We start from the raw sequence: 60,948 nt of genomic DNA, 5'->3' as shown, positions 1-60,948 counted from the left end.
CCAGGAATTTCTAACAATCAAAGATTTCCCTGTCAACAATGTTCCAACACTGCTTTAATCTAAAATGCATCCAAGTATTCCACTTGCCACAAGTATTTGTGCCGTTTTCAAGACTTCTATCTTAGCCTTCATCTCTCAGCTTCATATTTATGATCTGATGTCGAGAGACTATGACCAACCTCAATGTCCTCATCTTTATCTTTATCTCTAGCTTTGCTACCCCCATCTCCATCACGAACTGTGCTCATTCTTTTGAGTGTTATCTTTTGAAGTATTTCTATTTTCAAGCTCCTCTATCTTTTCTAGTTCTTCTAGTCTTGCCATAATTCGAGCATATTCTTCATCTTCACCAAGCTTTTGCAGATTTTCTACCTTGTAGGTGTGTAAAGAATCTGAAACAGTTAGATTGAAAATTAGAGGGAAGCACCTTGTCTTTCACCCAAACTAATAATATATCATGCCTTGCAAATGTGAATATTTACAATATGTATTTACACAACAAATTAAAGTAAGTTGGAATCTCAAAAGTAGTTGCACAAAGAGAACATAGAAGTTGCTAACTATACTAAAAAAACATACATTACAATATGTGATTCCATTTCAAATAGATCAATATGACATCTCACAAGAACAATAAGTATATCTTGAAAAATGGTCTAAATCGAAATGTAACAACTAATTATGTGATTCCATTTCAAGCAGAGAATGATAATGTAGCTTACTATGGACCAAAACCTAACAAGAATACTTGAACCAAAACCTAATCATCCCAAGTCTAGATTCATACAACAGAAGGTTAGACCTGCAACTACCATATGCAGCTACATTAGTAAGTCTAGTAGTTATTCCTATGCCTAAGTTGTACTACAGAAGTTGCTAGAAAAGTATAATATATTTCTGGATTTGAAGAATAAGCAAAGTGACTGAACAACATGAAAGAATTCTTTTTCAGTGTAAATCACATACTACACGAAATGTTCACAAAACTTAACTTTGCTGACTAGTCACTTGATGTCGCCGACTATCGCTAAAGTATCTTCATCAACAGTATGCTTCAAGCGTTTGATCGCTTTGTCCACTTGCAAACAGAGGTCATTCTCATATGTCCTATTTCATTAGGCTAAAAGAGGGAAAAAATTCTATCACCATTTTTAGACAATGAAAATTTTGATAATTTTTTATGAAAAAAAAGTGTTTCATGGGTGAGCAGCAGTTTGAGAACTTCTCTATTTCAGTTTGTCCTGACAATTAAGACGATGAGAGAGATCGTTTGAACAAAGACTCCAATGATCAATCCCCACCATATTCCTTGAGCCACAGCAGCATCAAAAACAATTGTTTAATATTTTTCCTAAATCAAAACAGATCAAAAGAGTAATTTAAATCTTAGTTTTCACTTACAGTAGTAGCTAAACTACTTGAATCTAAAAACAATGCCGATGGGAAGTCTAATCAGGTAATAAGCACCCACATTTACATAAGCCACTATGGCTTGCCACCCACTTCCAATAGCAACTCCTACATCATCCATCCTCGTGAACACTTGAAGCTAGTCGTCCATTAAAAAAAATAATTATAGAATTTTAGATCAATGTTGTACTAGACAGAATTGACAAACCTCCATTCAAGAAAATGGAGATGGAAAGTAGAGGAGTTAGATTAATGATTGCTGGTGTAGAGCTTGCGCAAGAGCGTGTGCAGTATGAGGACCAACACACTGATGATCAAGCTAAGGATTAAGTTGGTCGTCACCATAACAAGGACTGCAAACTTAGCGACTCGAGGATGAGCAGCCCCCAACTCATTCCCTATCCTCACACTTCAACAAACAACCTCTGGTTATTAGTGAATGATTCATGGAGATTGATGCAAGTGCAGTAGTCGTCAAACCTTGCGGCATTGCTCAAGCCGAGCATGATCATGAAGTCCCAATTCCACTAATTTGCACTGGAATCGATCACACTGTCAGTAAGAAATTTAGATAGGAATTGATAAGCTGTGTGGTCATTGATTACCAGATAGATATGACATTGAGTGAGATTTCTGGATTTAGGAGGTAGCCTGTGATCAGTACGAAACCTTGGATGTGCCAAATCTCCAAGCTATGATGAATGTGAGTTTGAGCGAGGGGGAAGAGGAAGAGAGGGGGAGAAAGTTGGAGGGTTGACTTACATGAGCATGATGGTTGATGAAACAGTGAGTTTGAAAAAGAGCCAGATGCCGGTGAAGACCTTAATAGAGAGGTCAGTCCAGGTGGCCCTGCAGGAAGGGATGAGGATGATGTAGAGCCAAATGGAGAGGACGAGCACCCACCAAGGGATGCTGAGAGTGATGGAGGCGCCGAGGAGGCCGAAGTCAAGGACAAAGACGGCAAGCTAGGAGATGAGGATATGGAAGAGGAGGACGGCGACGACGATGACGGCCATGGGGTTGATGATGTTTTGAGCCTATAGGAATCGTTGCATTGGGTAATAAAGGGTGAAGGAGATGAGCTGAGGCAGGAGGCCGCGGGAGTAGATCCGGCCCACCTTCGCGACCGCGTCCGACTGGCCGTTGGCGTTGAGGAAGGAGCTAGAGAACAATGAGTTCGATCACCCAATCCCTCTCCCTGTCCCTTCCCATGGAACCCTAATTTGACCCCGATCGTGCCGGCTGCCTTCTCCGCCACGGCTCCGTCAAAATCGAAATCCTCCCCATTCTTTGGCACCTCCTCCTCGTTCTCATCTTCGAGGGTAGTGTGAAGGTCGCCTTAGCGTTAGGGACGAAGGAGGCGAAGGGCAGAGAGGAAGACGAAGTCGAAGTCGAAGTCGCGCAGGGCAGTGGCGTGCATAGGGTTTTGGGCAGAGGCAAAGGCGCGAAGGGATGGGCGGCGGCATAGGAAGGGTTTCACGGATTAATTCTGGTGTGGTACATTGGGTTACAAAAGTACTACATTTTTTCTAATTTTTAACAGTGCATTTTGCACACGCTGTTAATATTTATATTTAAAAAAATGTGTTGTTAATATTAAATATTAACAATGTATGTTACACGCCATAAAAAAATTTATTAACAGCATATATTTTTCTGCACGTTGCAGTTTATAAAAAAATAATATTATCCGCAGCGCACTTAATTGAGCGCGCCGTAAAAATTATCATTAACGACATGCCCTAACCATGTGTCGTTAATAACGTGCTATAGAAAGTCATATTTATTGTAGTGAACTATTAACAGCGCGCTCCACATGCCGTTAATATTAAGTTTTAACAGCACACTCTGCATGCCGTAGAAAAGTTTATTGACAGCGTACTTTTTCTGCACGCTGTCGTTTGTATAAATATTATACTATTCGCAGCGCACATAATTGTGCACGCCGTAAAAACGATTATTAACGGTGCACTTTAATTGTACGCCGTTGATGATGCGCTGCGGAAAGTCACTTTTGTTGTAGTGATAGAGGTAGCCTTGAGCGAATCAACAATGCCGTTCACCGGATCTCCTCGTGTTCTGCGCCAATCTTCGACATTAAGGTCGAGCATGCTTTCATTAAATGCTCCGAATGATTGAATGCCACGTGGAGCAATGCCATCGGCGTACGACGGCGGTGGCATGGTGTTTTGATGTGATCGAAGCGATTCAAAATGGACGGCTCGATGCATGCTTGGATTCCCGTGACCTGGATCCAACGGTGGAGGCCGCCCGGCCTTCACCCTATAAATTCTTCGTTTTCTTCTATCCCCTCACCTGCCTCCGCGAGCTCGACCACTGCCCCCTGCACTTTAGAGCTCCGGCAATCCTGTTTCTGCTCTCCGACGCTCTGCGGCGCCTTTCCCTTGAGCCCTTTCCTCGCAGCAAGGTTTTATATATTTCCTTCCTCCTTTCCGGTGTTTCCTCCGCATTTCTTCCTCGGTTTAGATCCTTGAAACTTCCTTTCATTTTCTGGTGTTTTTCTTCTGCCTTCTTGCCTTTTGACTCCTTCCGATCAGCCCATGGCTAGCTCTTCCAATCCCGAAGATCAGTCGCTCGGCCCATGGTACACCACCATGCAGTCCCGATTCGAACAGCGGGACTTCGATATTTTGACAGACAATTTCGAAATCCCGGAGGATTTCGAAATTCGCTTAGCTGGTCCTTCCTCTCGGCCTCACAGGCCGCCGCGCGGAGCTTTCTGTGTCTTCCGAGACCAGTTTACCGCCGGTCTTCGTTTTCCTGTACATCCTTTCATCATAGATGTCTGTAATTATTTTGGTGTGCCGCTCGGCAGTTTAGTACCCAACACCTTCCGTCTCCTTTGCCGTGTTGTTGTTTTGTTTAAGATTCACAACATCCCCCTCCGACCGGAGGTCTTTTTTTATTTCTACTACCCTAAGCAAGCCGAGCCGGGCACCTTCATGTTCCAAGCTCAACCCGGCTTGGTCTTCTTCAACAAGCTTCCTACTTCTAATAAACATTGGAAGGATTATTTTTTCTACATCCGCATGCCCGCTCGGGCCAACTTCCCGACCTAATGGCAGGTCAGCCTACCCCCACTCCCGAGTTGAAGAAGTTCAAGACCCGACCGGACTATCTCCACGCTGTAAATATATTAGCTGGTCTGCGCCTTGACATCAACAAGCTTCTTCACGAAGGAGTGATGTATATCTTCGGCTTGAGTCCCATACGGACTCCTCTTCCGACCGGCTTCGGTAAGAACTTTCCTTGGGCATTTGCTTTAATTGCTAACTGATTTCTTTTCTTTCCCTTGCAGCGGATATCGTCATGGATTCAGTGATGGCCGGTGTTTTGAAGAGAAAGGCGGCCGCTCTGGAAGCCGCGGCTGCCAAAGAAATGGAAGCGCTGGGTATCCAGCCGGTCGGATCCCACGAAGGGGAGAGTGGGACTCAAGCTGAGTCTGCCGCTCCGGCTTCTCCGCAAAACGTGGCCAGCGGAGCCACACCTTCTGGAGAACAAACTGCCCCCGAGGAAGGTTCCGCTCGGGAGGAGGAGCAGCATTTACAAAAGAGGCGCCGAGTGGAGACTCCTTTGCGGTCGGCTACCTCCGCGGTCCAACCATCCGAGCGGGCCACTGCAACTGCTCGGGGCAAGGCGCCAGAGACCGAAACCATCTCGTCCGATTGGACGCCTTCGGATTGGGACGAGCCCGCTGCTCCAGTGGAGGCTATTCCAATCAGCACCCTTCCGCCCGCTCGTCACTCAGTCCAACGCTCGACCATTCATTCGCAGTTTTCTGCGCCAGCTTCTGATCTCCTTCCGACAGCCGGTCGGACGACCCCCGGTCACGGTCGCATGATTCGGGTCACTCTCCACCTGCCGACTGAAGAGCTGCTGCCAGAGGCCGACCGTCCATCCGTGCCTGAGCACACCATCACCTTGAAAGGGCCCCTAGCTGAGATGTGGGCCGATGCTCGGGCACGCACAGCGCTGATCCCCCTTGGAAACTTGGCCAATAGCCACATGCGGGAGGCCACGGGGGTAAGTTTGCTCTTCTAAGCTTTGTATGCATTCCTTCCGATCGACCGATATAATTTTCGTTTGCCAGAGATGGGTGGAGGAAATTGCGGTTTCCAACCGCTTGGCCTTGGTGGATGAAGAGCTACGACAACTGAAGGCCGCAGTTGGTCTGTCCGGCCTTCAGGGCCCTTCCTATTTCGAGCTGCAAAAGGAGCTGAAGAAAGCTCAAACTATGCTGGTGGCTGAATAGAAGAAGACAACCGATCAGGCCCATGCCTTGGCCGAGTCCGAGCGGCAAGTTAAGTCGCTCGACACAAAATTAACCCTGGCCACAACTCGAAAAAATACGGCCATCTCCGATCTGGAGAAAAAGAACGTTGAGGCTCGGGGCCTGGAGCTGAAGATAAAGGAGATGACAGAGCAGCTCGACAGGGGGAAGGCGGGCCGCTCGACCGACGCGGAAAAACTTAAAAATCTGAACGAGGCCCTCACTGGCTCCCAGGCGGCGTTCAAAGAATATCAAGATGCCGAGCCGAGTCGAGTCGCGGCCTTAAGACAGAGCTACATCCGCTCGTCCGAATTCTCAGAGAAGATATGCGAGCGGATGTACACAGCCTTCGACTTGGCTATGACCGCCACCACCACTTATCTGAAGTCGAAGGGCCTTCTTCCGGAGTCTACCAATATTCCGGCCGGCGATCAGGTGGCGCTCCTAGATACCATCCCTAAGACCCTCTATGATTATATCGAGTAATTTTTGTAAATTGGCCGCTCGGCTAAATATGGTCCCTTTTGTACTTAGGCCGCCCGGCCTGAGATTTTATTTTTAATGCAATGCTTTCCTTTCGCGCACTCTATCTTTTTGCACATTGTCCTTTAGCCAATTAACATGTGTGTTGCCCGCTCGCCTATAATTATTTCGTGTGCTCCCCCATAAGGGATCTTAACAAAGTAATCGCCGTGATCTTCCCGCTCGGCAAAATATACCGCGTTCTTTGCGGGCATAGCTCGTTTACCAAGTGCCAAGTAGTTTTGGATACTGGGCCGCTCGGAGCGCGTATAGACGATCGAACGACATCGGAATCGCGTGCCTTGGGACATTAGATGCTTTAATCCACTCGGTGGGTTTATAGACGTCGGCTCGTCTCTCGATATTTAACGTCGGAGCTTGACAGTCTTCCGCTCGGAAGTTTATAGACGCCGGCTCGTCTCTCGATATTTAACGTCGGAGCTCGACGGTCTTCCGCTCGGAAGTTTATAGACGCCGGCTTGTCTCTCGATATTTAACGTCGGAGCTCGACGGTCTTCCGCTCGGAAGTTTATAAACGCCGGCTCGTCTCTCGATATTTAACGTCGCAGCTCGACGGTCTTTCGCTCGGAAGTTTATAGACGCCGGCTCGTCTCTCGATATTTAACATCAGAGCTCGACGGTCTTCCGCTCGGAAGTTTATAGACGCCGGCTCGTCTCTCGATATTTAACGTCGGAGCTCGACGGTCTTCCGCTTGGAAGTTTATAAACGCCGGCTCGTCTCTCGATATTTAACGTCGCAGCTCGACGGTCTTCCGCTCGGAAGTTTATAGACGCCGGCTCGTCTCTCGATATTTAACGTCGGAGCTCGACAGTCTTCCGCTCGGAAGTTTATAGACGCCGGCTCGTCTCTCGATATTTAACGTCGGAGCTCGACGGTCTTCCGCTCGGACGTTTATAGACGCCGGCTCGTCTCTCGATATTTAACGTCGGAGCTCGACGGTCTTCCGCTCGGACGTTTATAGATGCCGGCTCGTCTCTCGATATTTAACGTCGGAGCTCGACGGTCTTCCGCTCGGACGTTTATAGACGCCGGCTCGTCTCTCGATATTTAACGTCGGAGCTCGACGGCCTTCCGCTCGGACGTTTATAGACGTCGGCTCGTCTCTCGATATTTAACGTCGGAGCTCGACGGTCTTCCGCTCGGAAGTTTATAGACGTCGGCTCGTCTCTCGATATTTAACGTCGGAGCTCGACGGCCTTTAAGGCTACTTTTAACACAGCCGATCGGCGAAGATATTTGCCATCTTTATAATTTTGCTTCCTGCATTACAAGGACATAGGCGACCGAAATGTATATAAATTTACATTTAGCGCACCTTTCACCCAGCTTGGATAACGTACTCTCGGCCGATCGGCTCGGGGTCTTCTTCGTCGAGCGCTGGGCTCGGATAACATACTCCCGGCCGAACGGCTCGGGGTCTTCTTTATCGAGCGCTGGGCTCAGATACTGTACTCCTGGCCGAACGACGCGGGGTCTTCATTATCGAGCGCTTGGCTCGGCCATTATACCTCCGGCCGAACGGCTCGGGGCCTTCGTTATCAAGCCTTTGGCTACGATGATATACGCCCGGCCGATCGGCACGGGCCTTCTTTCGGAAAATTGCACTGAATTCTATGCCCGAAAGAAACTATATCTGAAAGACTAACCTGCCGATCAACATAAGATCTGACTTAATTTCTCAACTCCCGAATACCCGTGGAGTGAGGTGGATACAATGTACTCGTCGAAATTTATCAAGGCTAGGAGGATGGCAAAACTTCCCGGTCGGTCCTCCATGGCCGCTCGGCCCCCCCAGATGTGGAGGCGGCCTGCTGCGTTATCCTTTTACTTGAGCCTTCTGCTCCCATTGCTCCACGAGCCTTCGTCATCGAGCGCTTGGCTCCAATACTATACCTCCAGCCGAACGGCTCGAGGCCTTCTTCATCGAGCGCCTGGCTCAAATATTATACCTCCGGCCGAATGGCTCGGGGCCTTCGGCCTCGAGCGCTTGGCTCGGATCTTATACACCATGAAGATAGGCCGCTCGGCCGATAATGCCAACTACGCACATTATAACATTTTGCCTTCTACATTTCAAATATACAACCAAACGGAAAATATACATCACATATTCTATTGGTGCACCTTTCGCCCTTCCCCGGACAGGCTGGAGATAATTTGCGCATCATGGTGAATCCAAGTGCCAATCCATCTTCATCCGCTCGGCAGCTCGTCCACCCAACTTCCTCGTATGCGGTCGATTCATCACCGGACATCAAACTCCTGCTCTTGAGGTTCCAGAAAGAGGGGCTTGCTATAAGTTGAATTCGGGAGATGAAGTATCTGCTTTTGAGGGAAATGGGACTGTGGCAGTCGGTGCTTCCGCTCGGGAGAAGCGTCCGCTCGGAGGGCCTTGCCTTTTCTGTTGTCCCGTATTGGTATTTCATCTGACGAAGATTCCCGATTGCGATTCACTGCTACAGCATCAGGAGGCGTCCGGAATGGGGCCCGACGGAATAGAACGGTAGCTGGTGGTGTTTCCGCTCGACCACCAGACGCTGACGTTGCTTGCTTCTCCGGCCGCTCGGCTGTGGCTTTCTGTTTTTGCTCCACAAGCTTGGCGGCCCTTATCTCGATCAGAGCGTCGAGTTCCTCGTTCGAAAGCGTCACCAGGTGTTGTCGTCCAGCCTCGTCCATTGTTTCCGCTCGGATACAGGAACGTTCCCACAGACGGCGTCAAATTGATCCTGTCCGAACGCTGATTCAATGGACGTTGGGCACGTGGCGCTTCCTGGCTGCTGGTGTGGATCTTCGGATGGCGGCACGAAGCTCCGGCGAACCTGCACAGAAGTCGGGCCGGGAAGGGGTTCCCGGCGGCGACCCTCCGACGCTCAAGTCAGGCGAAGCTCAAGGAATAAATAGTGGCTTCAAAACGCGTAGAATGCATACCTCCGACGAAGAATGAGGTCCTTTATATAGGGCAGCGAAGAAGTGAGTGCACCTACCGAGGTGTACACGTGCCCATGACCCATATTCCAGTAAGGACTTGCCAGTAAGCTTCCCTAACCCATACTGCTACAGTCTTAGCATGTCCTCGATGGGACAGCGGAATCCCCTGTCACGAGATTTGGAGCATGGCCCGCACGTGAAACATACCTGCTGTCAGAAAAAGACGTTCCTTGTCCTTTTCCCCTTAGCTCTAAATCTGTCTTTCGGGTGGACAGCTCCCTCAACATCCGGCCGGACACATGCGATGGTTTACTTGGGAAGATCCTCCATCACGTGCTTTATGGGGACTATTAGCAGTGTTATCTTATGGCTTTGGCCGAGCGTGAGGTCCGCTCGACCCCACGACCTTTTCCACTGAGCGCCGGAACCCTGATTTCGACAGGGTGCCTTTTAACCATCAGCCGACTATCGTCCGATCGGGACGTTCGATTCCACCGGACGGCCGGCCTGCCGCTTGGTCGAACCCGGCCCTGTCGTCCGGTCGGACCCGGCCCTCTCCGGATGGACAACTACCACTGTGACTTCCACGTGGCGTTGACTCCACAGGGTGGGGTCCCCTGTTCTTACTACCGGATCAGCTATATATCAAAAAAAGCTCCAACAATATCTCAATTATTGGACTCTTTGACCTCTAATGACCATAAACATCATGTATTAATCCCCCATAAGATTACATACATATTCTCCACTCTTTTTGGTCATTTTCTAATGCAAAAAAATATTTTTTAGACTGTATCAGTCGACTAATATAAGTCTCAGTCGACTGTCATCGTCAAAATGAGTTTACAGAGACATTCTGTGCTCATGAACAGTGTTACCAGTTGACTGGTATAAACCCCAGTCGACTGTCATCGTTAAAATGAGCTTACAGAGACATTCTGTGCTCATGAACAGTGTTACCAGTCGACTGGTATTTTATGTTGGTAAAAATCAACCTTTTTGACTCACTTTCAGAAATGCGCCAAAAATTCCACAGACCTAAAAAAAATTCCAAATTTTGTGGAAAGGTCTATTTTATCCATGTCTACTTGGGAAAAATATATATAAATATATTTATTACAGATCCCAAGATTGACACAAAATTCTAAATTAGCTAAATGGTTCAATTGAACCTTGACCTAAAGTCATAGTTTTGACTTCTTCTTGATGAATCTGCCCACACTAAACCATAATGCATCCCTAGCATTAGTTTATATGGCATCTATACATCAAAAACTAATTTTCATGCAATATGAACCCAATTCACATTTCAATGCATGAAATACATCTCAATTGTGTCACCCCACTATGTTAGAGACTTAAGTCCGTCTTCTAACCACTTGACACATTTGATAACTCATCTACCATGGGTCCCAAAGACTCTTCCTAATCTTAGGAATCTTAACCTTAGTCACCTCCCTTGGTGACTCATCTACTATGGCTAGGCCACTTCGGTGCACCTCGGGTGACACTTGGCCTACAAAACTCACCTTCTTAACCTTAGACACCTTGTCTTTGGTTAGTTTCTTCTTGTCTTTCACCTTTGACACCTTATCCTTGCCATAATTATATGTCATCCTAGCATATTCCTTCTTATTGGCCTTGGATAACTCTCCCTTGTCCTTGGTCACACCTCACTTACCAATATCATGTGCTACCTTAGCACTTGACCTCTTTTTGGTCTTGGAGGGACCTAATTTGACATTCTTGGATCTTTAACCACCCAAACACATGTCAAGTCCTCTAAGTCCAATAATGAACCTATCTAGGACTTTCTCCATTGCTTCAAGTCTTACCTTCAAGACTTGATTTTCCAATTCTAGGGTTCTAACCCTAAAGTCAACATGTCCACCTTGGACATCCCTAGACCTACCCATATTCCTAGGCATATGTCTCTCTTTCTTGGAATTAATGCTTAGGTTTTCACCTACTTTCTTTTCCTTTGGCAAAGTGGTTTGGGTCTTATTAGGTCTACTCTTACTAGATTTAGCATGAATAGGTCTTCTAGGGTTATCTCCTACATTAACCCTATTCCTGTCATTATATCTAAATTCATGATTATGCTTGGGTAAATTATGAAAATTATTTCTAGTATGCATGGAAGAATTTAAATTTGAACTATAATTCAAATTAGGGTTTACCTCCCTTACCCTTGAAGCTCTCTTTTTCTCCCACTTTTTCAAGTGCGCCAATTTCTTGAGCTCTCCTCTTCTTGGGCACTTTGTGTGATAGTGTCCCCACTCACCACACGTGAAACACCTAATGTGCTTCTTCTCCTTCCTACAACTCACATTAGTTAAATCAACCTTGTTGAGTTTTGGCTTTACCTCCCTTACCTTTTGGAGCATTGGACACCTACTGTGGTAGTGTCCCATCTTACCACACTCAAAGCATTTGATGTGGTCCTTTGGCTCTTCTTGGTAGTTGAGGTGGAGGGTTGAGCTTCCAAGATCTCTTCTTCCTTGGATTGCTCTTCTTCCTCTTCACTTGAAGATGTGGACGGTTCCACTTCTTCCTCGCTTGAAGATGTGGATGATACCTCCTCATCTTCCTTTTCCTCCTCGGATGTTGAACACGTGTCAACATCCGATTGATCCTTCTCCTCTTGGACCAATGAGCCCTTCTCCTTGGGCTCCTCCTCTTCTTGGATTTGTGTAGGACTCTCATGAAGCGCAATTACCTTTTTTTAAAAGTCACTTGCGTTCTCGTATTCACTTACATTCAATATCACATTAGGAGGTAATAAATTAATCAAAATTCTAGTTATCTCTTTGTCCGTCTCTGATTGCTCCCTTTGCTCCTCAGTCCAATATCGACGTCGGAGATGCTTTCCCTTCTTGTCCGTTGGAGCTTTAAACGATTCCTCTAATGCAATACATTGGTTCCAAATCATTTGGAACCACATCTCCATGCGCTTCCTCCAATAGTCGAAGTCCTCACGCTCGTATAGAGGTGGGATTCGGATGTCCCATCCGAGAGGTCCCTCTGACTCCATCTTCTTCCTCTAGCCGCTCTCTTGACGATTAGTCTAACAAGAGCTAACCTCGCTCTGATACCACTTGTCGGGACCTTGACGTCCGCTAGAGGGGGTGAATAGCATCTCACCCAAATCGTCGCTTCCTACGCTTGTTAGTGCACAGCAGAAACAAAAATACTAACAAACAAAAGGAAAACTAGCCCTAGAAAACAATAAACAAGAAGCAAACCCAATGACACATTGTGTAACGTGGTTCAGAGATGAAGCTCCTGTTGGTGCAACCTTAGGTCAAGGTTGACCTGGGTGACCCGACTCGAGTTGACCTGACTCGAGGTATATTTTGATGTTTGACAAGAATAGAGAAGTTGTATTTTGATGTTTGACAAGAATAGGGAGCTTGGCACAGGGAAAAGTCCAAGTATGGAGACTTGGCACGGAAAAGTCCAAGCAGGGAGCTTGACACGGGAAAAGTCCAAGTATGAAGACTTGGCACGGAAAAGTCCAAGCAGGGAGCTTAGCACGGGGAAAAGTCCAAGTATGGAAGCTTGGCATGGGAGGTCGGAGAGGGCTCGGTAGCTCGTTCTCCGGACTAGGTCAGAGAGGGCTCGGTAGCTCGTTCTCTGGACTAGGTTAGAGAGGGCTCGGTAGCTCGTTCTCTGGACCGGATGTGGAAGTCGGAGAAGGCTCGGTAGCTCGTTCTCCGGACTAGGTCAGAGAGGGCTCGGTAGCTCGTTCTCTGGACCGGATGTGGAAGTTGGAGAGGGCTCGGTAGCTCGTTCTCCGGACTAGGTCAGAGAGGGCTCGGTAGCTCGTTCTCTGGACCAGGAAGACGTTAGGGTTTAGGGCTGGGAAGCTCTAAAACCAACAGAGGCATTGGATCGGTCTGTTGACCGATCCAGTGATACTTTGGCTGTCTGGATCGGTCTGTGGACGGATCCAGTGATACCTTAGTTATCTGATCGGTCTCGTGACCGATCAGTAACCACACAGTAGCTCTCTGTGGGTTATCTGATCGATCTGGTGACCGATCAGTAACAAGCGCGATGTGATTCAGACCTAAGGGGGATCGGTCTGTGGATCGATCCACCTATAGGCTGATCGGTCCACAGACAGATCAAGGATCGCAACCAACTCTCTGTGAGAGTTGGGATCGGTCTGGGGACCGATCAGCGTAGGGCCTGATCGGTCCCATGACCGATCAGATCCTTCCTGATCGATCAGGGTGGAGCCTGATCGGTCCAGGTCTAGCCGTTGAGCCACAACGGCTAGATTTCTTTCTGTCTTCTTCTTCGCAGGTTCATATAAGAAGGCCACTACAGGGAAGAGGACTTGTTCTTGTTCCTTGCAATTTGAGCTTTGCTGAGCTCTCCATTACTGAAGCTTCGTGTGAGCTTCCCTCGGCTGGGTTTCCAACTGATCAGTTGCTGCTGTGGTTGGCATCCGTGAAGTTGCTGCTTCATCAACAGTCGACGAGAAGACAAGTAAACCAGTGTTTTTACATTCATATTGTTCTTGGCATCTTGCTGTATTTCTTGTACTTTGATCTTGCTGTTGCAAGAGAAATTGTGGCGAGGTTTCTCCACCCAGAAGGAGTTTTCATTAGCCGGTTTTCTGAGGTCTCATCCACCGACGGATTGATAGGATTCGTCCACCTTATGGACACGCCGAGGAGAAGGAGTATCATCTCCGAACCTCGTTATATCGTCATGTTTGAGGTTTGATCTTCTCCATTTTCGTTTCTACTTTTTATTTCCGCTGTGCTAACTCAAATTGTAGGAAGAAATGTGAATTTGGGGTCGGCTATTCACACCCCCCCTCTCTAGCCGCGTCCGAAGATCCTAACAGCTCCTACTCCACGGCTGTCCGTAAGGTGGACGATCCCGATCGGTCGATGGATGACTCCCCGAAAAACCTCCGGCTAGCTCGTGTAGCTCCTTGTGGGTGGAGAAACATCGCCACAACCTTGTACAAACACGCTAGAACACTTGGGCACTATGAGACTCTAATTAGGGTTAACCACCACTAATTTCATCAACTTTAACCAAGCTTCCAATGCTTGGTTATATAGGCCACGAGTTGGAAAATCCCGCCTACTAGTTGACTGCCAAAACATGCAGTCGACTGCCTTCGTGGAAATTCGACCGTTGCAACCCAACGGCTCGATACCAGCCCTCTGCCCTCTGTTCGCTCCCAGTCGACTGCACCAGTCGACTAGTGCAATCGACTGCTACAGTAACGCTACGGTACTGCTACAGCAAACCCTAATTCTAGAATTTTACCCCGAGTACATTCACTCAGCACTCGTTCTCGCCCGACCAACCTAGACCTAGCTTTCTAGCCTCCTCCATCAGTCTTGCGTACCTCAGATGCCTCCCCATCCTTCACGTCTTGTCTTCTGGAGCTTCCATCGACCATGTCATTATTGTCAGGTCTTCATTTGCCAAGAGGTCGCACCTCCGGGACTTTGTCCATTGCCAAGTCATACTTGGACTTACATTGCCAAGACTACATGCTTGGACTTACACCGCCAAGACTCATCCTTGGACTTTCCTCCTTTTCCAAGATCACACTTAGACTTTCTTGTTGTACTTGTATCATGCACACTCACAATGCATATCAAATACAACAATAAACCTAATTTAAACATTTACCCAAACATCAAAACCTAGGGTACCCAGATTGCTCCAACACCAACTTTTGATGATATATAATTTAATTATTATAAAAATAATAAATCTAATTAATCTTGAAATAATTAATCCGATCGAATAGAATTTTTTTACGGATCATTACGAAAATCCCCGAGATTATACTATTAGTAGAGTATCTAAGTTATTATCAAGCATCTATAATTTACTTTTAAATTTATTCTAATAATTGATAAAAAAAATTTAATTTTAAATTTATTCTAATAATTGATAAAAAAAATTTCGTCAAATGTTTTTTTTTTTTTTAGTAAAGTAGAGAAAAATCCTTAATCGTAACTTGAATTTTGCATGTAATCCTCACTCATAAAAAATTTTGTTTCCACTCCCTGCATGCAAAGTTTTATTTACTTCAACTCCCTCATGCAAATATTGTAACCTAATTGTCCTCAGATTTTTTAAGTACAAAAGGTCCAAAAATGAGTATAATTCTTCTTAAATTCAGCACTTTACATTAGAATCGAGTATATTTTCTATTAAATTGAGCATATTTTTTTTCTTCATATTTTAATATAATTCCTCCTAAATTCAGCACAATGTAAAAAGGAAATCTAGTATATTTTCTATCCAATTAAGTATTATTTAAAGAAAATATAGTATATTTTCTATTCAATTAAGTATCATTTAAAGAAAATCTAGTATATTCGAGTATATTTTCTATTAAAATTGTCATTCATATTTTTTAGGTATAAATAGTCTAAAAATGAGTATAATTCTTATTAAATTCAGCATTTTAAACTAGAATCGAATATATTTTCTATTAAATTGAGTAAGACTTTTTTCCTATTTAATATAATTTCTCCTAAATTCAGTACCATTTGAAAAAAATCTAGTATATTTTTCATCCAATTGAGTATCATTTAAAGAAAATCGAGTATATTTTCCATCCAATTGAGCTGGAAAAAAAATTGTACTCAATTTGATAGAAAATATACTAGATTCTAATTTAATATACTGAATTTAAGTGGATTTATACTTATTTTTAGATTTTTTATACTTAAAATATCAGGAACAATTAGGTAAGTATATTAGACTAGGGAGTGAAAACAAAGATTTTTTTCAATGAAAAGTGTATGTAAAATTATGTTTATCAATGGAATTGCATATAAATTTTCCCTGTTTTTTTTTTCCGTTCCAACCATTATGAGCACGAGTTATCTAGTGCTAGAAGACGTCAACAAAGATCTGAACGTCGCTTCATTGGCTGTGACTCACAAATTTATTTATTCAAAATGAGTCACACTTATTTCAACAGCCATAAAAAATTATTTAAATATTAATAAAACTATTCTAATTTAATTAGAGCTAATCTACAGCCTAAAATAATTTTAATCCAAAATTACTATAATAATTAACTGAAATTACTTAGAACAGGTTTAATTATAATTAGAGCTAATAGTTAGATTAATATTAATTTTTTAATAAACTAAGATTAGATATGCCTTTTACGATAATAAAATTAAGAATATTTTTTTAAAAAAAATTACCCATAAAATTTCTCCAAAATATGATTCATTTTAAATTAATTTATTTTAAAGCATCAAATGGATTACATGAAATAGATCAATATTCAAAACTATAGAATTTAACATTGCCTTCCTATTTGAAATCATATAATTTTATATTTTTTTTTCTTTTCAATATGCATAAATCGAATTGCGAATTAGAAAGAAAGTTTATATGTTATAAGGGAGGGTGTAATCGAGCTGAGCCGAACTCTTAAATATTTGAACTTAATTTGTTTATAATTAAGCCAAGCTTAAACTTTATTTAACGAATAGATTCATGGCTCACGAATTTATTCAAGATTTTATCGAACCTAAACGAGCTTAATAAATATAAATTATAAATTTAAATATTAATTAAAAATTAAATTATATATTTAGAGAAAATTATAATATTTTAATTAAAATTTATAATTTTATTTTAATAAATAATTTAATATATTTATTTATATTTTTCATAAATAGAGTGTAAAATTTATAAATTTAATATTAAAATTATTATTTTTTTATTTAAAAGTTTATTTATGAGCTTAAATATGTTCACGAGCTAACGAACCGAGTATTGCGAAACTTGAGTTTGATTTATTTATTTTAACAAGTCTCATTAAATGAATTTTTATCGAATCAAACTTCGAATAGTTCATGAACGGTTTGACTTATTTACACCCCTAGTACGTAGACATCTCAATTATTAAAAAATAGATTTTATAATATAACAAAAATTTAACTTATTTTTCCCCTTTACTTTACATGTTTAAGAACAAAAGACAAAATTATTTTGTAAATATTTTACGAAACGGAGATCGACTATTTAAGAAAATCTACAATGATTTTGAATAGAAGTTAACAAAAATAATAATAAATTCTGAAATCTCTCTTAATAAAAGAAATTCAAACTTCATTCGTTGTCGACCGAATGATTCAAATAATTTGTTTGAAATCCGTCGTTTCCTCACATATAAGATTATCTAGTTTTTCGATCTAATTTTAGCTCGTTAACAAATTTAGATCTTCCTCTCTTTGCTCATTTCCGCTATTCCTTCCCTATTTATCTCTCTTTGGTTTCTCTCTACCCATTAGAATCCGGCGCCAATCTCCTCCTCTCCTAAGGTACGATTTTGATGGCGGAATGGCTTGTTCTTCGATGGATCATCTCGCTAATGTCTGCTCCTGTGTAGGAAAGGCGGAGATCGAGGCGCCGAACAACTAACTGCGCTTTCTGCGAAAGTTTCTAGGTTTTGCTGGATCTAAATCCGAAGAATGTTCAGCTGTTGTAGATCGGTTCCGGAGGATTGGGGCGAACCCGAGGAGTTCTACCCTATCAGGCCAGATTGCCGCGATGAGGTTCTCGCTTCTCGTTTCAAGCCCACTGTTAGTTTCTCTTCTCCCTCGATTTTTTTTTTCCCCTGTATTTTGCATCATTTATTTAGGTGAAAACAAGAGAAGGAAAGGAATTAAATCAAATGATTGATTTCTCTTGTTTAGTCGGAAGATAACTGAGAAGAAGAGGAATAATGCAATTCCATTCCTTAACCACTTCCTTCCATCCTGCTGTTAGGTGAAACAAACAACGATTGTATGATGAAGTTTTTTTACCCCTGCATTCCTTTCCTTCTTTAGCATGCAACAAAACAGGGAGCCCCATGTCGAGCACATCAAAATGTGTGTTTAGTTGCGTTAGTGTACTAATTTGAAGGATCTAGGTCTTCAAGATGAACATTCTAATGCATGTGTCATCTTTCTTTGAATGTTTGTGCTTTTCATCAAGTGTTAAAGGTTGTTCTTCTATCAATTCAGCCCGGAAAAACGCTTAGTGGAAGACGGTGGCGTTCTTCGTTCTCAGAAGAGGGACATTTGGACATTGCAAGAGTTCTTAGGAGGATACAAAGAGGGGTGAGTGATTTGTTGCACATATTACCGTTAGTGAACATTAGCGTAATTTATTCTATATCATTGTGTTAGGGAGTTCATCCGACAATAAAAGGAGAAGCTTGGGAGTTTCTACTTGGTTGTTATGACCCCAAAAGTACCTTTGATGACCGCACGCAATTAAGAGAGAGTCGAAGGTAACAATACTACCAAATATTCCCATTTTGTTTATCTTCTCATAGTCAATATGAAAGCATTTTTTTAATCAAAAGTAACAAACAAAAGTGCCTTTAACAGATCAAAATATGAGGAACTGAAGTCAAAATGCAAAGAGATGGATGATTCAGTTGGCAGTGGTCGAGTGATAATGACACCAGTAATCACAGAAGACGGTAAACCTATTGAGGGTACTCCAAATGCATCAGAAGAACATGCAGTTTTGGACAAAGAAGTAATCCAATGGAAGCTTAGCTTACACCAAATCGGTAAAAGCTTTTAGAAATAGTTCTGAAACAAAGTTCCATGACTTTAAACTTGTTCTTGTTCTTTTGGTTCACTAGGTTTGGATGTCAATAGGACAGACCAAGCACTTGTCCACTATGAGAACCTACAAAATCAAGCCAAGTTGTGGGATATTCTGGCTGTTTATTCGTGGGTGGACAAGGAGATTGGCTACTGCCAAGGTGAGTTGCGAATGCTCTGAATTCCAATGGAATAAGATAAAATGATATAACTTTTGATCTACTTGTTTAATAGGAATGACTGATCTTTGTTCACCGATAACAATTCTCATCGAAAATGAGGCAGATGCCTTTTGGTGCTTCGAACATCTTATGCGTAGAGTTGTAAGTGAAAGTTGCTCTCCCATCACATAGTCACTCTTGGTCTCGAGTCTCTTGAATCTATATCACTGAATAAATATGTATGATATCATCAAGTTGACAGATGGAATGATGAAATCTATATACTAATGTTAACCTTCTTTAGTTTTTAATAATTTCCTTGCCATGCTAATATTCATACTGATTTTCCTTTTTTGTTATTCAGAGAGGAAATTTCAAAAGCTCATCCACTAGTATTGGAGTTAGGTCTCAACTGACTCTACTATCATCTATCATAAAAACTGTTGATCCACAGCTCCACGAGCACATCGGTATGGTTTTAGAGTTTCAGAAGTTATTGTGGACTTCAAATTTTTTCTGCTCCTTTAACCATCTAATGTAGAAGTGTTTAAACACTCTTTGCAAAGAAAACCAGAATATGTTATAATCCAACAATTTTGGTATTTTAAACTATGATGGCAGAGAGTCTTGACGGAGGGGAGTATTTATTCGCCTTTCGGATGTTGATGGTTGTTTTTAGGCGAGAATTTTCATTTGCCGATTCGTTGTACCTTTGGGAGGTATGATTGGTTTGTTTCCATTTGTTTGAGTTAGTTTACACAAGTTTAGAAGCTTATCATCTTGATTGGTTTGTTTCAGTTGATCTGGGCAATGGAATACAACCCACTTCTCTTCTCCAGCTACGAATCGAACACCCCTTTGGATGCACCAAAAGATGGCGTAATGGCGAAAAAAGATCTAATGCGGTATGGAAAGTTTGAGAGGGCTTATGTGAAGGTGGGTCGGACCGAACAACAAGGTACTCTTTCCATATTTCTTGTTGCAAGTGTTCTCGAGGGGAAGAACAAGAGACTACTACAGGAGGCTAAAGGCCTTGATGATGTCGTGCAGGTTGTTCCATTTTCTTTCTTCTTAGTCATTAACAAACCTCTTCACTTAAGCTATCGTTATTGTCTTTCAATCTACCAAAATTGGTGTTTTCTTGAAGTAGATTCTCAACGACATAACCGCAACCTTGAACGCAAAGAAAGCCTGCGACGAAGCATTGAAACTCCATTCAAGATACTTGAACATGGTACATTTCGTTAGGTTTGTATTATCGCTAGGACTTGATTTAGACGATGACTTTATTTACTTGTCTCTTGCAGGCAAAGACATAGTAAAGAACTAGTTAGATCCAAAGGACAAAGGATTCGATTATACTCTTCAAGTTCTCTATCAAGTTATACTTTCAATTCTTAAGAATTGCGATATATATTCTTATAGACAAGAGCCATAATATTGTACATGAATTGTAAGAAAATATGATTCTCAAAATAAATTTTAAATTCTATTCGTTCAAAATATTTATTTTTCTAAATAATACTGTATTTATTTTCCCAAATTTAAAAAATAAAAACATGATACTGACAAGTGTCATCATGACATTCTCATTTTCTGTCCCTTCTTCAGTACGTACCTGATCCGCTCAACCGCAAACTGATTCCTTTTTTAATTTCTTCTCCGAAATTAAATTATAATTTAAAAAGGATAATTAACTGGCAAAATTCCAATCTCCTCCCTGAGTTCTTCACATTACCACCTTGTTATTTACATATTTTTCTTCCCATCAAAACGGCGTTCAAAATTAAGGAATCAGGGTGCTACAGGGACACGAGGAAAACTACCAGGACGCCGAGGTAAAAGAGCGAACCGTTCTCCGGCGAGAAACCGCTGGAAGTGAAGAGCACCGGCTGCGGATCGGCCGTCTTGTTGCAGCGCCTCAGGTAACTAGCGGCGGCTCCGCGGCGGCTGCCTGCTTCGTGCTCCTCGCCGAGGCACAGATCCGGATTACCGGCCAGCCTCAGCTTGCCGTCGAGGCGGCGGACGAAACCGGCAGAAAACGGAACGCGGCCACGTAGCCCGTTGTTCTCCAGGTTGATTTCCATGGCCGTGCTCTCCATCCGCCGGAATTGTTCCGAGAGCTCCCCTTCGAGTTTGTTGTTGTCCAACGCCAGGTAGGTCACGCTTCCCAAGTATACTCCCATCGATGAAGGAACGCTGCCTACAAGACCCAGCCGCGACATCCCGACGCCCAGGACACCTCCAAGCTTCTCCCATACCTCCGGGATGGCGCCTCCGAGCGGGTTTCCGCTCAGGTGAATCTCTCGTAAATTTTTCAGCTCCGCCAGAAATGCCGGCACGCCGCCGGTGAGTCGGTTCTCGCTCAGATCCAGAAGTTCCACTCTGCTAAGCCCACCGAGCTCGGCCGGAATCCGACCGGCGATCCTATTGGAGGAGATGTCCAGCTTGACCAGCTCCACCAGTCTACCGATCTCGGATGGGATCGCTCCGCCGATGCGGTTCCCGCTTACATCAAACACTTTGAGGCGGCCGAGTCGTCCGATGGAGCGAGGAATCTCGCCTCGGAGGCGGTTCCGGGAAAGGATCAGCTGCTCCATGCAGCGGAGGTCTCCTACCTCGGAAGTAATAGTCCCGGATATCTGCGAGCCCGAAACGATGAGGCGGCTCAGGCGAGAAAGGCCGGCGAGCCGATTGCTGAGACTGCCGCCGAGGGAAGGGTTCTGGTAGAAGGCGATCTCCTCGACGGCGGAAGACAGATTCCAGAAGTCGGTGGAGAGGACGACTTTCGTGGACGTAAAGCAGTTGTAGAAGAATACCTTTCGAAGGAAAGGGAAGGAGGAGAGGGTTCCCGGGAGAGTGGCGTCCGGACCGCACGGTGGGTTGTTGGAGAACTCCGAGACGTAACCAAAGTTGAGCTCGACGATGTGTGGGGATTCGTCGTCGCCGGAGTTGGAGGATGGAAACAGGTCGCAAACGATTCCGTGTGGGCCGGAGAGGCACAGATCGTCGGGGTAGAGCGAGCGCCAAGGAACGGAAGGGTTGACCGACTCAAGGGCGCGATAGGCCGCCTCCTGCTCTCGCTCTGGAAGGATAAGAAGCGATGGTTCCACTCCCTCTCCGGCGACGACAATGCATCGGAGGAGAGAAACGACCAGAGCAATGAAGCAGCAATCTCCGACAGCCATGGAGAAGAACCAGACCAGGCCACGGCGGTGCTTTTATGCTTTTTATAGCGAGTGAAGAAAGTAATACTAAATTTTTGAAAACACCCTCAAATATTACAAAATAAGTTAACAAGTCAGAATTGCGATAGACTGCAGCGAAATCGTGGTGCCAGGTTTTGTTTTATATCTAAAAGACACATTTAACCTCTCTCTAAGGACCATCATTCAAGGTCATCCAAGGATATAAAGGTAACTTCATCAAAACAGTGATGACTCATGGTTTCGGCGTTGGCGGCTTTTTCTTTTGCAAAAAACTACATTAATTTTTTGCATTTGAATCTTCGATGACATGACAAAAGTGCTCATTTCGAATTCCCAAAAATGGGAACCCGAAACAAACGGCACCTCCTCGATCCATTAATTAGATGGGGAGAAAGGCAAAAGAGACGAAGACATTTATTGTACTTTGGGGACTTGATTGTCTTTTTGCCAGAGTAGCCCAATCAGAATGTTCTGTGGACGCCGCCTCCTCCGCCCCGGCCTTCGTGCCTCGACTTCCCTCAAAGTTCTCAATTTGAAGCGTGACGTGGCTATCCACGTGGCGAGAGATTTATGGTGGCCGGCAGCGCGAGTTCGACCGGTTTTGTTTGTTTCGGAAGGGGCCGCGCCAAGTGGCTCGGCGAGGAGGCAAAAGGCTGGCGGCAGCCGCCGACAGCAGTGGGACAGAGGTGGCAGCGGCGGGCGGCGCTGCCCCCGGATTTCGGGTTTCGCGCCGGAGAAAGTAAACGAAGGGCTCGGAGAGAGTGTGATCGCGTGGACGATGATGACGTGGCGGCTGCTGTTTGTTTACATGAGAGGTGAGAGAAAAGGTGGAGGTATTTTTTTGTTTTTTTACCGTGGTCTTGGTCAAAAAGTTGTTGATCCACTGATCCAGGCATCGATCGGGGTAAGTAAACAAGACAATCGAAAATCTTTGACTGGCGAGTAAGTTCGTTGAATAAAATATTTTTTAAAATGTATTCATTCTCATTGAATAATAGAAAAATGCCAAATATCATTAACCTGTTGAAAACCAAGTAAATGAATGAGACATGTAACTCAACTGCTCCCAGATTCGCCAGGCACCACCTTCAGCGGTTCTTGCTGTTCTTGCGCATCGTCGTCGTAGTCATCATCGGGCCATGCTGTAAATGGACCCCACGTCATACTTGTCGGGTCCCACCGGATGATACTGATCGTCAGCGCTGGCAGTACTTCCCATGGACATCTCCTGGTGGTCGGAGCAGTGACGCTGCCACGCTGTCATGTTCTGCAGGAAGCTAGTGATTCCCGCCTCCTCCTCCTCCTCCTCCTCCTCCTCTCTGCTGACGTCAGCACCTGATGACCCTGGTGACTTGCCATTTGCTGACGTGGAGCTGACTCCATGTGGGAAAATGAGCGCGAGGAGCAATTGTCGTAGTCGTCTTGAGCGTTCTTCTTTTTCGAGTCGTAGTTATTTTGCGATCGAGAACTAAATTAGCGAGATCGTTTAAATTGATGTGTATAAAGAAAGATATAACGCACATTCGAATAACACAATTGAGCGGGAATTCGAGTTTGAACTTGTGCATCATCCAATTGGTCTTGACCCCTTTGGGCGCCCAACCACTATATAATACTAACGACTTCCAATACCCTTACTTTCAGGTTCGGAAGCTACAGAAGTACCACTCTTTCTCACTCAATTTTGCAACATCTATGATCTGTGACAAGGTCGGGTTCCGTCACGTATAGAGGTCAACGTCATGTGGAAAGTCAAAGTCAAGACGGTTAACGGCCCGAGCTAGCATCCGATCGGGCGACTCCATCTATCGATCAGACTAGGGAATGACCGGTCTGATGTTATTACAACTCGATCTCGCACCGATCTTTCGACGCTCAACTATCACCAAAGTAGGTGCCGACCAGCAAGTCATTTGCCGAGCAACTAGGCATGTGTCGAGCAGACATCCGGATCGGTCACATATCGGATCACAACCATCAAAGTACAAACCCGATCCAGCAAACCTGGACAATGGAAGTAGCCGAACGGTCATCCCGCTCGGCCCAGACAGCAGAATTAGCCGAGCGGCCCATCCACTCGGCCCACTAGCAGACAAAGGCAGGATCAACTGATATCCTCCTCAAGACCCGTGTCACAGACAAACAGCATGATCGGCGATCGACATGATCAGGCAGAGGATTGTACGTCCTATCAGGGAGAGTTTTGAGATATGTTCGGGCTGTTGAGGTATGGTGTCAGGTACACTTTTCCGACACGTCCTATCAGGAAGAGTTTTGAGATGCGTGCATGCCTCGAGGAGCGTGCGTGCGCACTCCCGAGAGCCCTATATATATAGGACCCCAGGTTTCGACGGAGATATGCGCATTCTACTGTAGTTATAGTTACGTTGTCACTTTCATTTTTTTGCTTGCTTGCTGTTTCGCCGGAGATCTAACTTGAGCGTCGGAGAGCCATCGCCAGGGAACCACTCCCTGGCTCGGCACCGACACTTTGTGCTTGCAGGCTAGTCTTGTCGGAGGTCCACGCACGATCAACAAGAGCGCCACATCTCCAATGATCGTCACCTCGATTCTCAGACAGGATCAATCTATATAATGTAGATAATACCAAAATTTTGAATGTTTTTATGCCAATTTTAGCAAGATGGATATGTTAACGATCTATCACCTGGAAGTTCCCATGGCTCACAAGTGTGCAAATCCCAAAGATATGATTTGGGATGAAAATATCAATCCATAAACGAATTCAATGACAATTTATACAACGTTTAAAACTTAAAAGAACTTTGTTTTCATTTATGATCAAAATATTACTATTCTGAGTGAGACTTTTCATGTCATATATGATAGCTTATATATTTACAATGATAAATTTTCTAATTTAAAATTGTTAAGGGGAATATGTAAATTAGGACATTTATAAGAATACATATATCATTTTTTCCCTTTTCAAATAGGAACATAAGTAAGTTGAATTTAGAGATGGGAGAATAGAGTGAGAATAAAAAGGAAAACTATTTCAAATAGGAACATAAGTATCATTATCTTTGATGGAGAATCATGAGAGTGCAGTGCTATAAGAAACTCGTGTGCATTTATAAAACAATATTACAATTATTCACCGTCTAAGGAACCTTTAGCCTTTTGGTCACTATGGAGACATCTTTCTAATTTGAAAATTGAGATAATGTTGACTATTTTCTGTATGATTTGATATTAGAAGTAACATCTAATTTGCAGATTCCATGCAAGATGAGGATTAGTTGAAACAATGAATTAGCGTCTGCGTGTGTTCGTGATGACTTTGGTTAACATACTAGTGTTTCTTGTCTACAAAATTGAGATTAGTATGTCCTCCAGTCTTGTGTATATCTATGAACTTTTATTTATAAGAATGAGATGCAATCATAAGATGCCAATCGATATTATCTTAAATCCTGTATCGTAGAATTCATACATATTATCCATTTTTATCTAGGTTTCTTTCATGACGTCCTCCTATTTTTCAGTCATGACAGAGGAACAAGTTGCACGCTCATCATTTAATCCTCAAAAGTGACCACTTGTACATTCACCTATCCGAAAGAAAAAAAAAATAATAATGTCAGTTAATTTTATTGGTTATTTCTGGGGTGATCGATCCGGTCCTATGGAAGTTTTTCATCGGTCACCAGGGTAAATCGGAAAGTGCACGCGGCGGCCAATCCAGAAGCCCAGTATCCTTTGATTATGTCCCCCATTTGGAGGAAAAATTCCTGTAAATATACCGTAGCTGGGGTTCGAACTGTGGGTGTCTGAGAGACAAACTGGATGTCCTACTGCGACACCATGACCCCGGGGACAAACTGTATGGATAAACTTTTTATAGTGACCGACACCACTGCCGAAACGGCCCCTTATCAGAAACCCGCGAAGGGATTTTTTGGTAAACAGTACCACTTAATTGATAAGAACCTGTGCAAAGGGTGCTCGAACCTAACACCTCAATTAAAAAGTATAACGTCATAATCAGAACACCTCTGATTCGATTGTGTACATTCACCTATCAGGAAAAGTATCAACCGTGATGCCTATGTTGATTTGGAAGAAGGGCATGACACTAAGGTAAGCATTTATTTTCCTTGTACGAGAGACCATTGCTATTGTTCTTGATCTTTAACTCTGCTATAATAATAGTCCTTTTATGGCTTCTGAAGGAATATTTAAACAATTACATTAGTGACCAAACGATCAAGGCATTGTTTTAGTTTAACATGACTAGTGATCCTTGATTTTAAAATATTGGCTTCTAATAGGTGTTGATAAGAAACTTAAGTTCGATGCTAATTTTGAATTAGTGTAAAGTCTTATAACAGGTCATATTGGATGAATCTTATTCTGAAATGTGAAACAGTATGTTAAAAGTATTTGAGATGTTCCCACAATTATAACTCCTTTCTGCATTGGGTCAAATGTAGCTTGAGGCAGAAGATTGAACATAAGGCGGATGAGAAAAAGTAGAGAAGAAACAAAACACCCATTAATATTGGAACACGGCAACCTATTTCATCAGTAATCGTAGTTACTTGATCTTTCACATTTATATTTCTTGGCCCTGTAAACTGAGTGGTGCTTGAAAACTACAGTACTTGTCTTTTTCTCAAACGCTCATTGCTCTCTCCCTTTGGTAAAATACCCAAATTGTTTTGTTTATATTCATTTCTAAGTCTCAAACTGGATTCATCATCATTGTCAAAAAAGATGCTCATGTCCAACTATTCAAGCCTGCTGATTCATGTTTCTTCATGAGCTCTGTGCAATTCAATTATGATTCTTTCTATGCCAGAGGAAGATATTGATGACCACTGAGCCCAATCTGGCAAAGGATTTGAAAAGCCCTTCACCTGTCCGATCTGCATGCAGTTGGTTGAAGTGGTATCATCGACTATTTTGTGGGCATATTTTCTGTATGGCCTGCACAAAGCTCTTCGTTCGGAAACAGAAGAAATGTCCATGTTGCAGGAGTAAACATTAAAAATTGTCACCGTGTTTATCTTCCTAATTAGAACAATCTCCAACTGAGTATCCTACATGTATTCATGATTCCATTTTAATTGATATAATTTTTAACTGCGATGGATATTATTGTATGCATCAAGAGTTCATAGAAAATATTAGAAGAAAAAAAAAATTGGCACGTTTGAGCATGACCTCTTTCATGTATTGACTATTTGTACTAATGATTAGTAGTTATTTGTGATTTATCTTTTTCGTGTTGGCCTAAAGACGGATTGATTGAGACACTGGAGGCGAACGAATCGTCTATTGAGTAAATATAATATATTTGATTTATAGAAAGTAAAATATTAGATTTATTTGTGTTTTTGTTTTCGGTTAATTCATTTTGACTAATTCTTAATTAAAGAAAATTATCTAAAAATAGAATTATATTAACTCTTAACTTTTTTTAATACATTAATTGAATTTAAATTTATAATATTTTATTTGATTGACTGTGAATTCCTCAAAAATCATGAATTTAAATTACTTCAATATTTTATTTTGAGAATTTTTTAAAATTGAATTTAAATTACTTTTATATATTTTAATTGAATTTAAATTACTTTAATATTTTATTTTGAGATTTTTTAATTGAATTTAAATTGCTTTTATATTTTAATTTAAATATGTTTAAATTAAGCTTTGAATAACTCAAATTTGAATTTAAATGAAATTATACATTGAGTTGAGTTGTAATTTTCACTAGTAAAAGAGGCTTAGAAATAATAACAAAACATAAATCCACAATTAACAAAAACAGTCACTTGTTCACATGATAGTAATAAAGTTTGTTATTCCGACTCCGTAGTCGTACAGGAGGGATAAAGAAAAGAAAACATGATAGTGATCAAGTTTTCCGACTTCGTACAGGAGGGTGAACACTTCTTTATACTCCGCTGACAGATTAAAATTCCTGCAAATAAAAAAATCATTAATATTATTAATGCTATAAAATTAGAGAGTAAAATAGTCGACCTTATAGACCATGAAGTAGACGCTGGAATCGAAAGAATTATGACCGAGTCTAACTTCTTTTTCGAAAACTAAATCACATCTAATTTACCTGCACTGATCTGAAAGGGTTCCAAGTATCATCACTTTTTGCCCTTAGTGTTACAGTCAATTCCTTCTCCCAAAGTTATCTATAGAATAAGATCAAATTATAAGATAAACTAATTTATTAGTATAACATGTATATTAAAAAAAACAAATTAAAATTACGTGAGTCAAATGTAGAAGCATTCCGAGGAAATTGTAAAAGCAAAAAAATACAAACTCAGATAACTTATCCCAAAATTCCATCGCAAAGTTAGAAGTGAAACGAAAATAGAAAAAGAGTGAAAGAATAATGTAAATCGAGATAGCTTACCCTAAAACTCCATCGTAAAACCGGAAGCAAAATGAAAACGGAGAAAGAGTAGAAGAAGAATATAAATCGAGATAGCTTACTTCAAAACTCCAACGCTAAGCCCGAAGTGAAACGAAAATGAAAAAAGAGTGGAAGAAGAATGTAAATGGAGAGAGCTTACCCAAAAACTCCATCACGAAGCCCGAAGCGAAACAAAAACAAACGAAACAAGAGAAAGAGCGGAAGAAATGTAAATCGAGACAGTTTAAGTGAAACACAAACGGAGAATGTAAATCAAGATAACTTACTCCAAATCCTATCGCTAAGCCCGAAGGGAAACGAAAATGGAGAAAGAATAGAAGAAAATGTAAATTGAGATAGCCTACTTCAAAACTCCATCGCGAAGCTCGAAGCGAAACGGAAAAAGAGTGAAAGAAGAATGTATAACTTACCCCAAAACTTCATCGCGAAGCCTGAAGCGAAACGAAAACAGAGAAAGAGTGGAAGAAGAATGTAAATCGAGATAGCTTACACCAAAACTCCATCGCGAAGTCGAAGTGAAATGAAAATGGAGAAAGAATGCAAGAAGAAGGTAGATTGAGAGAGCTTACCTCAAAACTCCATCGCGAAGCCCGAAGTGAAACGAAAACAAACGAAAGCGCAGAGAAAGAGTTAAAGAAGAATGTAAATCGAGATAGTTTACCTTAAAACTCCATCGCGAAGCATGAAGCGATACGAAAACGGAGAAAGAGTTGAAAAGAATGTAAATCAAGATAGCTTACTCCAAAACTCTATCACGAAGCCCGAAGCGAAACAAAAATGAAGAAAGAGTTAATGTAAATTGGGATAGCTTACTCCAAAACTCCATCGCGAAGCCCGAAACGAAACGAAAATGGAAAAGAGTGGAAGAAGAATGTAAATCGAGATAGCTTACCCCAAAACTCCATCGCGAAGCCTGAAGCAAAACGAAAACAGATAAAGAGTGGAAGAAGAATGTAAATCGAGATAGCTTACAACAAAACTCCATCACGAAGTCGAAGTGAAATGAAAATGGAGAAAGAATGCAAGAAGAAGGTAGATCGAGAGAGCTTACCTCAATACTCCATCGCGAAGCCCGAAGCGAAACGAAAACAAATGAAAGCGCGGAGAAAGAGTGGAAGAAAAATGTAAATCGAGATAGTTTACCTTAAAACTCCATCGCGAAGCATGAAGCGAAACAAAAACATGGAAAAGGTTGAAGAGAATGTAAATCGAGATAGCTTACTCCAAAACTCTATCATGAAGCCCGAAGCGAAACGAAAATAAAGAAAGAGTTAATGTAAATTAGGATAGCTTACTCCAAAACTCCATCGCGAAGCCCGAAGCGAAACGAAAACGGAAAAAGAGTGAAAGAAGAATGTAAATCGAGATATCTTATCCCAAAACTCCATCGCGAAGCCTGAAACAAACGAAAACAGAGAAAGAGTGGAAGAAGAATGTAAATCCAGATATCTTACACCAAAACTCCATCGCGAAGTCGAAGTGAAATGAAAATGGAGAAAGAATGCAAGAAGAAGGTAGATCGAGAGAGCTTACCTCAATACTCCATCGCGAAGCCCGAAGCGAAACGAAAACAAATGAAAGCGCGGAGAAAGAGTGGAAGAAGAATGTAAATCGAGATAGTTTACCTTAAAACTCCATCGCGAAGCATGAAGCGAAACGAAAACGAAGAAAGAGTTGAAGATAATGTAAATTGAGATAGCTTACTCCAAAACTCTATCATGAAGCCCGAAGCGAAACGAAAATGAAGAAAGAGTTAATGTAAATTGGGATAGCTTACTCCAAAACTCCATCGCGAAGGCCGAAGCGCAACGAAAACGGAAAAAGAGTGGAAGAAGAATGTAAATCGAGATAGCTTACCCCAAAACTCCATCGCGAAGCTTGAAGCGAAACGAAAACAGAGAAAGAGTGGAAGAAGAATGTAAATCGAGATAGCTTACACCAAAACTCCATCGCGAAATCAAAGTGAAATGAAAATGGAGAAAGAATGCAATAAGAAGGTAGATCGAGAGAGCTTACCTCAAAACTCCATCGCGAAGCCCGAAGCGAAACGAAAACAAATGAAAGTGCAGAGAAAGAGTGGAAGAAGAATGTAAATCGAGATAGTTTACCTTAAAACTCCATCGCGAAGCATGAAGCGAAACGAAAACGGAGAAAGAGTTGAAGAGAATGTAAATCAAGATAGCTTACACCAAAACTCTAATACGAAGCCTAAAGCGAAACGAAAATGAAGAAAGAGTTAATGTAAATTGGGATAGCTTACTCCAAAACTCCATCGCGAAGCCCGAAGCGAAAAAAATGGAAAAAGAGTGGAAGAAGAATGTAAATCGAGATAGCTTATCCCAAAACACCATCGCGAAACCTGGAGCGAAACGAAAACAGAGAAAGAGTGGAAGAAGAATGTAAATCGAGATTGTTGGTGCGGGAAGCATCCGACGATCGAACCTTAGTTTTGATAATGACAAAGGGATTCAAAGTTAAGTTTATTTGTTATCTAATGTGAATGATTGAGTGTTTCAGGAAAGTCCTAACTGTGGTTAGGTAGGTGAAAACCCTAGGGGTGGTAACCCTAGGTGGAGAAAAGTCCTAGCTGCGGTTAGGCAAGGAAAAACCCTAGGGGGTGGTAACCCTAGATCATAGGGGGTGGTAACCCTATGCGGGAAGTCTTGGCGGGTCGAAGCTTCGGGCAAAAATCCTAGGGGGTGGTAACCCTAGGTTAAAATCCTGGTGTCGCGAATCGGGTGGAAGTCTGGATGGGTCGAGGACCGGACATCCAGCATGAAGACCGGAAGCATTGGACGCTGAGCAAAAGTCTAGTCGATCTGGAGGATCGTACTGGCAACAGGTAAATCTCCTGAGTAGAGTAGGTGATGACGCGTTCCCCGTAGAGGGAACAGTAGGCGTCGGGTCGACCTAGGGTTTCCGGTCGGAAACCCGAAGTCAGACCCGGACAGTCCGAAGGCTGTCAATTCATTTGTTTAAATATTATCTTTAGTGTTCTAACTCTGTTTTGCAAGAAACTAATACTTTTGTGCAGAGTTAGTACTGACCGGGATCGGTCGACCGAACATTGGGATCGGTCGACCGAACCTCCAAGCTACCAGTTCAGATCTCCAGAAGTTGGACCGGGTTCGACCAGGGATCGGTCGACCTAACCTCGGGATCGGTCGACCGAACCTGGGATAAGTGTCGACTGGATCAAGCCAAGGTGTGCGGGTCAGAGGAGACTGATCGGTCGACCGAACCTTGGGATCGGTCGACCGAACCCAGGGATAAAGTTTGATCAGATCGAAGCGGAGCGACGGATGGACGGATCAGATGCGGTGGAGATCATCTGATCGGTCGACCAAACGTGAGGATCGGTCGACCGATCAGCTTCGGGTTAAATCTGATCCCGAGACTTGGGGATCTGGATCAGACCTTGCAGAGCTATAAAATGAGGCCTCGAGGTGCAGCTCATCATCGAACTTCGAACAGAAAACTCTGTTGTTCCATGTGCTGCTGCTAAACGCCTCAACAACGCTCTGCTACTCCAACGAATCAATCCAAAGTTTTCTATTCTCCTTTTCGTTGGTATAGTTTTATTTACTGCAATTACTTGTACTTATTCACTTGTAAAGATTTGTGCTATATAGTTGTTGCCCATCGAAAGCGGTCAAGAATCGCGGGCCTTCGAGTAGGAGTCGAGATAGGCTCCGAACTAAGTAAATCAATTGTGTCTTTGCATTTACTTTACTTTTCATTTCCGTTGCGTTACTTTAGTTACTCGAACGATTTCCGTAAATTGCTAAAAATAACCAGGAGCGCTATTCACCCCCCCTCTAGCGCTTTCGATCCAACAGAGATAGCTTACACCAAAACTCCATCGCGAAGTCGAAGTAAAATGAAAATGGAGAAAGAATGCAAGAAGAAAGTAGATCGAGAGAGATTACCTCAAAACTCCATCGCGAAGCCCGAAGCGAAACGAAAACAAACGAAAGCGCAGATAAAGAATGGAAGAAAAATGTAAATCGAGATAGTTTACATTAAAACTCCATCGCGAAGCATGAAGCGAAACGAAAACGTGGAAAAGGTTGAAGAAAATGTAAATCGAGATAGCTTACTCCAAAACTCTATCATGAAGCTCAAAGCAAACGAAAATAAAGAAAGAGTTAATGTAAATTGGGATATCTTACTCCAAAACTCCATTGCGAAGCAACAAAGCGAAACGAAAATGGAAAAATAGTGGAAGAAAAATGTAAATCGAGATAGCTTATCCCAAAACTCCATCGCGAAGCCTAAAGAGAAACGAAAACAGAGAAAGAATTGAAGAAGAATGTAAATCGAGATAGCTTACACCAAAACACCATCGCGAAGTCGAAGTGAAATGGAAATGGAGAAAGAATGCAAGAAGAAGGTAGATCAAGAGAGCTTACCTCAATACTCCATCGCGAAGCCCGAAGCGAAACGAAAACAAATGAAAGCGCGGAGAAAGAGTGAAGAAGAATGTAAATCGAGATAGTTTACCTTAAAACTCCATCGCAAAGCATGAAGCGAAACGAAAATGGAGAAAGAGTTGAAGAGAATGTAAATCGAGATAGCTTACACCAAAACTCTATCACGAAGCCCGAAGCGAAACGAAAATGAAGAAAGAGTTAATGTAATTGTGATAGCTTACTCCAAAATTCTATTGCGAAGGCCGAAGCGCAATGAAAACGGAAAAAGAGTGGAAGAAGAATGTAAATTGAGATAGCGTACCCCAAAACTCCATCGCGAAGCCTGAAGCGAAATGAAATCAGAGAAAGAGTGGAAGAAGAATGTAAATCGAGATAGCTTACACCAAAACTCTATCGCGAAATCGAAGTGAAATGAAAATGGAGAAAGAATGCAAGAAGAAGGTAGAGCGAGAGAGCTTACCTCAAAACTCCATCGTGAAGCCCGAAGCGAAACGAAAACAAACGAAAGCGCAGAGAAAGAGTGGAAGAAGAATGTAAATCGAGATAGTTTACCTTAAAACTCCATCGCGAAGCATGAAGCGAAACGAAAACGGAGAAAGAGTTCAAGAGAATGTAAATCGAGATAGCTTACTCCAAAACTCTATCATGAAGCCCGAAGCGAAACGAAAATGAAGAAAGAGTTAATGTAAATTGGGATAACTTACTCTAAAACTCCATCGCGAAGCCTGAAGCGAAACGAAAATGGAAAAAGAGTGGAAGAAAAATGTAAATCGAGATAGCATACCCCAAAACACCATCGCGAAGTCTGAAGCGAAACGAAAACAGAGAAAGCGTGGAAGAAGAATGTAAATCGAGATAGCTTACACCAAAACTCCATCGCGAAGCCGAAGTGAAACGAAAATGGAGAAAAACTGCAAGAAGAAGGTAGATCGAGAGTGCTTACCTCAAAACTCCATCGCGAAGCCCGAAGTGAAACGAAAACAAACGAAAGCGCAGAGAAAGAGTGGAAGAAGAATGTAAATCGAGATAGTTTACCTTAAAACTCCATCGTGAAGCATGAAGCGAAACGAAAACGGAGAAAGAGTTGAAGAAAATGTAAATCGAGATAGCTTACTACAAAACTCTATCACGAAGCCCGAAGCGAAACAAAAATGAAGAAAGAGTTAATGTAAATTAGGATATCTTACTCCAAAACTCCATCGCGAAACCTTAAATGAAACGAAAACGGAAAAAGAGTGGAAGAAGAATGTAAATCGAGATAGCTTACCCCAAAACTCCATCGCGAAGCCTGAAGCAAAACGAAAACAGAGAAAGAGTGGAAGAAGAATGTAAATCGAGATAACTTACACCAAAACTCCATCACGAAGTCGAAGTAAAATAGAAATGGAGAAAGAATGCAAGAAGAAGGTAGATCGAGAGAGCTTACCTCAATACTCCAGCGCGAACGCCGAAGCGAAACGAAAACAAATGAAAGCACGGAGAAAGAGTGGAAGAAAAATGTAAATCGAGATAGTTTACCTTAAAACTTCATCACGAAGCATGAAGCAAAATGAAAACGTGGAAAAGGTTGAAGAGAATGTAAATCAAGATAGCTTACTACAAAACTCTATCATGAAGCCTGAAGCGAAACGAAAATAAAGAAAGAGTTAATGTAAATTGGGATAGCTTACTCCAAAACTCCATCGCGAAGCCCGAAGCGAAACGAAAACGGAAAAAGAGTGGAAGAAGAATGTAAATCGAGAGAGTTTATCCCAAAACTCCATCGCGAAGCCTGAAACAAAACGAAAATAGAGAAAGAGTGGAAGAAGAATGTAAATCGCGATAGCTTACACCAAAACTCCATCGCGAAGTCGAAGTGAAATGAAAACGGAGAAAGAATGCAAGAAGAAGGTAGATCGAGAGAGCTTACCTCAATACTCCATCGCGAAGCCCGAAGCGAAACGAAAACAAATGAAAGCACGGAGAAAGAGTGGAAGAAGAATGTAAATCGAGAAAGTTTACCTTAAAACTCCATCGAGAAGCATGAAGAGAAACGAAAACGTGGAAAAGGTTGAAGAGAATGTAAATCGAGATAGCTTACTCCAAAACTCTATCATGAAGCCCGAAGCGAAACGAAAATAAAGAAAGAGTTAATGTAAATTGGGATAGCTTACTCCAAAACTCCATCGCGAAGCCCGAAGCGAAACGAAAACGGAAAAAGAGTGGAAGAAGAATATAAATCGAGATATCTTATCCCAAAACTCCATCGTGAAGCCTGAAGCGAAACGAAAACAGAGAAAGAGTGGAAGAAGAATGTAAATCGAGATAGCTTACACCAAAACTCCATCGCGAAGTCGAAGTGAAATGAAAATGGAGAAAGAATGCAAGAAGAAGGTAGATCGAGAGAGCTTACCTCAATACTCCATCGCGAAGCCCGAAGCGAAACGAAAACAAATGAAATAGCGGAGAAAGAGTGGAAGAAGAATGTAAATCGAGATAGTTTACCTTAAAACTCCATCGCGAAGCATGAAGCGAAACGAAAACGTGGAAAAGGTTGAAGAGAATGTAAATCGAGATGGCGTACTCCAAAACTCTATCATGAAGCCCGAAGCGAAACGAAAATGAAGAAAGAGTTAATGTAAATTGGGATAGCTTACTTCAAAACTCCATCGCGAAGGCCGAAGCGCAACGAAAACGGAAAAAGAGTGGAAGAAGAATGTAAATCAAGATAGCTTACCCCAAAACTCCATCGCGAAGACTAAAGCAAAACGAAAACAGAGAAAGAGTGGAAGAAGAATATAAATCGAGATAACTTACACCAAAACTCCATAGCGACGTCGAAGTGAAATGAAAATGGAGAAAGAATGCAAGAAGAAGGTAGATCAAGAGAGCTTACCTCAATACTCCATCGCGAAGCCCGAAGCGAAACGAAAAGAAATGAAAGCGCGGAGAAAGAGTGGAAGAATAATGTAAATCGAGATACTTTACCTTAAAACTCCATCGCGAAGCATGAAGCGAAACGAAAACGGAGAAAGAGTTGAAGAGAATGTAAATCGAGATAGCTTACTCCAAAAATCTATCACTAAGCCTGAAGCGAAACGAAAATGAAGAAAGAGTTAATGTAAATTGGGATAGCTTACTCCAAAACACCATCACGAAGCCCGAAGTGAAACAAAAATGGAAAAAGAGTGGAAGATGAATATAAGTCGAGATAGCTTACCCCAAAACACCGTCGCGAAGCCTGAAGCGAAACAAAAACAGAGAAAAAGTGGCAGAAGATTGTAAATCGAGATAGCTTAAACCAAAACTCCATCGCGAAGTCGAAGTGAATTTAAAATGGAGAAAGAATGCAAGAAGAAGGTAGATCGAGAGAGCTTACCTCAAAACTCCATCGCGAAGCCCGAAGCGAAACGAAAACAAACGAAAGAGCAGAGAAAGAGTCGAACAAGAATGTAGATCGAGATAGTTTACCTTAAAACTCCATCGCGAAGCATGAAGCAATAAGAAACGTGGAAAAGGTTGAAGGGAATGTAAATTGAGATAGCTTACTCCAAAACTCTATCATGAAGCCCGAAGCGAAACAAAAATAAAGAATGAGTTAATGTAAATTGGGATAGCTTACTCCAAAACTCCATCGCGAAGCAACGAAGCGAAACAAAAACTGAAAAAGAGTGGAAGAAGAATGTAAATCGAGATAGCTTATCCCAAAACTCCATCGCGAAGCCTGAAGCGAAAAGAAAATAGAGGAAAACTGGAAGAACAATGTAAATCGTGATAACATACACCAAAACTCCATCGCGAAGTCGAAGTGAAATGGAAATGGAGAAAGAATGGAAGAAGAAGGTAGATCGAGAGAGCTTACCTCAATACTCCATCGCGAAGACCGAAGCGAAACGAAAACAAATGAAAGCGCGGAGAAAGAGTGGAAGAAGAATGTAAATCGAGATAGTTTACCATAAAACTCCATCGCGAAGAGTGAAGCGAAACGAAAACGGAGAAAGTGTTGAAGAGAATGTAAATCGAGATAGCTTACTCCAAAACTCTATCACGAAGCCCGAAGCGAAACAAAAATGAAGAAAGAGTTAATGTAAATAGGGATAGCTTACTCCAAAACTCCATCGCGAAGGCCGAAGCGCAACGAAAACAGAAAAAAAAAGTGGAAGAAGAATGTAAATCGAGATAGCTTACCACAAACCTCCATCGCGAAGCCTGAAGCGAAACGAAAATAGAGAAAGAGTGGAAGAAGAATGTAAATCGAGATAGCTTACACCAAAACTCCATCGCGAAATCGAAGTGAAATGAAAATGGAGAAAGAATGCAAGAAGAAGGTAGATTGAAAGAACTTACCTCAAAACTCCATCGCGAAGCTCGAAGCGAAACGAAAACAAACGAAAGCGCAACGAAAGAGTGGAAGAAGAATGTAAATCGAGATAATTTACCTTAAAACTCCATCACGAAGCATGAAACGAAACGAAAATGGAGAAAGAGTTGAAGAGAATGTAAATCGAGATAGCTTACTCCTAAACTTTATCTCGAAGCACGAAGCGAAACGAAAATGAAGAAAGATTTAATGTAAATTGGGATAGCTTACTCTAAAACTCCATCGCGAAGCCCGAAGCGAAACAAAAACAGAAAAAGAGTGGAAGAAGATTGTAAATCAAGATAGCTTACCCCAAAACTCCATCGCGAAGCCTGAAACAAAACGAAATCAGAGAAAGAGTGGAAAAATAATGTAAATCGAGATAGCTTACACCAAAACTCCATCGCGAAGCCGAAGTGAAATGAAAATGGAGAAAGAATGCAAGAAGAAGGTAGATCGAGAGAGCTTACCTCAAAACTCCATCGCAAAGCCCGAAGTGAAACGAAAACAAACGAAAGCGCAGAAAAAGAGTGGAAGAAGAATGTAAATCGAGATAGTTTACCTTAAAACTCCATCGCGAAGCATGAAGCAAAACGAAAATGGATAAAGAGTTGAAGAGAATGTAAATCGAGATAACTTACTCCTAAACTTTATCACGAAGCCCGAAGCGAAACGAAAATGAAGAAAGACTTAATTTAAATTTGGATAGCTTACTCTAAAACTCCATCGCGAAGCCCGAAGCGAAACGAAAACGGAAAAAGAGTGGAAGAATAATGTAAATCGAAATAGCTTACCCCAAAACTCCATCGCGAAGCCTGAAGCGAAACTAAAACAGAGAAAGAGTGGAAGAAGAATGTAAATCGAGATAGCTTACACCAAAACTCCATCGCGAAGCCGAAGTGAAATGAAAATGGAGAAAGAATGTAAGAAGAAGGTAGATCGAGAGAGCTTACCTCAAAACTCCATCGCGAAACCCGAAGTAAAACAAAAACAAACGAAAGCACAGAGAAAGGCTCTAAGAAGAATGTAAATCGAGATAGTTTACCTTAAAACTCCATCGCGAAGCATGAAGCGAAACGAAAATGGAGAAAGAGTTGAAGAGAATGTAAATCGATATAGCTTACTCCAAAACGCTATCAGGAAGCCCAAAGTGAAACAAAAATGAAGATAGAGTTAATGTAAATTGGGATAGCTTACTCCAAAACTCCATCGTGAAGCCCGAAGCGAAACAAAAATGGAAAAAGAGTGGAAGAAGAATGTAAATCGAGATAGCATACCCCAAAACTCCATCGCGAAGCCTGAAGCGAAATGAAAACCGAGAAAGAGTGGAAGAAGAATGTAAATCGAGATAACTTACACTAAAACTCCATCGCGAAGTCGAAGTGAAATCAAAATGGAGAAAGAATGCACGAAGAAGGTAGATCGAGAGAACTTAGCTCAATACTCCATCGCGAAGTCCGAAGCGAAACGAAAACAAATGAAAGTGCGGAGAAAGAGTTGAAGAAGAATGTAAATCGAGATAGTTTATCTTAAAACTCCATCGCGAAGCATGAAGCGAAATGAAAACGGAGAAAGAGTTGAAGAGAATGTAAATCGAGATAGCTTACTCCAAAACTCAATCACGAAGCCCGAAGCGAAACAAAAATGAAGAAAGAGTTAATGTAAATTGGGATAGCTTACTTCAAAACTCCATCACGAAGCCCGAAGCGAAACGAAAACGGAAAAAGAGTGGAAGAAGAATGTAAATCGAGATACTTTACCACAAAACTCCATCGCGAAGCCTAAAGCGAAACGAAAACAGAGAAAGAGTGGAAGAAGAATGTAAATCGAGATAGCTTACACCAAAACTGCATCGCAAAATCGAAGTGAAATGAATATGGAGAAAGAATGCAAGAAGAAGGTAGAGCGAGAGAGCTTACCTCAAAACTCCATCGTGAAGCCCGAAGCGAAACAAAAACAAACGAAAGCGCAGAGAAAGAGTGGAAAAAGAATGTAAATCGAGATAGTTAACCTTAAAACTCCATCGCGAAGCATGAAGCGAAACGAAAACGGATAAAGAGTTGAAGAGAATGTAAATCGAGATAGCTTACTCCTAAACTTTATCACGAAGCCCGAAGCGAAACGAAAATGAAGAAAGACTTAATTTAAATTTGGATAGCTTACTCTAAAACTCCATCGCGAAGCCCGAAGCGAAACGAAAACGGAAAAAGAGTGGAAGAATAATGTAAATCGAAATAGCTTACCCCAAAACTCCATCGCGAAGCCTGAAACGAAACGAAAACAGAGAAAGAGTGGAAGAAGAATGTAAATCGAGATAGCTTACACCAAAACTCCATCGCGAAGCCGAAGTGAAATGAAAATGGAGAAAGAATGCAAGAAGAAGGTAGATCGATAGAGCTTATCTCAAAACTCCATCGCGAAACCCGAAGTAAAACGAAAACAAACGAAAGCACAGAGAAAGGCTCGAAGAAGAATGTAAATCGAGATAGTTTACCTTAAAACTCCATCGCGAAGCATGAAGCGAAACGAAAATGGAGAAAGAGTTGAAGAGAATGTAAATCGAGATAGCTTACTCCAAAACGCTATCACGAAGCCCAAAGTGAAACAAAAATGAAGATAGAGTTAATGTAAATTGGGATAGCTTACTCCAAAACTCCATCACGAAATGGAAGTGAAACGAAAATGGAGAAAGAATGCAAGAAGAAGGTAGATCGAGAGAGCTTACCACAAAACTCCTTCGCGAAGCCCGAAGCGAAATAAAAACACACGAAAGCGCAGAGAAAGAGTGGAAGAAGAATGTAAATCGAGATAGTTTACATTAAAACTCCATCGCGAAGCCCGAAGCGAAACGAAAATGAAAAAAGAGTGGAAGAAAAATGTAAATCGAGATAGCTTACCTCAAATCTCCATCGCGAAGTCTGAAGCGAAATGAAAACAGAGAAAGAGTCGAAGAAGAATGTAAATCGAGATAGCTTACACCAAAACTCCATCGCGAAGCCGAAGTGAAATGAAAATGGAAAAAGAATGCAAGAAGAAGGTAGATCGAGAGTGCTTACCTCAAAACTCCATCGCGAAGCCCGAAGTGAAACAAAAACAAACGAAAGCGCAGAGAAAGAGTGGAAGAAGAATGTAAATCGAGATAGTTTACCTTAAAACTCCATCGTGAAGCATGAAGCGAAACGAAAACGGAGAAAGATTTGAAGAAAATGTAAATCGAGATAGCTTACTCCAAAACTCTATCACGAAGCCCGAAGCGAAACAAAAATGAAGAAAGAGTTAATGTAAATTGGGATAGCTTACTCCAAAACTCCATCGCGAAGTCCGAAACGAAACGAAAACAGAAAAAGAGTGGAAGAAGAATGTAAATCGAGAAAGCTTACCCCAAAACTCCATCGCGAAGCCTGAAGCAAAACAAAAACAGAGAAAGAGTGGAAGAAGAAGGTAGATCGAGAGAGCTTACCTCAATACTCCATCGCGAAGCCCGAAGGGAAACGAAAACAAATGAAAGCGCGGAGAAAGAGTGGAAGAATATTGTAAATCGAGATAGTTCACCTTAAAACTCCATCGCGAAGCATGAAGCGAAACGAAAACGTGGAAAAGGTTGAAGAGAATGTAAATCGAGATAGTTTTCTCCAAAACTCTATCATGAAGCCCAAAGCGAAACAAAAATAAAAAAAGAGTTAACGTAAATTGGGATAGCTTACTCCAAAACTCCATTACGAAGCCCGAAGCGAAACGAAAACGGAAAAAGAGTAGAAGAAGAATGTAAATCGAGATAGTTTATCCCAAAACTCCATCGCGAAACCTGAAGCAAAACGAAAATAGAGAAAGAGTGGAAGAAGAATGTAAATCGAGATAGCTTACACCAAAACTCCATAGCGACGTCGAAGTGAAATGAAAATGGAGAAAGAATGCAAGAAGAAGGTAGATCGAGAGAGATTGTTAGAGTGTATACTAAAAGCCTAGCTTTTGGTATAAACATTTATCTAGAAATAAGAATCACATTGGTCAAATGTCTACATTTGTGATAAATATAGTTGTTCAATTAATTTATATTATAGATAACATGGTGTGTGGTGTCACACACAGAGGATCATGTTATCAGTACCTTATAAATTATAAACAGTAGCTCACGACCAAGATGGAAAGGAACAAACCATTTGAAGGTCGTAGTGTAATTAGGTATTAGTTTATCTTAACTATATAATTACACTAGTACACTTAGAGTGTATTGAGTAGGACCATTAGAGGTCGTTTCTTTTATACTGACTTTATAAAGAAACAAAGACCTCAGTTATTATGGAAGTGTGTGCTCTTAATCCTAATATAATAACAAGCACATATATTTGATATTTATTTCTTTAATTTATCAATGGGTGAGATTTAGTTCGATGAATCAATAAGCCCGATAAGTTGGGAAATGATATTACTTATAGTGTGTGTTGTTGATTATAGAAGGAAACTGTGTCCTAGTGATCTAGGTTGAGAATGTCCCCAAGAGGAGCTCATAAGGATTGTCATGTTAAACCCCGCAGTGGACTTAGTCCGACATGACAATGAAGTTGAGTGGTACTACTTTGAGCTAGATATTAATTAAGTGAGTTGTCGAACTTACTTAATTAGTGGACATTGTTATCTTAAACACAGGAGACTAACACACCATAATAAGAAGGAGCCCAAATGTAATTTGGGATTGCGTAGTTCAATAATAGTTCTTTAGTGGAATGATTATTATTGATGAATTAAGTTGTGTGTTCGGGGCGAACACGAGATGCTTAATTTCATCGGGAGACCAAAACCAATTCCTCCTCTCGGTCCCTATCGTAGCCTCTAGTATATAGAGATTTATACCCACCGCATACCCACCTTCTTACCCATCCAATGGGGTCGGCCAAGCTAGCTTGGAACCCAAGCTAGGGCCGGCCAAGACCAAGTGGATGAGCCATGTAGGTGGCCAGCCAAAGCATGGGTCCCAAGCTTAGGTGGCCGGCCACTAGAATATTAAAAAGGATTTTTATTAAAATTATTTCTTATGTGGATATCATGGTTTTAAAAGAGAGTTTAAAAATTAAAAATTTTCTTTTATAGCTTTCTACAAAAGATTAAGAGAAGAGATTAATCTCTTTCCTTATTTGTAGTTTAAAAGGATGTTTTTAATTTTTGGTAAAAACTTTCCTTATTTGTAAATCATCTACATGTTTAAAAGAGAGTTTAAAATTTGAAATCTTTCCTTATTTGTTGATTAAAGGAGGATTTTAAATTTTAAGAAAACTTTCCTTTTTAACCATGTTCATGATTTAAAAGAAATTTAAAAATTAATAATTCTCTTTTATTAGTTTCTACAAAAGATTAAGAAAAGATTTGATATCTTTCATTATTTGTAGATTAAGAGAGATTTTAATTTTTTAGAGATAACTTTCTTTTTATCCACATGTTTAAAAGAAAGATTTTAATTTATTAAATTTTCTTTTTATTAACCACCATGAAGGGAAAAATTATTTGAGAAATTTTTATAAATTTTCGAAAGTAAATTAGGAAGTTTTAATTCTTGTGTGAATTAAAATTTCCTTGATTAAAAGGATTAGTGGGGCCATAATATTAATAGAAAAGAAAATTATTTTTAATTAAATAAATTTTCCTTTTTAATGGCAAAAGAATTAAGGAAGTTTTTTATTAAATTTTCCTTATTTGCCAAGACCAAGGATTATAAAAGAGGGGGTAGAGGAGGCTTCAAGGTGAATGTCTCTATTTATTTTTCTCCCTCTTTTCTTCTTTGGGTGTGGCCGGCCCTTTCTTTTCTTTCCTCTCCTTTGTGTGGCCGAAACTTTCTCATGGTGGAGTTAGCTTTGGTGGCCGGATCTAAGAAGGAGAAGAAGGAGAGAAAAGAAGCCTCTTTTCTAGCATCCCTTGGAGCATGGTGGTGGTGGCCGAACCTCTTCATCCTAGAAGAAGTTTTGATGGTCGAAACTTGCAAGGAAGAAGAAGGTGCTTGGTGGTTCTCATCTCGGAAGATCGTTGCCCACACAACGTCCGATGTTAGAAGAGGAATACGGTAGAAGATCAAGAGGTCTTTCTAAAAGGTATAACTAGTAATTTTTCTTTCCGCATCATACTAGTTATTTTTGGAAATAATACTAAATACAAGAAGCATACGATTCTAGAGTTTCGAATTTGTTTTCGATATAGTGTTATTTTGTTTTTCTTTCCCTTGTGATTTGATTGTTCTTTTCGGTTAACCTAAAGTTATTTTAGGAAATTAAATATTAGCTTTCCATAAAAGGTTTTGTCTAGTCGGTGGTGGTTGCTCCCATATCCAAGAAGGCCATGTGCCTCGCCACGTCAGTACTGGGAACCGATTATGGAAATTAATATTTAATGGAATTAATAACTTAAGGTGATTTGGGTCGAACGTGTTAAGTTCCGCAGGAGACCCAAGTCAAAACCTAAAAGAACGAATAGATTAAGTTTTGGATCAAACGTGTTAAGTTCCGCAGGCGATCCAAAATTTAATTTAAAAGAACACATGGTAGCTAGGAAAAGGTTCAGACCTTTGTACAAAATTTTTGTACAGTGGAACCTCTAGGCTTTCCGAGTAGCAACCAACAATTGGTATCAGAGCTAGGGTTTTGCCTCTGTGTATTTGGTATTAGTTTAATTATGCACATGTCATACATAATTTAGGCAGGATAATAGTAGGATGTGCTAACTTTGTGGATGCAGGATCCAACTATTATGGCTTATAGTTTTATGTGTGTGATTGGACCCTTGGACATGTCAAGGGCATTTATATGTGTGTGCATGATTGTATTATAAAATACAAAGCAGGAGTTGTATTTAGTTTTATTAGGATTTTATTTTGATCTAGATACATGTACATTCCTTTTATGGAATATAGGATCAAAATTGTAAATTCTATTTATGTCGCGGATCGAATCTTGCAAAGCGTGGAACCTTCTAAGGACCGGAGGCGCAGCGGAACAAGGAGCAAGATGGATGCGACGGCTAGACCCGGTGGCGGTGGCCAAATATGGCAGCAGCATGGGATGACAATACACGGAGGACAACCATAATAGTTGAAAATTAGATTTTTATTTATTGCTTTTATATTGTGCTGTGTGCATGTTAGTTTACAAGTTTAGTAGGCTAGCATAGTTAAAATTCCTCATTAATAAATAACTAAGTGGGAGAGGGATTTTTAAGTAAATCCCATGGTCTCCATTACTGGTTTGTAAGTGATGCAAACAAGCTTGCGCGTTGGCTCTGAGTGCCTTCCTCCATAACGAATGAGCTAGTTTGTGGATCACTAGAACAGACTTCCATTTTTGGATGACTATAGGAAGTTAATTAAGAGCGTGTGATCTTCCCCAATGGAAGGGGCATAATCTTATTAATGGACTTAGTGTCAAGTAATGGTATACACTTAGACACATCTAATAGTATCCTCCCCATCGGAGTCACTGTTATTATTTGTGTGACCAAATGAAACCAACTATTAATTTGTCATAAAACTAGGTTGACAAGATAATAAAATTAAAGGGTTAAAACCCTCTTACAAATGATTGATTTTGTATACGTCCACACTAACGTGGCATACAAAATTAACGGTGTTTGAGATAATTTTATTTGTCATAAAGTTACGTTGACAAGATAGTTAATGGGTAAAACCCTCCTCTTACAAATGTTGATTTTGTATACGCCCACACTAACGTGGCATGCAAAATTCACGGTGTTTTGAGGTGTTGGTAAATTTAAATAGTATTGTTAGAGGAATCAATATTATTTTAAATTTAGAGTCTTGACCAAATATTTGATTAAAGATAGACCAACTATTAATTTTATTCGTCATAAAGTAAGGTTGACGAGATAATAAAATTAAATGATAAAATTTCCTCTTTGAATTTGTATATGTGGCATACAAAATTCATGGGGAATTTTAAGGAGTTGGTCTTAACCAAATATTTTTGTGATTCTTAGGATGATGGTCAATCGCTAGCTGATATACTTTAGGATAGACTTAGTGGTCCCAATAATAATTGATTGGAAATAGGATTTGGACATTAAGGTAGACTGTCCTCTTAGAACTAAGAACAATTTAGGTGTATTTAATTCATTAGTTGAAACATGTCTAGTGGTGTTATCTACCAAAACCTAGAGTGTAGATACAAATGCCATTAATCATGTCTGCAATTCATTGCAGGGTTCCAGGAAACCCGACAACTAAATGAAAATAAAAGCACCGTCCACATGGGCATTATTGCAAAAAAAATAGCAGTTGTTGCAGTGGGAGAGGTTTATTCTCTAAAAGGAATAAAATATGGATTATTAGAAATTGTCTTTACATACTAAGTTTAGAAAGAACCTAATTTCAGTTTCTAAACTATTATAGAATAGATATTGTGTCTATTTTGATAACAAAGTTGTTATCAAGAAAAATAGGGAAGTTATCTATTCTGGTATGTTGGTTGAAAATTTAAAATCCAATAACTCTCACGATGCAACAAATGGAAATTAGTAACACATCTTCTAACTTTAAGAGAAAGTAACCTTCGGAAATGAACCAATTATATCTTTGGCATCTAAGGCTAGGTTATATTAACTTGAGTATGATTCATTGGTAGCTGATGAACTTTGGGTTCATTAGTAGTGGAAATCTTTCCAACCTCGCGAGTCTTACTTGGAAGGAAAATAACCAAGAAGCTTTCAAGTCTAAGGGTATGGAGTCAAAGATATGTTGAAAGTGGTTCATTCTGATTTGTGTGATCCTATGACTATCCAAGCAAGAGGTTGTTTCAAATATTTCATCTATTTTATAGACAACTATTTGATATACGGATACATTTACTTGATGTGCCACAAGTCTAAGTGCTTTGATTAGTTCAAAGAGTATGAGGTCGATGTGGAGAAATGTCAAGGTAAAAGAAAGACACTACGGTGAGATCGTAGTGGCAAGTACCTCTTGGGAGAATTTAGGAGTCACTTAGAAGTAGGGATTCAATCCTAACTAACTACACCTAGGTATATCCCAACAGAATGGTGTAGAAAAGGAAGGTATAGGACTCTTATGGAAATAAGTAGATTGATGATGAGTTATTTAGAAAATTACCAAATTCATTTTAAGGATATACTCTGGAAACGGAAGTGAACATAGTACCTTCCAAATTCATAACTCTCTACTCATATAGAATTGTTGAATAAGCGTAAGCCTATTTTGAAGCATATTCAGGTAGTCCAGCACATATGCTGAAGAGAGACAATGATAAGTTGGACAGGAATTCACTTGTTTGTGGGTTATCCTAGAGAAATGAAAGTAGGTTTATAGTCTTAAAAATCAGAAGGTCATTATTAGCATCAATGATCGATTTTTAGAAAAGAACTATGTAATAAACCTCATGCCCATAAGAAAATTTGTTCTTAAGGAAATAATAAAAGACATGTCTAATCTAGTACCAACTGTACAAGATGAGATACCACAAGGAAACTGCAACACGTATCACAAATGATACACAATTGAAGAAAGTGCCTCATCGTAGTGGGAGGGTTATTAGGCAACCTAAAAAGATTTATGTTTTGGGAGAGTTTTTTTTGGACTCGATCCCTGGAGGACATGAATCTGATCTCCGGACATATGACGAAGCACTCCAAGTAAAGATGCAATATCTTGGCAAAGAGTAATGAATAACAGAATTAGAATATATGCATTCTAATAAAATCTGGAAGCTTATAGAACCACCAAATGGTATAAAAGCCTTTGGGTGTAAAAAGGTCTATATTAGGAAAAGAGGGATAGACAGGAAGGTAGAAACTCTCAAAGCAAGGCTAGATGAAAAAGGAAACTTTTTCACTGGTAGTCATGCTTAAGTCTATCCGGATTCTTTTATCTATTTGACAAGTGGATGTCAAGACAGCATTCCTTAATGGAAGTCTTGAAGAAAACATCCATATAAAGCAACCAGAAGGGTTCATTACAAAGGGCTAAGAGTATTTTGTGTGTAAGCTCAATCAGTCTATGGACTGAGGCAAAGCTTCAAGGTCTTGGAACATCCGGTTTATCAAAGTAATCCAGATCTATGGATTTAGTAACCGGATAAGTCTTGTGTATACAAAAGATGTGATGGAAACGTGGTGGTATTTCTTGTACTATACTTAGATAACATTTTTGGTAGTTGGAAACAATATCAAAATGTTGTCAAAAGTAAGGGTATGGTTGTCCAAACAATTCGATATAAAGGACTTGGGAGAATGTATATATTCTTGAGATCAAAGTAATAAGGGATCGCAAGAAAAGAATATTTTACTTATCCCAAGCTTCATACATCAGAAAAATCCTTGCTTAAGCATACAAAACTCCAAGAAAGGTTTCTTACCTTTTCGGGATGGAGTAACTTTATCTAAAGATATGTCTCAGAGACTTCAAAGGAGATAAAGGAAATAAAGGCGCTTTTTTACGCGTGTTGGAAGCCTAATGTATGCTATGCACGAGATCGAACTGCTTTGCCAAGGGCATAGTTAGCAGATATCAGTAACCTCGACAAGGACAAGGGATCGCAAAGAAGATATATTGTAGTACCTTAGAGGCACTAGAGATTATATGCTAGCTTACAAGGCGCTTAATTTAGTCCTGTGGGTTGCATGGATTTTGACTTCCAACCTGATAGGGACAATAATAAGTCAACCTCGGGTTTTGTGTTTACTTTAGGAGGTAAAGTCATAACTATGGAAGAGTGATAAGCATAGGTGTTTTTCTCGACTCCACCATGAAGCTTAGTATACGGCAAGCCTCGAGGTAGCCATAAAAGTCGAATGACTCAATAACCTCAAGATAGATTTAGATATGATTTGGTTTGTCCAAAATTATTACAATTTATTGTAATAATGTTGGTGCAATAGCAAACTCAAGAAACCATAAGTCTATAAGGCAAGTAAACACAATAGAGCGCAAGTACCACCCATTACGAGGAATCGTATAAACGAGGAGAAGTTGTTGCCGCCTAGATTGCATCAGGTAATGACCTATAGATCCTTTCACTAAGGTCCTTAAGGCAAGAGCTTTTGATGGGCATGTTGAAGGGTTAGAAATCAGATGTATGGCAGCAGATATAGCAGCTTAGTCTTTTAGTATAAGTGGGAAATTGTTAGGATGTATACTAAAAGCCTAGCTTTTGGTATAAACATTTATCTAGAAATAAGAATCACATTGGTCAAATGTCTACATTTATGATAAATGTAGTTGTTCAAATTAATTTATATTGTAGATAACATGGTGTGTGGTGTCACACACAGAAGATCATGTTATCGGTTCCTTATAAATTATAAACAGTAGCTCACGACCAAGATGGAAATGAACAAACCATTAGAAGGTCGTAGTGTAATTAGGTATTAGTTTATCTTAACTATATAATTACACTAGTACACTTAGACTGTATTGAGTAGGACCATTAGAGGTCGTTTCTTTTATACTGACTTTGTAAAGAAACAATGATCTCAGTTATTATGGAAGTGTGTGCTCTTAATCCTAATATAATAACAAGCACATATATTTGATATTTATTTCTTTAATTTATCAATGGGTGAGATTTAGTTCGATGAATCAATAAGCCCGATAAGTTGGGAAATGATATCACTTATAGTGTGTGTTGTTGATTATAGAAGGAAACTGTGTCCTAGTGATCTAGGTTGAGAATGTCCCCAAGAGGAGCTCATAAGGATTGTCATGTTAAACCCTGCAGGTGGACTTAGTCCGACATGACAATGAAGTTGAGTGGTACTACTCTTGGAGCTAGATATTAATTAAGTGAGTTGTCGGTAACTTACTTAATTGGTGGACATTTGTTATCTTAAACACAGGGAGACTAACACACTCATAATAAGAAGGAGCCCAAAATGTAATTTGGGATTGGTGCGATAGTTCAATAATAGTTCTTTAGTGTAATGAATTATTATTGATGAAATTATGTGTTCGGGCGAACACGGATGCTTAATTTCATCGGGAGACCAAAACCAATTCCTCCTCTCGGTCCCTATCGTAGCCTCTAGTATATAGAGATTTATACCCACCGATACCCACCTTCTTACCCATCCAATGGGTCGGCCAAGCTAGCTTGAACCCAAGCTAGGGCCGCCAAGACCAAGTGGATGAGTTAAGTTGGCCGGCCAAAGCATGGGTCCCAAGCTTAGGTGGCCGCCACTAGAATATTAAAAGGATTTTATTAAAATTATTTCTTATGTGGATATCATGGTTTTAAAAGAGAGTTTAAAATTAAAATTTTCTTTATAGCTTTCTACAAAAGATTAAGAGAAGAGATTAATCTCTTTCCTTATTTGTAGTTTAAAAGGATGTTTTAATTTTTGGTAAAAACTTTCCTTATTTGTAAATCATCTACATGTATAAAAGAGAGTTTAAAATTTGAAATCTTTCCTTATTTGTTGATTAAAGGAGGATTTTAAATTTTAAGAAAACTTTCCTTTTTAACCATGTTCATGATTTAAAGAAATTTAAAAATAAATATTCTCTTTATTAGTTTCTACAAAAGATTAAGAAAAGATTTGATATCTTTCATTATTTGTAGATTAAGAGATTTTAATTTTTAGAGATAACTTTCTTTTATCCACATGTTTAAAAGAAAAATTTTAATTTATTAAATTTTCTTTTATAAACACCATGAAGGGAAAAATTATTTGAGAAATTTTTATAAATTTTGAAACAAATTAGGAAGTTTTCTTGTGTGAATTAAAATTTCCTTGATTAAAGGGATTAAGGTGGCCGGCCATTACAAATAGAAAAGAAAAATTATTTTTAATTAAATAAATTTTCCTTTTTAATGGCAAAAGAATTAAGGAAGTTTTTTATTAAATTTTCCTTATTTGCCAAGACCAAGGATTATAAAAGAGGGGGTAGAGGAGGCTTCAAGGTGAATGTCTCTATTTATTTTTCTCCCTCTTTTCTTCTTTGGGTGTTGTTTTCTTTCCTCTCCTTTGTGTGGCCGAAACTTTCTCATGGTGGAGTTAGCTTTGGTGGCCGGATCTAAGAAGGAGAAGAAGGAGAGAAAAGAAGCCTCTTTTCTAGCATCCCTTGGAGCATGGTGGTGGTGGCCGAACCTCTTCATCCTAGAAGAAGTTTTGATGGCCGAAACTTGCAAGGAAGAAGAAGGTGCTTGGTGGTTCTCATCTCGGAAGATCGTTGCCCACACAACGTCCGAGGTTAGAAGAGGAATACGGTAGAAGATCAAGAGGTCTTTCTAAAAGGTATAACTAGTAATTTTTCTTTCCGCATCATACTAGTTATTTTTGGAAATAATACTAAATACAAGAGGCATACAATTCTAGAGTTTCGAATTTGTTTTCGATATAGTGTTCTTTTGTTTTTCTTTTCCTTGTGATTTGATTGTTCTTTTCGGTTAACCTAAAGTTATTTTAGAAAATTAAATATTATCTTTCTATAAAAGGTTTTGTCTAGTCGGTGGTGGTTGCTCCCATATCCAAGAAGGCCATGTGCCTCGCCACGTCAGTACTGGGAACCGATTATGGAAATTAATATTTAATGGAATTAATAACTTAAGGTGATTTGGGTCGAACGTGTTAAGTTCCGCAGGAGACCCAAGTCAAAACCTAAAAGAACGAATAGATTAAGTTTTGGATCAAACGTGTTAAGTTCCGCAGGCGATCCAAAATTTAATTTAAAAGAACACATGGTAGCTAGGAAAAGGTTCAGACCTTTGTACAAAATTTTTGTACAGTGGAACCTCTAGGCTTTCCGAGTAGCAACCAACACTTACCTCAATACTCCATCGCGAAGCCCGAAGCGAAACGAAAAGAAATGAAAGCGCGGAGAAAGAGTGGAAGAATAATGTAAATCGAGATACTTTACCTTAAAACTCCATCGCGAAGCATGAAGCGAAACGAAAACGGAGAAAGAGTTGAAGAGAATGTAAATCGAGATAGCTTACTCCAAAAATCTATCACTAAGCCTGAAGCGAAACGAAAATGAAGAAATAGTTAATGTAAATTGGGATAGCTTACTCCAAAACACTATCACGAAGCCCGAAGTGAAACAAAAATGGAAAAAGAGTGGAAGATGAATATAAGTCGAGATAGCTTACCCCAAAACACCGTCGCGAAGCCTAAAGCGAAACAAAAACAGAGAAAAAGTGGAAGAAGATTGTAAATCGAGATAGCTTAAACCAAAACTCCATCGCGAAGTCGAAGTGAAATGAAAATGGAGAAAGATTTCAAGAAGAAGGGAGATCGAGAGAGCTTACCTCAAAACTCCATCGCGAAGCCCGAAACGAAACAAAAACAAACGAAAGAGCAGAGAAAGAGTGGAAGAAGAATGTAGATCGAGATAGTTTACCTTAAAACTCCATCGCGAAGCATGAAGCAATACGAAACGTGGAAAAGGTTGAAGAGAATGTAAATTGAGATAGCTTACTCCAAAACTCTGTCATGAAGCCCGAAGCGAAACGAAAATAAAGAATGAGTTAATATAATTGGGATAGCTTACTCCAAAACTCCATCGCGAAGCAACGAAGCGAAACGAAAACTGAAAAAGAGTAGAAGAAGAATGTTAATCGAGATAGCTTATCCCAAAACTCCATCGCGAAGCCTGAAGCGAAAAGAAAATAGAGGAAAAGTGGAAGAAGAATGTAAATCGTGATAACATACACCAAAACTCCATCGCAAAGTCGAAGTGAAATGGAAATGGAGAAAGAATGCAAGAAGAAGGTAGATCGAGAGAGCTTACCTCAATACTCCATCGCGAAGCCCGAAGCGAAACGAAAACAAATGAAAGCGCGGAGAAAGAGTGGAAGAAGAATGTAAATCGAGATAGTTTACCATAAAACTCCATCGCGAAGAATGAAGCGAAACGAGAACGGGGAAAGTGTTGAAGAGAATGTAAATCGAGATAGCTTACTCCAAAACTCTATCACGAAGCCCGAAGCGAAACAAAAATGAAGAAAGAGTTAATGTAAATTGGGATAGCTTACTCCAAAACTCCAGCGCGAAGGCCAAAGCGCAACGAAAACAGAAAAAAAGTGGAAGAAGAATGTAAATCGAGATAGCTTACCCCAAAACTCCATCGCGAATCTTGAAGCGTAACGAAAATAGAGAAAGAGTGGAAGAAGAATGTAAATCGAGATAGCTTACACCAAAACTCCATCGCGAAATCGAAGTGAAATGAAAATGGAGAAAGAATGCAAGAAGAAGGTAGATTGAGAGAACTTACCTCAAAACTCCATCGCGAAGCCCGAAGCGAAACGAAAACAAACGAAAGCGCAACGAAAGAGTGGAAGAAGAATGTAAATCGAGATAATTTACCTTAAAACTCCATCACGAAGCATGAAGCGAAACGAAAACGGAGAAAGAGTTGAAGAGAATGTAAATCGAGATAGCTTACTCTTAAACTTTATCTCGAAGCACGAAGCGAAACGAAAATGAAGAAAGATTTAATGTAAATTGGGATAGCTTACTCTAAAACTCCATCGCGAAGCCCGAAGCGAAACGAAAACAGAAAAAGAGTGGAAGAAGATTGTAAATCAAGATAGCTTACCCCAAAACTCCATCGCGTAGCCTGAAGCGAAACGAAAACAGAGAAAGAGTGGAAGAAAAATGTAAATCGAGATAGCTTACACTAAAACTCCATCGCGAAGCCGAAGTGAAATGAAAATGGAGAAAGAATGCAAGAAGAAGGTAGATCGAGAGAGCTTACCTCAAAACTCCATCGCGAAACCCGAAGTAAAATGAAAACAAACGAAAGCGCAGAGAAAGGCTCGAAGAAGAATGTAAATCGAGATAGTTTACCTTAAAACTCCATCACGAAGCATGAAGCGAAACGAAAACGGAGAAAGAGTTGAAGAGAATGTAAATCGAGATAGCTTACTCCAAAACTCTATCACGAAGCCCAAAGTGAAACAAAAATGAAGATAAAGTTAATGTAAATTGGGATAGCTTACTCCAAAACTCCATCGCGAATCCCGAAGCGAAACGAAAACGGAAAAAAAGTAGAACAAGAATGTAAATCGAGATAGCTTACCCCAAAACTCCATCGCGAAGCCTGAAGCGAAATGAAAACCGAGAAAGAGTGGAAGAAGAATGTAAATCGAGATAACTTACACTAAAACTCCATCGCGAAGTCGAAGTGAAATCAAAATGGAGAAAGAATGCACGAAGAAGGTAGATCGAGAGAACTTAGCTCAATACTCCATCGCGAAGCCCGAAGCGAAACGAAAACAAATGAAAGTGCGGAGAAAGAGTTGAAGAAGAATGTAAATCGAGATAGTTTACCTTAAAACTCCATCGCGAAGCATGAAGCGAAATGAAAACGGAGAAAGAGTTGAAGAGAATGTAAATCGAGATAGCTTACTCCAAAACTCTATCACGAAGCCCGAAGCGAAACAAAAATGAAGAAAGAGTTAATGTAAATTGGGATAGCTTACTCCAAAACTCCATCGCGAAGCCCGAAGCGAAACGAAAACGGAAAAAGAGTGGAAGAAGAATGTAAATCGAGATAGTTTACCGCAAAACTCCATCGCGAAGCCTGAAGCGAAACGAAAACAGAGAAAGAGTGGAAGAAGAATGTAAATCGAGATATCTTACACCAAAACTGCATCGCGAAATCGAAGTGAAATGAATATGGAGAAAGAATGCAAGAAGAAGGTAGAGCGAGAGAGCTTACCTTAAAACTCCATCGTGAAACCCGAAGCGAAACGAAAACAAACGAAAGCGCAAAGAAAGAGTGGAAGAAGAATGTAAATCGAGATAGTTTACCTTAAAACTCCATCGCGAAGCATGAAGCGAAACGAAAACGGAGAAAGAGTTGAAGAGAATGTAAATCGAGATAGCTTACTCCAAAACTCTATCATGAAGCCCGAAGCGAAACGAAAATGAAGAAAGAGTTAATGTAAATTGGGATAGTTTACTCCAAAACACCATCGCGAAGGCCGAAGAGCAACGAAAACGGAAAAAGAGTGGAAGAAGAATGTTAATCGAGATAGCTCACCCCAAAACTCCTTCGCGAAGCCTGAAGCGAAACGAAAACAGAGAAAAAGTGGAAGAAGAATGTAAATCGAGATAGCTTACACCAAAACTCCATCACGAAATGGAAGTGAAACGAAAATGGAGAAAGAATGCAAGAAGAAGTTAGATCGAGAGAGCTTACCACAAAACTCCTTCGCGAAGCCCGAAGCGAAAAAAAAACAAACGAAAGCGCAGAGAAAGAATGGAAGAAGAATGTAAATCGAGATAGTTTACCTTAAAACTCCATCGCGAAGCCCGAAGCATAACGAAAACAAAAAAAGTGTGGAAGAAAAATGTAAATCGAGATAGCTTACCCCAAATCTCCATCGCGAAGTCTGAAGCGAAACGAAAACAGAGAAAGAGTGGAAGAAGAATGTAAATCGAGATAGCTTACACCAAAACTCCATCGCGAAGCCGAAGTGAAATGAAAATGGAAAAAGAATGCAAGAAGAAGGTAGATCGAGAGTGCTTACCTCAAAACTCCATCGGGAAGCCCAAAGCGAAACGAAAACAAACGAAAGCGCAGAAAAAGAGTGGAAGAAGAATGTAAATCGAGATAGTTTACCTTAAAACTCCATCGTGAAGCATGAATCGAAACGAAAACGGAGAAAGATTTGAAGAAAATGTAAATCGAGATAGCTTACTCCAAAACTCTATCTAGAAGCCCGAAGCGAAAGAAAAATGAAGAAAGAGTTAATGTAAATTGGGATAGCTTACTCCAAAACCCCATCGCGAAGTCCGAAACGAAACGAAAACAGAAAAAGAGTGGAAGAAGGATGTAAATCGAGAAAGCTTACCCCAAAACTCCATCACGAAGCCTGAAGCAAAACGAAAACAGAGAAAGAGTGGAAGAAGAATGTAAATCGAGATAGCTTACACCAAAACTTCATCGTGAAGTCGAAGTGAAATAGAAATGGAGAAAGAATGCAAGAAGAAGGTAGATCGAGAGTGCTTACCTCAATACTCCATCGTGAAGCCCGAAGGGAAACGAAAACAAATGAAAGCGCGGAGAAAGAGTGGAAGAAAAATGTAAATCGAGATAGTTTACCATAAAACTCCATCGCGAAGCATGAAGCGAAACGAAAATGTGGAAAAGGTTGAAGAGAATGTAAATCGAGATAACTTACTCCAAAACTCTATCATGAAGCCCAAAGTGAAACGAAAATAAAAAAAGAGTTAATGTAAATTGGGATAGCTTACTCCAAAACTCCATTGCGAAGCTCGAAGCGAAACCAAAATGGAAAAAGAGTAGAAAAAAAATGTAAATCGAGATAGTTTATCCCAAAACTCCATCGCGAAACCTGAAGCAAAACGAAAATAGAGTGATCCGGAGGTAAAGAATGGGGGATCCACTTCCTGAAGGGTCTCAGCTTGAGGACAGATGGAGGGCTGACTATGCGGTTAATGGCCGCGCCGAGCAGCTGAATAGGTCCGAGCGGAACCAAAGATAACCCAGCCAGGCTTGGGTTTCCGACGCCAAGGCAGGAGGATTGAATGGCCGAGCGGGGCGTCTGCCCGGCTGGAACCGAGGGGCCGAGCGGGTTGTCCGTTCGGCGAGGATAAGGGCGAGGATACAAAGGTTAGCCGAGCGGCCTATTCGTTCGGCTCGAGATATGGGATGTCAGCAGAGGCATGTCTAATGATTATGCCGTACACAGAATTTCACGATAGAAGATCTTGCCGTCACATCATGGAGAGGTTGATACAGTAGCGGTATGGCCTCATGGATGTCCTTCTGACAGACTCATACCTGGGCATGGTCGAAAGCAGGAGATTGCTTCGATTGGCGCGCCCAGGCTTCTTGGAGAGGTCTATATAAGGTCTCCATTTCTTCACCGGAGGTACACAAGTCTTCATTCTGCAGCCACTTTCTTCATCCATTTCTCGCCTGACTTGAGCGTCGGAGGGCCGTCGCCGGGACACCCCACCCCCCCGGCTCGGTTTTGTTGCAGGTTCGCCGGAGCACTCGAGAATCCAGCAGGGAGCGCCACGTCCCCAGCGTTCGTTGACCCCTGGTTCGGACAGGATCATAGAGAAAGAGTGGAAGAAGAATGTAAATCGAGATAGCTTACACCAAAACTCCATCGCGAAGTCAAAGTGAAATGAAAATGGAGAAAGAATGCAAGAAGAAGGTAGATCGAGAGAGCTTACCTCAATACTCCATCGTGAAGCCCGAAGTGAAACGAAAATAAATGAAAGCGCGGAGAAAGAGTGGAAGAAGAATGTAAATAGAGATAGTTTACCTTAAAACGCCATCGCGAAGCATTAAGCGAAACGAAAACGTGGAAAAGGTTGAAGAGAATGTAAATCGAGATAGCTTACTCCAAAACTCTATCATGAAGCCCGAAGCGAAATGAAAATAAAGAAAGAGTTAATGTAAATCGAGATAGCTTACACCAAAACTCCATCGCGAAGCCGAAGTGAAATGAAAATGGAGAAAGAATGCAAGAAGAAGGTAGATCGAGAGAGCTTATCTCAAAACTCCATCGCGAAACCCGAAGTAAAACGAAAACAAACGAAAGCACAGAGAAAGGCTCGAAGAAGAATGTAAATCGAGATAGTTTACCTTAAAACTCCATCGCGAAGCATGAAGCGAAACGAAAACGGAGAAAGAGTTGAAGAGAATGTAAATCGAGATAGCTTACTCCAAAACGCTATCACGAAGCCCAAAGTGAAACAAAAATGAAGATAGAGTTAATGTAAATTGGGATAGCTCACTCAAAACTCCATCGTGAAGCCCGAAGCGAAACAAAAACGGAAAAAGAGTGGAAGAAGAATGTAAATCGAGATAGCTTACCCCAAAACTCCATCGCGAAGCCTAAAGCGAAATGAAAACCGAGAAAGAGTGGAAGAAGAATGTAAATCGAGATAACTTACACTAAAACTCCATCGCGAAGTCGAAGTGAAATCAAAATGGAGAAAGAATGCACGAAGAAGGTAGATCGAGAGAACTTAGCTCAATACTCCATCGCGAAGCCCGAAGCGAAACGAAAACAAATGAAAGTGCGGAGAAAGAGTTGAAGAAGAATGTAAATCGAGATAGTTTACCTTAAAACTCCATTGCGAAGCATGAAGCGAAATGAAAACGGAGAAAGAGTTGAAGAGAATGTAAATCGAGATAGCTTACTCCAAAACTCTATCACGAAGCCCGAAGCAAAACAAAAATGAAGAAAGAGTTAATGTAAATTGGGATAGCTTACTCCAAAACTCCATCGCGAAGCCCGAAGCGAAACGAAAACGGAAAAAGAGTGGAAGAAGAATGTAAATCGAGATAGTTTACCGCAAAACTCCATCGCGAAGCCTGAAGCGAAACGAAAACAGAGAAAGAGTGGAAGAAGAATGTAAATCGAGATAGCTTACACCAAAACTGCATCGCGAAATCGAAGTGAAATGAATATGGAGAAAGAATGCAAGAAGAAGGTAGAGCGAGAGAGCTTACCTCAAAACTCCATCGTGAAGCCCGAAGCGAAACGAAAACAAACGAAAGCGTAGAGAAAGAGTGGAAGAAGAATGTAAATCGAGATATTTTACCTTAAAACTCCATCGCGAAGCATGAAGCGAAACGAAAACTGAGAAAGAGTTCAAGAGAATGTAAATCGAGATAGCTAACTCCAAAACTCTATCATGAAGCCCGAAGCGAAACGTAAATGAAGAAAGAGTTAATGTAAATTGGGATAGTTTACTCTAAAACACCATCGCGAAGGCCGAAGAGCAACGAAAACGGAAAAAGAGTGGAAGAAGAATGTAAATCGAGATAGCTTACCCCAAAACTCCATCGCGAAGCCTGAAGCGAAACGAAAACAGAGAAAAAGTGGAAGAAGAATGTAAATCGAGATAACTTACACCAAAACTCCATCACGAAATGGAAGTGAAACGAAAATGGAGAAAGAATGCAAGAAGAAGGTAGATCGAGAGAGCTTACCACAAAACTCTTTCGCGAAGCCCCAAGCCAAATAAAAACAAACGAAAGCGCAGAGAAAGAATGGAAGAAGAATGTAAATCGAGATAGTTTACCTTAAAACTCCATCGCGAAGCCCGAAGCGAAACGAAAACCGAGAAAGAGTTGAAGAAAAATGTAAATCGAGATAGCTTACCTCAAATCTCCATCGCGAAGTCTGAAGCGAAACGAAAACAGAGAAAGAGTGGAAGAAGAATGTAAATCGAGATAGCTTACACCAAAACTCCATCGCGAAGCCGAAGTGAAATGAAAATGGAAAAAGAATGCAAGAAGAAGGTAGATCGAGAGTGCTTACCTCAAAACTCCATCGCGAATCCCGAAGTGAAACGAAAACAAACCAAAGCGTAGAGAAAGAGTGGAAGAAAAATTTAAATCGAGATAGTTTACCTTAAAACTCCATCGTGAAGCATGAAGCGAAACGAAAACGGAGAAAGATTTGAAGAAAATGTAAATCGAGATAGCTTACTCCAAAACTCTATCACGAAGCCCGAAGCGAAACAAAAATGAAGAAAGAGTTAATGTAAATTGGGACAGCTTACTCCAAAACTCCATCGAGAAGTCCGAAACGAAACGAAAACAGAAAAAGAGTGGAAGAAGAATGTAAATCGAGAATGCTTACCCCAAAACTCCATCGCGAAGCCTGAAGCAAAACGAAAACAGAGAAAGAGTGGAAGAAGAATGTAAATCGAGATAGCTTACACCAAAATTTCATCGCGAAGTCGAAGTGAAATAGAAATGGAGAAAGAATGCAAGAAGAAGGTAGATCGAGAGAGCTTACCTCAATACTCCATCGCGAAGCCCGAAGGGAAACGAAAACAAATGAAAGCGCGGAGAAAGAGTGGAAGAAGAATGTAAATCGAGATAGTTTACCTTAAAACTCCATCGCGAAGCATGAAGCGAAACGAAAATGTGGAAAAGGTTGAAGAGAATGTAAATCGAGATAGCTTACTCCAAAACTCTATCATGAAGCCCAAAGTGAAACGAAAATAAAAAAAGAGTTAATGTAAATTGGGATAGCTTACTCCAAAACTCCATTGCGAAGCTCGAAGCGAAACCAAAATGGAAAAAGAGTAGACAAAAAATGTAAATCGAGATAGTTTATCCCAAAACTCCATCGCGAAACCTGAAGTAAAACGAAAATAGAGAAAGAGTGGAAGAAGAATGTAAATCGAGATAGCTTACACCAAAACTCCATAGCGAAGTCGAAGTGAAATGAAAATGGAGAAAGAATGCAAGAAGAAGGTAGATCGAGAGAGCTTACCTCAATACTCCATCGCGAAGCCCAAAGCGAAACGAAAACAAATGAAAGCGCGGAGAAAGAGTGGAAGAAGAATGTAAATCGAGATAGTTTACCTTAAAACTCCATCGCGAAACATGAAGCGAAACATGAAGCGAAACGAAAACGGAGAAAGAGTTGAAGAGAATGTAAATCGAGATAGCTTACTCCAAAAATCTATCACTGAGCCTGAAGCGAAACGAAAATGAAGAAAGAGTTAATGTAAATTGGGATAGCTTACTCCAAAACACCATCACGTAGCCCGAAGTGAAACAAAAATGGAAAAAGAGTGGAAGATGAATATAAGTCAAGATAGCTTACCCCAAAACACCGTCGCGAAGCCTAAAGCGAAACAAAAACAGAGAAAAAGTGGAAGAAGATTGTAAATCGAGATAGCTTAAACCAAAACTCCATCGCGAAGTCGAAGTGAAATGAAAATGGAGAAAGAATGCAAGAAGAAGGTAGATCGAGAGAGCTTACCTCAAAACTCCATCGCGAAGCCCGAAGCGAAACGAAAACAAACGAAAGAGCAGAGAAAGAGTGGAAGAAGAATGTAGATCGAGATAGTTTACCTTAAAACTCCATCGCGAAGCATGAAGCAATACGAAACGTGGAAAAGGTTGAAGAGAATGTAAATTGAGATAGCTTACTCCAAAACTCTATCATGAAGCCCGAAGCGAAACGAAAATAAAGAATGAGTTAATATAATTGGGATAGCTTACTCCAAAACTCCATCGCGAAGCAACGAAGCGAAACGAAAACTGAAAAAGAGTGGAAGAAGAATGTAAATCGAGATAGCTTATCCCAAAACTCCATCGCGAAGCCTGAAGCGAAAAGAAAATAGAGGAAAAGTGGAAGAAGAATGTAAATCGTGATAACATACACCAAAACTCCATCGCAAAGTCGAAGTGAAATGGAAATGGAGAAAGAATGCAAGAAGAAGGTAGATCGAGAGATCTTACCTCAATACTCCATCGCGAAGACCGAAGCGAAACGAAAACAAATGAAAGCGCAGAGAAAGAGTGGAAGAAGAATGTAAATCGAGATTGTTTACCATAAAACTCCATCGCGAAGAGTGAAGCGAAACGAAAACGGAGAAAGTGTTGAAGAGAATGTAAATCGAGATAGCTTACTCCAAAACTCTATCACGAAGCCCGAAGCGAAACAAAAATGAAGAAAGAGTTAATGTAAATTGGGATAGCTTACTCCAAAACTCCATCGCGAAGGCCGAAGCGCAACGAAAATAGAAAAAAAAAGTGGAAGAAGAATGTAAATCGAGATAGCTTACCCCAAAACTCCATCGCGAAGCCTGAAGCGAAACGAAAATAGAGAATGAGTGGAA

General features: G+C 40.7%; 2 protein-coding genes and 1 pseudogene across 2 annotated transcripts; 1 reads left to right on the top strand and 2 right to left on the bottom strand.

The window, feature by feature from the left end:
- Nucleotides 1–206: 206 nt before the first annotated feature.
- LOC121998711 lies at nucleotides 207–2,591 on the bottom strand (annotated as a pseudogene).
- Nucleotides 2,592–17,585: 14,994 nt separating this feature from the next.
- Nucleotides 17,586–20,373, top strand: LOC121994565 (rab GTPase-activating protein 22-like). Its single transcript, XM_042548559.1, has 11 exons — nucleotides 17,586–17,770; nucleotides 18,197–18,292; nucleotides 18,362–18,465; nucleotides 18,566–18,753; nucleotides 18,829–18,951; nucleotides 19,025–19,113; nucleotides 19,316–19,421; nucleotides 19,573–19,670; nucleotides 19,750–20,001; nucleotides 20,102–20,185; nucleotides 20,259–20,373. The coding sequence occupies exons 1-11, from the start codon at nucleotides 17,660–17,662 to the stop codon at nucleotides 20,268–20,270; spliced, it is 1,263 nt and encodes a 420-aa protein (XP_042404493.1). The 5' UTR covers nucleotides 17,586–17,659; the 3' UTR covers nucleotides 20,271–20,373.
- Nucleotides 20,374–20,720: 347 nt separating this feature from the next.
- Nucleotides 20,721–22,139, bottom strand: LOC121995491 (piriformospora indica-insensitive protein 2-like). Its single transcript, XM_042549219.1, has one exon. The coding sequence runs from the start codon at nucleotides 22,137–22,139 to the stop codon at nucleotides 20,754–20,756; it is 1,386 nt and encodes a 461-aa protein (XP_042405153.1). The 3' UTR covers nucleotides 20,721–20,753.
- Nucleotides 22,140–60,948: the final 38,809 nt, after the last annotated feature.

This window comes from Zingiber officinale, chromosome 6A, assembly GCF_018446385.1.
Source record: "Zingiber officinale cultivar Zhangliang chromosome 6A, Zo_v1.1, whole genome shotgun sequence".
In the NCBI taxonomy this organism is placed as follows: Eukaryota; Viridiplantae; Streptophyta; class Magnoliopsida; order Zingiberales; family Zingiberaceae; genus Zingiber; species Zingiber officinale.
This window is presented reverse-complemented; position numbering and strand designations above follow the sequence as displayed.

What these genes read in the sequence shown, in the direction of transcription:
- LOC121994565 (XM_042548559.1), top strand. Translation starts at nt 17,660, where the DNA reads ATGTTCAGCTGTTGTAGATCGGTTCCGGAGGATTGGGGCGAACCCGAG. An exon ending in ATTCGTTGTACCTTTGGGAG is followed by an intron (nt 19,671 to 19,749) that starts GTATGATTGGTT and finishes GGTTTGTTTCAG; the next exon opens with TTGATCTGGGCAATGGAATA. An exon ending in GCCTTGATGATGTCGTGCAG is followed by an intron (nt 20,002 to 20,101) that starts GTTGTTCCATTT and finishes TTCTTGAAGTAG; the next exon opens with ATTCTCAACGACATAACCGC.
- LOC121995491 (XM_042549219.1), bottom strand. Translation starts at nt 22,139, where the DNA reads ATGGCTGTCGGAGATTGCTGCTTCATTGCTCTGGTCGTTTCTCTCCTC.